General features: G+C 46.7%; 1 protein-coding gene across 2 annotated transcripts; it reads right to left on the bottom strand.

Annotated features, from left to right (window-relative positions):
• Nucleotides 1-25645: 25645 nt before the first annotated feature.
• On the bottom strand, nucleotides 25646-54699 carry ATP1A1 (ATPase Na+/K+ transporting subunit alpha 1). Of its 2 annotated transcripts, none has more exons than XM_035727346.1 (23): nucleotides 54422-54699; nucleotides 44479-44583; nucleotides 43719-43778; nucleotides 41733-41936; nucleotides 40608-40721; nucleotides 40188-40322; nucleotides 39967-40084; nucleotides 39254-39522; nucleotides 38501-38699; nucleotides 38119-38228; nucleotides 36115-36249; nucleotides 35391-35583; nucleotides 33889-34064; nucleotides 32767-32903; nucleotides 31798-31948; nucleotides 31037-31205; nucleotides 30770-30924; nucleotides 30319-30442; nucleotides 28998-29143; nucleotides 28752-28882; nucleotides 28357-28458; nucleotides 26406-26497; nucleotides 25646-26006 (listed from the first exon to the last, which is right to left on the bottom strand). In XM_035727346.1, exons 1-23 carry the CDS (start codon nucleotides 54431-54433, stop codon nucleotides 25978-25980), a joined length of 3066 nt encoding a protein of 1021 aa, XP_035583239.1. In that variant the 5' UTR covers nucleotides 54434-54699; the 3' UTR covers nucleotides 25646-25977. The 2 variants fall into 2 exon arrangements, with proteins under 2 accessions (XP_035583239.1, XP_035583240.1); XM_035727347.1 differs by lacking the exon at nucleotides 54422-54699 and adding an exon at nucleotides 53663-53841.
• Between the last annotated feature and the right edge of the window lie 16817 nt (nucleotides 54700-71516).

Raw genomic sequence — 71516 nt, 5'->3', positions numbered from 1 at the left:
GCGTTCCCGTGCGCGGCGCGAGCTGCGCGGTGGTATCAACGCGAGGCGCTCGCGAGCATCCTTGGAGCCTCACCTGTAAGACGGGCTCCTGCCCCACGGGGCGTGTGAGGACTGAATGAGGTATGCATATGCAGTGATAAAGTGCTTATTCACGGGGCGCAGTCCCCGTGTGGGCAGCCAGCCCGAGGAGGAGTTCTTAGCCGTATGGTGAGGATTAAGTGAGAAAGTAACCACAAAGAACCTGCACTTGATTAGGACTTGGGAAGCGGTAGCCATGCCCTAACTATGATCGACCAGCTGCACCTTTGGAAACACACACCCTTAGCGCCTGCTGCTTATGAGGGCAGGTGGGCAGGGAGAAGGCATTTGCATGTTCCCACACCCGGGCTCTGAGGCCACGAGCACAAGTACAGCTCGTCCCGACCGAGCAAAGGGGGTGCAGCACACACTCCTAGCAGTAACCCTAACAGCCAGCAGGTGAAGGCCCTGCAACCTCCAGGTGAGTGAGGCGCTCCGAGGTAGCTTCTTGCAAAATGGCCAGTTCAGGGGCCTTGCCTAGGTCAGTCCGCCCTCCGCTCTTCGGTAAACCAGACCTTCTACAGTACTCCAGAAAAGCAAGTTGACATGGCTTTATTCCCTCCTTCAAGTGAAGGTGTGTTTCACTTGCACTGAAAGTGAAATTGTACCAGCTACGTTTAGCCCTTTCTCTTTACACCCATTGTACTAAATGCTCTGTAATCTCACTTAATCCAGGCAGCCAACCTCACAGCGTTCTGTCCGCTTTACATTTTGGAAAGCCAAGACTCAAAAGTTTGAGAGGCATGTTGAAGGTCACAGCTAGAAAGTAGCAGAGCCAGAATGTGAATCTGGGCTGATCTTGACTCTAAACCGTGTGCTCTTAACAGCTCCACTGCTCTAGATATCCACCTGTATTTTCTGCTTTAAATAAAATGCTTTCTAAATCTTAATTTTCAGGGCCTGTAATGAAGCGTTTTTCAGAGCACGTTTTCTAGGTTCTCCTCCCCTCCCCACTTCCAACCAGGCTTCCTTCACTAACCTTTTATTCATTGCAAGCACATAATAAATGTGGGCTGAATTTGTGAGTTCAGCACTGGGCTTAGCAGACTTAGGGAATTCAGCTGCAAGCCAGTTGCTCCCCAGCCAGACCCTTACAGCAAAATCCAGGGGTGCAAGGACCTTGGCTGTGCAGTAGCCGTGGCATGATGTTAGGGCCTCCTTGGGTCCTGCCTCAGAGGACTTTCCATCCACCTGTTCTAAGGAATGCACTTGCCCTTCCCCACAAGTTCTTGGGACAAAACGTCCTATGCTTTCACCTTTATGTGGCTTCAGATGTTGGATTTAATTAACAAAAATTTTGCAGCAGAAATGTGGTTATGAGTCAGGGATGTGTACGTGTGTGCTTGCCTGTGTGTGAAGGCAGTCTCTCAGCACCAGCTAAAAATGTGAAGCTGCCTGTCGGTGCCGGGAATTGAGGACACCATATGCTTGCATTTCTAGGTCTTCCTAAGAGTTATATAACTGCCCCCAAAGCCAGGGGGCAGGAGCAGGGCCAGCCGTGGGAGATGTTTCCAAAGAGGAATGCTGAGGAAGGACTGACCTTGAGAAGACAGGGAGTTCGCCAGGCCATGGAATGTTCCCAGCCTCAGGGCTCAAACAAAAACTGTATTCAGAGAGTGAGTGCTCTGTTGAGAACAAGCCCTGTCTGTCTCCCTGCTTTGTCTTGGGGGTTTATCAAGGTGAGCCCTTACTCTGTGGGCCACTGACTATTGAATTTAGAGCCGGGCACAGCTGCCAGACCAGGGCCCTGGTAATCCTCCCAGCCATCTCTTAATTAGCAGGCTTCAGGGCCCGAGCATCTTGAGGGCCAGGCAGAGGTGAGATAAGAGCTCTAGCCTCATCTGTTCACAGAATATGGCTCCAGAAAGGCATGGTTGGGAGAGGAGAGCTGTGGGAAGGGACAGCCAGTCAGCAAGAGCTTATCAGAGGCTCACTCTGTGGTCATCTTTGGGGGAGGGAGGTATCTGATGGGCCCCTTCCCTTGTAGAGAACTCTCCTCACTGCCCTCCCTTCCCCCTGTCTTGCTTGACTAGAGCTTATTTTTCTTTCAGGCTTCAGTTCCGAGGTCTGAGACCTAGAGCAGCATTTTTCAGACTGTGGGTCATGACCATTAGTAGCTTGTGTCATCAATGTAGTGGCTCACACCCTGCATTAAAAAAAAAACAAACGAACAATAAAGTAGGCTATCCAAGCACATCAGACATAATAACGGTCTGTGTTATTTCAGTTATATATATGAAATTAATTCTTACTGGTAATGGTAGTAAAAAAAAAAAAAAAGGAAAGCCTCTGGTTTAGAAGCTATCTCCATATCCTTCTTACTACAGCATCAGAAACTCTTGCTCAATCTAGTTGAGACAAGAAGGGCGTTTATTATATCACTTAAAAGGAAGTTTAGAGATGGAGCAGGCCCCAGGGTCATTGATACAGGGTCCACCATGTGACCAAGGATGCCAAGCCTTCATGGTGGGTTTTAGCCTCAGGCTGGTAGCAAGAGTGTTGCAGAAGCTCCATGTCTGGCTGTCCTTGTGTCTCTGAAGAGTGAGGACATCCTTCCTGGAAGCCCTTTGGCTGCCTTCTGTCAGTGGAGAATCAGTCACAACTCTGGGCTTAGACCCATCACTGGCAAGGAGGGTATGACTCCCATGAATAGATAAGCCTGAGCAGGATGCCCCCTACATCTGGAACCGGGAGGGAAGGGGGCATATCTGATCAGAAAGAGGGTTCTGACCACGCACTAGAAGACAGAATGGGAGAAGATGCTTTCAGTGTCTAAAACTGACACATGACTGATGGCTAGAATACACAAGAAATTCCTACAAGTCAGAAAAAAGAGAGCAATCTCAAGAGAAAAATAGGCAAAAGACAGGCAATTTTCATAGAAGAGTTAACCCTAAAAGCTAATAAACATGACAAGATACCCAGTCATTATTAATCACCAAAGAAAGATGTATTTAAATGAGGTTGTATACCCATTAGATTAACATTTAGAAAGCTGGGTAATTCCAGTTGTTGGCAACCCACAATTCCAGTTGTTGGATTGTGGGCAGATGCAGCCATTCTGGAGGGCAGTCTGGTCTTCTTGTCAAGGGATGTAAATGTGTATACTATATGACCAGCGATTCTGCTCCCAGGGAAATTCTGACAGAGGACACTGGGGACATGTGTGACGATGTTCCCTGATGCTTTATCTGTGGTGGAGGGGACTTGTCCACAATTCTGCTGTCCATCACAGAGAGAAAAGGTCAGATGTGGTGGGTACACGAACAAGTCACTATGCATCACTTGGGATGATAGATTAGCAGTACCCATGGCAACATGGATGGATCTTAAAAACAAAGTGTTTTTTTTTTTTTCAAAAAGAATCTACTTGGTTATGAATTTTTTAAAGGTCATTTTTTGTTGTTGGAGACATATACTGGAGTATTTCTGGGTGAAATGACATGATGTCTGGAATTTGTGTTAAAATACTCCTGAAAGAAAAAAGTGAGCATGGGGAAGGGAGATTAGAGGAAACAAAACTGATGAATGTTGGTAGTTGTTCAGGCCTGGTGATTGATGACTACATAGAGCTTTGCTGTATTGTCTCTACTTTTGTCTACCTCAGAGATTTTTCATGACAAAAGCTTAAGACAACACTTTAAGGGCAATGCCTGTGTTGCAAGAACACATTCAAATAAAAAGGTGCACCTTAAAATGGTACCCGTAGTGTAGAAGAATGCAATGGAAGGTGGTTATGGCAAATAAAAGGGAAAAGAAAATAGAGAAAATCTTTGGTGTTCCCTCTGAAAGGCTGAGAAGACTCAGGATGGCTGCCTGCCTCCCTTGGAGCATGGGCTGGGGAAGGGCACGGTGTGGGACAGGGAAGGACACAACATTTGTAGGCCAATGAGATCTGCTCAGTGCCCGCCTTTATTTTCTCCAGGAGCCTCCTCCTAACCCCCAAAACTTGGTTAGGCTCTTCTTGTGGGTGTCTGCAGCACTGGGGGGTTCTCCTATTCTGGCATTGACTCTGCAGCAAAACTATACCATCTTCCCCAGCAGATGTGTGTAACAGGGCCTGGGACTTGTGTTTTACTCAATGGTCCATCCCCAGGATGTGGCACAGGCTCTACCACATAGGCTGCACTCTGTAAAATCAGTTTAATGGAAAACAATAGCCAAGGCTTGTTGGGCATGATCTCATTTTATTCTCACAACTCTGCGAGGTTGGAAATCGTACTTTCCCTATGTGATCAACAAGGAAATGGAGGCTCAGAGAGGTTAAGAAACATGCTCAGAGTCACGCAGCTAAAGCAGGGCAGAGCCAGGATCCAGTCAGACCTTCTGCCATGAGAACTGATATTCTCCATCACTGTACTATACTGTCCTGAGGGAGGGATCGCAGCCCCTGATGTTGGGAGGAGGAGCTAACTTAACCTGAAGCACTTTGAGAGCCCCGGCAGGTACTCCCAAACCAAGAGCCGAAGGTGGTGGTACAGGCTCTGGTGTTAAAGGCGTGGTTGAGAAGAAAATGGTGTGATCAGGGAGACCTGAAGCATAGGAAGAGAGCTTGCTATAGACAGCTGCAGGAGGCAGCGTGTGATTGAATCCAAGAATTCTGTTTTCTTTTCTTTTTTTTTTTTTTTTTAAGATTTTATTTATTTACTTGACAGAGAGAAACACAGCGAGAGAGGGAACACAAGCAAGGGGAATGGGAGAGGGAGAAGCAGACTTCCCGCCGAGCAAGGAGCCCGATGCGGGGCTCGATTCCAGGACCCTGGGATCATGACCTGAGCCGAAGGCAGACGCTTAATGACTGAGCCACCCAGGTGCCTGAATTGTGCAGGGCTGAAACTGGAGGCTGAGATCCAGCCCTCCCTGATGGTGTGTCTTCCTTTCTAATAGTTCTTAGTCAGTGGTTCTCACCAGGGGGTGGGTTTGGCACCAGGGGTCATTTGGCAGTGTCCGGAGAGAGAAGGGGTAATTAACGGCATCTAACGGGTAGAGGCAAAGGGTGCTGCTAAACATCCTACAATGGACAGGACAGCCCTCCCCCCGCAAAGAATTATCCAGCCCCAAATGTCACCAGTGCCAAGAATGAGAAACCCTGCTTTAAACCTGTAAATTGCTCTTTACCTGTAAGATAGTTCTGACCATTCACGCCTTTTGCTTCCTCCAGTCCTCTCTCAGCTTCCAGAATTGCTGAATACAAGGACTTGGCAAAGACAGGGCATTGTCAGGAGAAGCCTGAATGCTGGCAGGGCCTAGGGAGTTTCATGTGTTAGAGGCATCATCTCTGATGGTTCATCACAGTCCAGGACCATTGTACCCTGCTGCCTTCCCACTCTCTGATACTTGGTCCTGGTTAGTGTTTAACAACCAGCTCTGGGAAAACAAGCCTGGTTTCAGTGTTTGATAATTTCTGTGTTGTACATATTCCAACCTTGGCCAATTTCAAGCTGTGTGAAGTTGGCTGGCTTGCAAAGGACCTGAAAATTGAACAGTAGGAACTAGCTCTCACACACCACTGCTTAGACCCACCTTCTGATCTTCCATATTCTCTCTTCAGCCACACAAACACCTACTGAGCCAACGGCTTAACAAAAGTTTATTCCTCACTCTCCCAACATGGGTATTTCTGATACAGTTCTCCTACGTGGCCCTCTTCCAGGCAACTCGGGACCCAAGCTCCTTCTGTCTTGCAGCTTACCTTCCTTCAGAGCAGCAGCTCTCAGCTAGAGAGCTGGAGAGACAATTCCCCAGGGCCCTGATTCAGCAGCTGGGGGCCTGGGAATGGGCATTTTCTTACAAGTCCCCAAGTGATGCTGCTGGACGGGGCACACCTGTTGAGAACCACGTTGGAATCATCTGGAGAGCTTTGGCAGGGTTCCACGTCCTGACATCCCAATCTAATTGGTCTGGGAGGCAGCCCAGGCGTGGAGATAGATAGGAAGGTTTCTGGGTGATTTCAGTATGCAGCCAAGGATGAGAACCCCTGCTTTAAGGGCCTTACTATGTCTTTTTTCGTTCAGCATATGGATATAGAAAGAGAATGAGAACTTTTGGGGAAGGGCTTATGGGCCAGGCCCGGAGGTGATCCTGACAGCAGTCAGCTCACATCTCTTTGCATGGCTGCATCTCACAGGGGAGGCCAGGAAATGTGGTCTTACTGGGCACTCGGTGGAAAGGGGCACAGTCTGTGTTGAACAACTAGCGAGTTGCTGCCATACCTACCTCTTAACTACTACTTTGGAACACTTGTACCCAGATGGATGCCCATGTGTGTGGACCCACAAGTATCGGTGAGTCTATGTGAATGTGTGGGAGCTCCTGGCTTTAGGGTATGTTGAGATGAAAAACTACCAGTGGCAACATAGGGTGTGTTTGAGTCCCTAGAGGGAGGCAGCTTGATGTGGCGGAAAAACCAAGGCTTATGGATCTGTGCTCAAACCCTTCCTCCACCACCTTTTACAAGTTACCTCTCTGAGTCTCAGTTTCCCCTCTGTAAAGTGGGAATAATTTCTACCTCTATCTACTTCGTAGGACTAAATGAAATAAGCATTAAGCTGCAAAGACAGTGCTGTAGGCACATAGTACAGGTTCCACAAATGTCTGTTCCCTTTCCCTTAGAAGGTACTGTCCCGTTGGCACCAGAGCTCAGGGCACTGGGGCAGATGACCTGCAAAGACTCTGGGCTTCTCTCCCAGTGCACGCGTGAAGAGCTGAGTGTGCTGGCGAAGGGCTAGCTGGCTTTCAGGGTTCTGCTCCCTGTTCTTTGGGGAGAGGAGGAACCCAGACACAGCAGACTCTCACTGTAGCGAAGGATGAAACTATGTTTCTGGGACGATGTTTAGTTGGCATGAACATCCTCCGATGTCTGTCATTTTAGGAAAACTTTAAGACCTTGCAACTGGTTTTAAATGGAGCAATGATCTATACTACAGGAAGATTCTTTACATTACTGAACTACTTCTTTAAACAGCTCTGCTTTCCAACGCACAAATTACACCAAGGCAGTCCTGACTGCGGTAAGGGAGGGGATCCTTGCTCCCTATAGAAGGCAGGGCCAGGAAGGACAGCTTTGGAACCACTGGCCACTGAGGAGCCAGCATTAACGCCGAGGCTGCTGGAGGTAAGGGACTTGCCACCCTCCAGCTCACAGCCCTGCCACCGCCTAGGAAGCAGATCTGCCACCGCAGAGCTGGCCTGGGATGAGAACCGCCTGCCTTCACGCTTCCTAGTTACACAAGCTGCAGCTCGGTCACCCAGCAGTGCCTGGGGGCAAATCCATTTGAGTAACTGTTCAGTGGTGTGTGCTTAATTTCCAAGAAACTTCCATGATCTTATGTTTTAACACCAACTCTACCCTTCCCTATTCTTTTTCATAAAACCACTGCCCTTCTCTGGTCCTCGACCCCAGCACCAGCCTTCCACTAATGCCAACGCTTGCCTAGCACTTCCTTATAAGTACCAGCTGCAAAGTCTTAGGAGCCTGGACTCTGAGCTCAACTGTCTGGGTCCGAGGCAGACTCACCCACTTCTGGCACTTAACTAGCTGTGTGACTTCAGGCAAGTCACCCCACTTGTCTGAGGCTCACTTTTCTCGTTTGTAAATGGTTGTGGTTTAGGACATTGCGTGGCATAAGTCTCTGTTTCTGTGACTGGGGAACACCGAGTAGCCTCTCCTAGGTTTATCTTCGGGGGACACTTGGAGCACAGCTGCGATGGAGATGTGCATAGAGACGGGGGTAGGAAGTAGGTCACCCGTTAACGAACCCTTATGAAGAGCTGGTGTTGTGCCAAGTCCTTTCCACATTTTGCTTCACCTTATTCTTCACAGCACCCTGTAAGGGAGGTATGGCAGTCTCCTTCGTTTTGTAGACAGAGAGGCTTGGAGAACGTAAATGCCTTGCCCAGATTGCCTTCCTATTAAACTGAGAAAGCAGGCTTCCCCAACCACTGCTGAGACCACTGCTCTCTAGGCACACAGGGCGAGGGGCACGAGGAGTGGAAATGGAACCCCGTACATGAAACAAGCAAGCCTGAGCCCAGCCAGGAGGCTCTCCACCCTACAAGCCTCTGAAGCTCTGCACACAGCCAGTCGGCCTCCAGGAGGGCAGGAAACCAGAGCCCACCAGCAGAGGCTTGCCTTCGGAAGCCATGTGAGGTTGTGGACAAGCCCCTGTGCCTCGTTTCCCTTCTCTTTATGTTTTTATACGTCAAATGATTTTATTGTCATTTTCTATTGAGGTATAGTTGAAATCCATATTAGTTTAAGGTGTACAGCATTTGTCTATATTTCAAAATGATCACAAGAAGTCTGGTTGACCTCTGTCACCATACATAGTTACGCATCTTTTTCTGATGAGAACTTTTAAGATTTATTCTCTGATCCTCTTTCAAATATGCAATACAGTATTATTAACTATAGTCACCATGCTGCACGTTATAGCCCCAGGGCTTGCATTGTATGATCTACTGTTGCTTCCTTCTAAAGTATTTTTCACTTCGGTTGTTGTATTCTTCCACTCTGATTGGTTCTTTTTTATATTCTTTATCTCTTTCTTGATGTTCTGAGTTCATCCACTCTTTTCTCCAGTCTGGTGAGCATCTTTATGACTATTACTTTGAACTTTATGAGATAGATTGGTTATCTCCATTTCATTTAGTTCTTTTTCTGAGGTTTTGTGTTGTTCTTTCATTTGGAGCATAGTCCTCTGTCTCCTCATTTTGCTTGACTTTCTGTGTTTGTTTCTATGAATTAGGTGGAACAGCTACTTCTTCTAAATTTGAGGGAATGCTCCTGTGTGTGGTCATCCCCTGTATAAACTGTGTGTGCCTGGTGACTTTGGCTGCGCGGCTGGTTGGAGATGTGGCTGGCATGGGCTGAGTCCTGGGGTCCTGGGGTACTCCATGCTGGAGTTGCCCTGGTGGGATGGCTAGAGCTGAAGTAGGCATGGGCCAGGGAAGTTTCAGGGCTCTCTGTACAGAAGGCACCCTGGTAGAATAGCTGAAGCTGAAGTGAGTGCAAGCTAGGGGGCCCTAGGGCACTCCACACAGGGGCACACTGGTAGGACAGTTGGATCTGAGGCAGGTGTGAGCCAAGATTTCTTGAGGCACTGTGTGCTGGGGGTGCTCTGGCAAGTCATCTGGAGCTGAAGTGGTGCAGGCTTAAAGTGTTCCAGGGTGCTTTGTGCCTGTGTCACCTTGAGGAGACAGCTGGAGCTGTAGTGAGCACTGACCAGGGATATCCTGGTGTGTGCTGCACTGGGACCACCTTGGTGGGACACCTGGGGCTTGTGTGGGCTGGGGGCTGGGGCTCACTAAAGTGGCAAGCCTGGGGTGCCTGGGTGGCTCAGTCGTTAGGCATCTGCCTTCGGCTCAGGTCATGGACTCAGGGTCCTGGGATCGAGCCCCACATCAGGCTCCCTGCTCAGTGGGAAGCCTGCTTCTCCCTCTCGCTCTGCTGCTCCCCCTGCTTGTGCTCTCTTGCTCTCTTTCTCTCTGTCAAATAAATAAAATCTTAAAAAAAAAAAAAATAAGTGGCAGGCCAGCTAAGATAGGGCCTGGATCCTGCTCCTGTCCATGTTATCAAGGTGGAAGGGGAATATACCCCATGGTGTTTGCTAGCCCCTCTGACCCAGAGGGAGTTCCAGCAGCAGCCCTGCCATTTTGTGGGGTGCTCGGCTAGTTTTTTTATATTCTAGTTGCACTTTTAAACAATGGCTTTTTTTCTGTGCTCCAAAGAAGACAAATCTGCTCATGGTCCCTCAGTGTTATCCCTCCTACTACAGTTCACGGTGCTGGGGCTAGAAGTTCCTATTGTTACCATGTCTCCATCTCTCTTGCCATTCTCTATATGGTCTCTCTATTGTGCAGAAGCTGCTTGGTCATCCCTCTGTTCTTCTTCAGGGGGATTTGCTCTGTAAGTAGGTGTAGATATGGTGTGTCTGTGGAGGAGGTGACTTCTGGGTCTTCTATGTCACCATCTTGGACCGGAACTAGTCTTGTTTCTTTTTCTTACCTAATTGCTCTGGCCAAGACTTCCAATACTATATTGAATAAAAGTGTTGAGAGTGGGAATCCTTATCTTTTTCCTGATCTTAGAGCAGAAACTTTCAGCTTTTCACCACTGAGTGTGATGTTCGCTACGGGTTTGTCATATATGGCCTTTATTATGCTGAGGTATGTTATCTCTGTATCCACGTTGTCGAGAGTTGTTTTTTTTTAAATCATAAATGGATGTTGAATTTTGTCAAATGCCTTTCTGCATCTATTGAGATGGTCATATGATTTTTATCTTTTATTTTGTTAATGTGGTGTGTGTGTTGACTGATTAGTAGGTGTTAAACCAGCTTTGTATCCCTGGAATAAATCCCATTTGATCATGGTGTTTGATTCTTTAATGTATTTAATGTAATATATCATATTTAATGTATGTAATATATATTAATTTATTTGCTAATATTTTGTTGAGGATTTTTACATCTATATTAATCAGGAATATTGACTTGTAAATCTTTCTTGTGGCATCCCTGTCTGGTTTAGGTATCAGGGTATTGCTGGCTTCATAAAATACATTTGGAAGTGTTCCCTCCCTTTCTATTTTTTGGAAAAGTTTAAGAAGGATTAATGTTAATTCTTCTTTCAATGTTTGGTAGAGTTCATCAGTGAAGCCATCAGGTCCTGGACTTTGTTATTTGGGAGATTTTTGATAACTGATTCAATCTTCTTACTAGTAATTGGTCTGTTCCACTTTTCTATTTCTTCACGATTCAATCTTGGTAGTTTGTATGTTTCTAGGAATTTATCCATTTCTTCTACATTGTCAAATTTATTGGCATATAATTGTTCATAGTAGTCTCTTAGGATCTCATCTATTTCTGTGGTATCAGTTGTAATGCCCCTTCTTTCAGTTCAGATTTTATTGAGACCTCTCTTTCTCTCTTCTTGGTGAGTATAGGTAAAGTTTTGTCAATTTTGTTTATCGTTTCAAAGAACCAGCTGTTGGTTTCATTGATCTTTTATATTGTCTTTTCTATTTCTGCTCTGATCTTTGTCATTTCCTTCCTTCTACTAACTTTGAATTTTGTCCCTGGCGGTGTAAAGTTAGGTTGTTTGAAATTTTTTGTTTGTTTCTTTGAGGTAGGTATCTATCGCTATGAACTTCCTTCTTAGAAATGCTTATGCAACATCATAAGTTTTGGTATGCTATATTTCCATTCTTATTTGTCTCAAGGTAACTTCTTTCATTTATTAAGTTTTTAATCTTAATTCCACTATAGTTGACATATAGTGCTTTATTAGTTTCAGCTGTACAATATAGTGATTCAACCATTCTATACATTACTCAGTGCTCATTGTGATAAGTGCAAGGTACTTTTTGATTTCTCCTGATATCTTTTTTTGATGTTTTAAGTAGCATGTTGTTTAATCTCCACATATTTGTGATATTTCCTGCTTTCTTCTTGTACTTAATTTCTAGTTTCATACCATTTTGGTCAGAAAAGATGCTTGATGTGACTTCAATCTTTAATTTATTAAGACTTGTTTTGTGGCCTAACGTATGATCTGTCCTGGAGAATGTTCCATATGCACTTGAGAAGAATATGTATTCTGCTGCTTTTGGATGGTATATTGTCTAGATCATATGAATTTTAACAGGTACATAATGTGCCATATAGGGCTGATGTTTCCTTATTGAATTTCCCTACTGTTACTAAATTACTGTCTGTGTCTCCCTTTAGGTCTGTTAGTATTTGCTTTATATATTTAGGTGCTCCAACACTGGGTGCATAAATATTTACAACTGTTAAATCATATTGTTGGATTGAACCCTTACCATTATATAATGCCCTTCTTTGTCTCTTACTACAGTCTTTGTTTCAAAGTCAGCTATGAATATAGCTACACCAGCTTTCTTTTGGTTTCCATTTGCATGGAATATCATATCTTCCCATCCTTTCACTTTTGGTCTGTGTCATTTTTTTTGAAATGAGTCTCTTGTAGGCAGCAATAGATGGGTCTTTTTTTTTTTTTTTTAATTGTTTCAGCCACTGTGTCTTCCAATTGGAGAAGCTAGTCCATTTACATTTAAAAAGTAATTATTGGTAGGTATATACTTACTGCCATTTTGTTAATTGTTTTCTGGCTGTTTTTTGCTGTTTTCTTTTGTGATCTGATGAGTCTCTTTATTGGTATGCTTAGATTTCTTGCTTTGGTGTATCTTCTTTTTTTTTTAATTAATTTTATTTTATTATGTTATGGTAGTCACCATACATTACATCATTAGTTTTTGATGTAGTGATCCATGATTCATTGTTTGCATATAACACCCAGTGCTCCATGCAATACGTGCCCTCCTTAATACCCATCACGGGGCTGGCCCCTCCCCCCCACTCTCCTCCCCTCTAAAACCCTCCGTTTATTTCTCAGAGTGCATAGTCTCTCATGGTTCATCTCCCCACTTTGGTGTATCTTCTATAAGTTTTTGCTTTGTGGCAACCATGAGGCTTACGTATAACAATTGGTATTTATAACAGTATATTTTAAGTTGATAACAGCTTAAGTTTGAATGCATTCTAAGGCTCTACATTTTTTACTCCCCTCCCCATCCCCACGTTTTAGGGTTTTGTTTTGTTTTTTTTTTTTTGTTTTTTTAGGTTTTTAGGTTTTTAATGTCACATTCTACATCTGTTTATCTTGTGTGTCTGTTAACCATCAGTCTTTTAACTTCCATGCTATCTTTAAATTGATTGATTCACCATCTTTACATTAGATTATTCTAAATTGTACTATATATTTACCCTTACTAGTGAGATTTATGTTTTTATATTTGGTACTTTCTTATATTCTCTGTCTCCTTTGTGAAGTTCTCACTGTGTTCATTCTTTTCCTGAGTTCGGTGAGCATCTTTTGACCATTATTTTGAACTTTTTATCAAATAAATCATTTATTTCTGTTTCATGAAGTACTTTTTCAAGGTTTTATCTTGTTCTTTCATTTGGAACATATTCCGTTTTCTTCATTTTCCTTGGCTTCCTGTGTTGGTTTCTATGCATTAGATAAAACAACCCCTCTTCCCATCTTTAAGGAGCCGCCTCATGGAGGAACTACACCTTAGAGTTCAACCCTGCCCGAGCTTTTGGTTATCTCAAACCTTTGTGATTGTCCCAGCATTATTTTTGGTGGCTCGCAGTAATTGAGGGTGCGCCAAGATCTGCCAGTGTCCGAAAGGGGAGGAGCTCAATCAGTACCTAGGTTCAGGCTGATTGGAAGCTAGACCCTTAGGCAGCAACTTTTAAAGAATGCAAATACATACAGTTCTGTGGGACTGCAAGCTTGAGTCCTCCTGGACACCAGAGCCAGGTAATCTTGAGGTGTCCTCCGGGTAGTAGCCCCAGACATTAGGGTGCCAGACAAATGTATGAGTTCCTTTCTGGGAGATACTGGCAGTCTGGAGCAAGGCAGAGGTATGGTACAAAGATGGTTGGTGTCTGCCAGCCTCCATTCCCACAGTGCATCTTAGTAGGTCCCTAGATATGTACTAAGCCAGAAGTCTGCCCCTCAGGCTGAAACTCCTGAACAAGGAAATAGGTCTGTCAGAGAAAGACTTGGTGTGTCTTTCAGTCCACTGTCTCTGCAGTGCCCTGGTGGTGACAGCCTGCCAAGAACCATCCCCTGAATTGTTATTATCCCATGGGATCCAGGAATACACGCCCTGCTGGTCACCAAGTGTTCGGCGATCGAGGGGCATCCCCTGGGTGACAGACGTAAAAGCTGGGGCACCAGCCACATGGACAAACTCCTCTCCAGGAGATACTGGCACTCTGGAGTGTGACAGAGGGAAAGCGAGAAGGTAGCATCCACCGGCTAAGGTCTCTGGAAAGGATGATAGTAGGGCCTTAACTGTGTGCTGAATTAGAAGTTGGCCCCTCAGGCTGATGCTTTAAGATCAGCAGATAAGCCTCTTTTCACCGAAAGCCCGGGTGCTTCTCGATCGGCTGCTTCTGTGCTGGTCCCTGGGGCGAGTAAGTCTGTGCACAGGCTTTTTCAGAGCAGTTTTTCAGTTTGCTGTATAGCCCTAAGGGTCTCATGGACAGAAACCCTATTGGTTTTCAATGCTGAATGTTTTGGGGGCTTGTGTCTCAGGTGAAGGTCTTAAAAGCTGGAGTGCGCAATGTAGACTACAAAACCTTTGCTTCTCAGGGAAAAGCTCCGGGTTTTGAGTTCCCTTCAGTTGCGGGCACTCATGCCAGGGGTGGAGTTAATGGCAAGATTGTGTTTCAGCCTCTCATACCTGCTTCAGTGTCGGTTTTTTCTTGTTTGCCTGATGTGTAGGCATCACTCTAGTTTTTAGGGTTTTTTTTTTTTTTTTTTTTCCAGAGGAAACTGTTCCATACACAGCTGTAGATTTCTTATGTCTGTGGAAGGTGAGTTCAGGATCTTCCTGTGACACCATCTTGAACTGAAACCTGCCCTTCTCCTTAAATAGGGAGTACTGGCCACTGTGCTGAATGCCAGCTTCTCTTTTTAAGGCGCTGAGCATGAGGTTATGATAAAACAGAAAAGACAGGCTCCTGGACCTCACAGAACTTACAGGTTAGCAGGGGGAAGTGGATATGAAATTAATAATTACATAGTTGAATAACAGCATTGTGAGTTCTGTGAAAGAGTAGAGTACTAATCAATTATCTAATAGGAGATAACAACCTAGTTGGGGTGAGGGCTGGGGAGAGTTTATGAGATCATTTGAGGCCCAAGACAGGGATTCAAAAGCTGAGACGCAGGAATGTCCAAGGACCTGTGTTCCTCTTGGTGTCTCTTGTAGATCTCTTTGCCTTCTACCATCACTGGTCATGCTCCCCCACTGAACTTCTTGACATCCTAATTCCATGTATGGCTCCTTCTGAATCCTCTCTAATTTCCAGTTTTAAAGTTAGGAGAGAGGCAGAGGCCCTAACTCACAGATTGCTGGTAGACCTGGGCATGGATTCATCTTGGGTGAAGTGTCAGCCCTGATTTAAGAAACTGAGATTCAAGGTCAGGGCAAGATGTTAAAAACATAGGAAAAAGAAAAAGTCTGGTAATGAGCATTCATTCATTCAACAAGTACTGAATGTGCCAGATGTTGGGGAGGGTATGGCCTGGACTATATGCTCATGAACTTGTAGTTCACCAGGGAACACACTAAAAAACAGGCCTAAGTGCTAGGTGTGCAAAAAAACAAGGGCCCACTGAGCCTTTCCCAAGAAGGAATTCGGCCTGAATGGTATCCAGAAAATTGAGTCGATTTGCCAGAATGCAGGTTGGGCCAACCTGAAGGGTGGGGTTGGGGGGGGGAGGCTGGGGGAGGGGATGCCAAGGGGATTTGCAGGATGACGGGGCAGCAGTGTGTAGCACAGGAAGGACTTCCCAGGAGCCTGAATGGACAAGCAAAGATGTGCGTATGTGCTAGAGTCAAGGGTGAAGACATGGATGGTGGGAGAGGCAACCAAGTGGAGCTTGGAAGGTGGGACAGAGCCATGGTTCTCAGATTTTGGCATGTATCAGAATCACCTGGAGGGCTTATTAAAACAGATTGTTGTGGGGGGCGGAGCAAGATGGCGGAGGAGTAGGAGACCTGGATTTCGTCTGGTCTCAAGAATTCAGCTGAATAGGGATCAAACCATTCTGAACACCTACGAACTCAACAGGAGATCGAAGATAAGAATAGCAGCAACACTCTGAACAGAGAAGCGACCACTTTCTGGAAGGTAGGACGTGCGGAGAAGTGAATCCGAGGCGATATTCGGGAGGATAGACGGCGGGGGAGGGGGCCTCCGTCGGCCGCTTCTGGCAAGTGCTAGAGCCGCGGAGCACAAAATCGGAACTTTTAGAAGTCGGCTCCGCTGAGGGACATCGTTCCAGTGGCTAAGCGGGGGGTGGAACCCTCGTGGGACAGTGTGGTCTCAGGACCCTCAGGGTCACAGAAAGACCGGGGAAGCCTGAGTGCGGCAGAGCTCCCAGGTGTCGGAGCGGGGAAGCCGGCTGCAGAGACGGAGCCGAGGCGCGGGCTCTCAGCTCGGGGTGGCCATAAACTGTGATCCGTGGCCCAGTTGGGCCACTGCTCCTCCAGCAGGGACCCAACAAGCGGCAGAGCCAGGGAGACTCCCCTTCCTCCCCCGGGAGGAGTGGCGCGGGAGCGCACCGCAGGGATTTGCTGGGTTTGGAGACTCCACACGGGGTCGGGTGCCAGAGATAGAAACGCTCGGTCACAGGCTGGGTGAGCACGGAGTGCGGCCGGAGACCAGGGAGACGGGAGTGACTGCTTTTCTCTGGGGGCGCATTGAGGAGCGGGGCCCCAAGTTCTTGGCTCCTCCGGACAGAGATTGGGAGGCCGCCATTTTCACTCTCGTCCTCCAAAGCTGTACCGAGAGCTTGCAGGGAATAAAAGCTCCCGAGAGCAAACCCGAGCAGCTTGCTTAGCCTGGACCAGGCAAGGGCAGGGCAATTCTGCCTCCAGCAAAGACATTTGGGAACCACGGCAACAGGCCCCTCCCCCAGAAGATCAGCAAGAACAGCCAGCCAAGACCAAGTTTACAGATCAATGAGAACGGCCGAACTCCCTCGCTAGGGTAATACTGCACATAGAATTCATGGCTTTTTTACCATGATTCTTTAGTTTTTCAAGGTTATTTTTTTTTAACTGTTTTTTTTTTTTGAATTTTTCTTTTTCCCTTTTTCAACCAACATCTTATCAATCCCTTTAAAAAAAAACTTTGGGGGCACCTGGGTGGCTCAGATGGTTAAGTGTCTGCCTTCAGCTCAGGTCATGATCCCAGGGTCCTAGGATCGAGTCCCGCATCCGGCTCCCTGCTAGGCGGGGAGCCTGCTTCTCCCTCTGCCTCTGCCTCTCTCCCTCTCTCTCTCTCTCTCTCTCTCTCTCTCTCTCTCTCTCTCTCTCTCTCTCTCTGACTCTCATGAATAAACAAATAAAACATTAAAAAATAAACTTTTTCATTTTTAGAGTCATAATCTATCCCTTCATAGTAGTCACCCTTATTTTATATAAGTTGTTCTCTCTTTAAAATTTTGAGATACAGTTTCTTCTAACAGATCAAAATATACCCTAAATCACTGGTGTATGGCTTTGTTCTAGTCTCCTGCCTAATCACATTCTCTCCCCTTTTTTTCTTTTTTTAAATCTTCCTTTTTCAAACAATTTCTTATCAATGCCTTTTAGAAAATCTTTTATAATTTTCACCTTTACAGTCATTTTCCATCCCTTCATTGTATCAACACTTATTTTGTACATATATAAGTCTTTCTTTCCTTAAAATTTTAGGAGGCACTTTCTTCTAACAGACCAAAATACACCCAAAATCTAGTGTGTGCCACTGGTCTATGCACTAACCTGATCATATTTGATCATATTCTGGCTTTTTTTGTTTTGTTCTGCTTTTGTTTGTTTTTATCTATTTCTTTTTTTTTTTTCTTTCTTTTGTCTTTCTTTCTCTTTCTTTTCCCCTGGTTTCAGGTCTTTTCTGATTTGTTTAGAGTATATTTTCTGGGGACGTGGTTAACCTGTTAGCATTTTGTTCTCTCATTCATCTATTCTCCTCTGGACAAAATGACAAGATGAAAAAAATCACCTCAGCAAAAAGAACAAGAGGTAGTACCGTCTGCCAGGGACCTACTCAATACGGACATTAGTACGATGTCGGACCTAGAGTTCAGAATCATGATTTTAAAGATACTAGCTGGGCTTGAAAAAAGCATGGAAGTTATTAGAGAAACCCTTCCTGGGGAAATAAAAGAACTAAAATCTAACCAAATCGAAATCAAAAAGGCTATTAATGAGGTGCAATCAAAAATGGGGGCACTAAATGCTACGATAAGTGAGGCAGAAGAGAGAATTAGCGAGATAGAAGACCAAATGATGGAAAATAAGCTGAAAAAGAGAGATAAACAACTACTGGATCACGAGGGCAGGATTCGAGAGATAAGCGATACCATAAGATGAAACAACATTAGAATAATTGGGATCCCAGAAGAAGAAGAAAGAGAGAGAGGGGCAGAAGGTATATTGGAGCAAATAATAGCAGAGAACTTCCCTAATGTGGGGGAAGGAAATAGGCATCAAAATCCAGGAGGCACAGAGAACCCCTCTCAAAATCAATAAAAATAGGTCAACACCCCGACATCTAATAGTAAAACTTACGAGTCTCAGAATATCTTGAAAGCAGCTCGGGAGAAGAGATATGTAACCTATAAAGGTAGAAACATTAGACTGGCAACAGACCTATCCACAGAGACCTGGCAGGCCAGAAAGGACTGGCATGATATATTCAGAGCACTAAACGAGAAAAATATGCAGCCAAAAATACTATATCCAGCTAGGTTGTCATTGAAAATAGAAGGAGAGTTAAAAAGCTTCCAGGACAAACAAAAACTAAAGGAATTTGCAAACACGAAACCAGCCCTCCAAGAAATATTGAAAGGGGCCCTCTAAGCAAAGAGAGAGCCTAAAAGCAGCATAGACCAGAAAGGAACACAGACAATATACAGTAACAGTCACCTTACAGGCAATACAATGGCACTAAATTCATATCTTTCAATAGTTACCCTGAATGTAAATGGGCTAAATGCCCCAATAAAAAGACACAGGCTCTCAGATTGGATTAAAAAACAAGACCCATCAATATGCTGTCTGCAAGAGACTCGTTTTAGACCCAAAGACACCCCCAGATTGAAAGTGAGGGGGTGGAAAACCATTTACCATGCTAATGGACACCAAAAGAAAGCTGGGGTGGCAATCCTCATATCAGACAAATTAGATTTTAAACCAAAGACTGTAATAAGAGATGAGGAAGGACACTATATCCTACTTAAAGGGTCTATCCACCAAGAAGATCTAACAATTGTAAATATCTATGCCCCTAACATGGGAGCAGCCAATTATATACGGCAATTAATAACAAAAGCAAAGAAACACGTTGACAACAATACAATAATAGTGGGGGACTTTAACACCCCCCTGGCTGAAATGGACAGATCATCTAAGCAAAAGATCAACAAGGAAATAAAGACTTTCAATGACACACTGGACCAAATGGACTTCACAGACATATTCAGAACATTCCATCCCAAAGCAACGGAATACACATTCTTCTCTAGTGCCCATGGAACATTCTCCAGAATAGATCACATCCTAGGTCACAAATCAGGTCTCAACCGTTACCAAAAGATTGAGATCATTCCCTGCCTATTTTCAGACCACAATGCTTTGAAACTAGAACTCAATCACAAGAGGAAAGTCGGAAAGAACTCAAATCCATGGAGGCTAAAGAGCATCCTACTAAAGAATGAATGGGTCAACCAGGAAATTAAAGAAGAATTAAAAAAATTCATGGAAACCGATGAAAATGAAAACACAACTGTTCAAAATCTTTGGGATACAGCAAAGGCAGTCCTAAGAGGAAAGTATATAGCAATACAAGCCTTTCTCAAGAAACAAGAAAGGTCTCAAATACACAACCTAACCCTACACCTAAAGGAGCTAGAGAAAAAACAGCAAATAAAGCCTGAAACCAGCAGGAGAAGAGAAATAATAAAGATCAGAGCAGAAATCAATGAACTAGAAACCAAAAGAACAGTAGAACAGACCAACGAAACTAGGAGCTGGTTCTTTGAAAGAACTAACAAGATTGATAAACCCCTGGCCATACTTATCAAAAAGAAAAGAGAAATGACCCAAATCAACAAAATCATGAATGAAAGAGGAGCGATCACAACCAACACCAAAGAAATACAAACAATTCTAAGAACATATTATGAGCAACTCTATGCCAGCACATTAGATAGCCTGGAAGAAATGGATGCATTCCTAGAGATGTATCAACTACCAAAATTGAACCAGGAAGAAATAGAAAACCTGAACAGACCTATAACCACTAAGGAAATCGAAGCAGTCATCAAAAATCTCCCAACAAACAAAAGCCCAGGGCCAGATGGCTTCCCAGGGGAATTCTACCAAACATTTAAAGAAGAATTAATACCTATTCTCCTGAAACTGTTCCGAAAAATAGAAATGGAAGGAAAACTTCCAAACTCGTTTTATGAGGCCACCATTACCTTGATCCCAAAACCAAAGACCCCATCAAAAAGGAGAGTTACCAATATCCGTGATGAACACGGATGCAAAAATTCTCACCAAAATACGAGCCAATAGGATCCAACAGTACATTAAAAGGATTATTCACCATGACCAAGTGGGATTTATCCCTGGGCTGCAAGGTTGGTTCAACATCCGCAAATCAATCAACGTGATATAAAACATTAACAAAAGAAAGAACAAGAATCATGGGATCCTCTGAATAGATGCAGAAAAAGCATTTGACAAAGTACAGCATCCTTTCTTGATCAAAACTCTTCAGAGTATAGGGATAGAGGGTACATACCTCAATATCATAAAAGCCATCTATGAAAAACCTACAGTGAATATCATTCTCAATGGGGAAAACCTGAGAGCTTTCCCCCTAAAGTCAGGAATGCGGCAGGGATGTCTACTATCACCAGTGCTATTCAACATAGTATTAGAAGTCCTAGCCACAGCAATCAGACAACAAAAAGAAATTAAAGGCATCCAAATCGGCAAGGAGGAAGTCACACTCTCACTCTTTGCAGATGATATGATACTTTATGTGGAAAACCCAAGAGACTCCACCCCAAAACTGCTAGAACTCATACAGGAATTCAGTAAAGTGGCAGGATATAAAATCAATGCACAGAAATCAGTGGCATTCCTATACACCAACAACAAGACAGAAGAAAGACAAATTAAGGAGACGATCCCATTTACAATTGCACCCAAAACCATAAGATACCTAGGAATAAATTTAACCAAGGAGGCAAAGGATCTGTACGCAGAAAGGTATAAAATACTCATGAAAGAAATTGAAGAAGACACAAAGAAATGGAAAAATGTTCCATGCTCATGGATTGGAAGAACAAACATTGTGAAGATGTCAATGCTACCTAGAGCGATCTACACATTCAATGCAATCCCCATCAAAATACCATCCACTTTTTTCAAAGAAATGGAACAAATAATCCTAAAATTTGTATGGAACCAGAAGAGATCCTGAATAGCCAGAGGAATGTTGAAAAAGAAAAGCAAAGCTGGCAGCATCACAATTCCGGACTTCCAGCTCTATTACAAAGCTGTCATCATCAAAACAGTATGGTACTGACACAAAAACAGACACATAGATCAATGGAACAGAATAGAGAGCCTGGAAATGGACCCTCAACTCTATGGTTAACTCATCTTTGGCAAAGCAGGAAAGAATGTCCAATGGCAAAAAGACAGTCTCTTCAACAAATGGGGTTGGGAAAATTAGACAGCCACATGCAGAAGAATGAAACCGGACCATTTCCTTACACCACACACAAAAATAGACTCCAAATGGTTGAAAGACCTAAACGTGAGACAGGAGTCCATCAAAATCCTAAAGGAGAACACAGGCAGCAACCTCTTCGACCTCAGCCGCAGCAACTTCTTCCTAGAAACATCGCCAAAGGCAAGGGAAGCGAGGGCAAAAATGAACTATTGGGATTTCATCAAGATAAAAAGCTTTTGCACAGCAAAAGAAACAGTCCACAAAACCAAAAGACAACCGACAGAATGGGAGAAAATATTTGCAAATGACATTTCAGATAAATGACTAGTATCCAAAATCTATAAAGAACTTACCAAACTCAACACCCAAAGAACAACTAATCCAATCAAGAAATGGGCAGAAGACATGAACAGACATTTTTCCAAAGAAGACATCCGAATGGCCAACAGACACATGAAACTTGCTCAACATCGCTCGGTATCAGGGAAATCCAGATCAAAACCTCAATGAGATACCACCTCACACCCGTCAGAATGGCTAAAATTAACAATTCAGGAAACGACAGATGTTGGCGGGGATGCGGAGAAAGGGGAACCCTCCTACACTGTTGGTGGGAATGCAAGCTGGTGCAACCACTCTGGAAAACAGTATGGAGGTTCCTCAAACAGTTGAAAATAGAGCTACCCTATGATCCAGCAATTGCACTACTGGGTATTTACCCCAAAGATACAAATGTAGGGACCCGAAGGGGTACGTGCACCCCAATGTTTATAGCAGCAATGTCCACAGTAGCCAAACTGTGGAAAGAGCCAAGATGTCCATCGAGAGATGAATGGATAAAGAAGAGGTGGTATATATACACAATGGAATATTATGCAGCCATCAAAAGGAATGAGATCTTGCCATTTGCAACAACGTGGATGGAACTGGAGGGTGTTATGCTGAGTGAAAGAAGTCAGTCAGAGAAAGACATGTATCATATGACCTCACTGATATGAGGAATTCGTAATCTCAGGAAAGAAACTGAGGGTTGCTGGAGTGGTGGGGGTGTGGGAGGGATGGGGTGGCTGGGTGATAGACATTGGGGAGGGTATGTGCTATGGTGAGCGCTGCTGAATTGTGTAAGAGTGATGAATCACAGACCTGTACCTCTGAAACAAATAATGCAATATATGTTAAAAAAAAAAAAAAAGATAGCAGGAGGGGAAGAATGAAGGGGAGTAAATCAGAGGGGGAGACGAACCATGAGAGACGATGGACTCTGAAAAACAAACTGAGGGTTCTAGAGGGGAGGGGATGGGGGGATGGGTTAGCCTGGTGATGGGTATTAAAGAGGGCATGTTCTTCATGGAGCACTGGGTGTTATGCACAAACAATGAATCATGGAACACTACATAAAAAACTAATGATGTAATGTATGGTGATTAACATAACAATACAAAAATTAAAAAAAAAAGATTGTTGCATCCCACCTCCAGTTTCAGAGTCAGTCTGTCTGTATGAGAAGGTGCATTTCCATCAGGTTCCTGGGTGATTCTGGTCCAGACACAACACTTAGAGCAGCACTGGGTTAGAGGAAGGCTGAGAGTAAGGGAACTGGCCAGGAGTGAAGGGCAGTGCTGGAAGAAAGGGATTTATCGTTCTCGTCTCTTTACATACAATCGCAGTCATTTCAACAATGCTGAAATGTCATCCTTATTCTAAAGGAAGCACAGAGAAGCAAAAATCTATCCCCATGGCCAGTTAGTAAGTGACTACATCTAGCCCAAGACACAAACACTGTTCTCAGCCACACTGGAATGGACAGTGAGTGGTGATTGATGGCATGGTGGTGGGGGCCAGCGCAAGTAAGGGAGACAGAAACTTCATGGGACTTGCAGCTTTCTGATTTGGGCAACAGGGTGGTAGATGTCATTGCCTAGAGTGGGTTCATTTTGAGAGACCTCAAACTTGGGTTTGTCTTTGGGGTTAAGACTAGCGTGTTATGCTTTCTGAACAGATACAGATGTCCAATAGACAAGTGGATTCAAGAGTCTGGGGGCTCAGGAGAGAGGACCAGACTGAGGGGTTGGAAAGTATCATGTGGGTGATGTCGTGTTATGAAACCCCAGGAATATGAGGCAGGCAGAAGGGAATGGGGACCTCCCTGAGGAAATGAACAGCCAAGGAGCAGGTGAAGAGGAGGCTGAAAGCTTAAGGATTGGGCAGGGATGATGATGATGGTGGAAAGACAGGGGGTCTGGTTTCAGGAAGTGTGTGATGGGGGCATCGGTGCTGTAGAGGCCAAGTAAGGACTGGGATGGGCTGCTGGATCTAACAGGCGGGTCAGTGGTGCCCTCAAGCAGGACAATTTCAATGGACTGGTTTTAATGGGAGCCAGGAGGTGGCGGAGGGATGATTAGGAGGTGAGCAAGTCGAGGGAAAAGGCCGGTCGGGATGGTTCCATTGCAGCTTTGTAGGGGTGGACAGTATCTGGGGTCAGTATTCAGGAGCTGTTTCTGTCATTTTTCTGGAGCCTATCTTAGCTACTACGGACAGGGCTAAAGGGAGAATGCGAATGTGAAGTAGGAATGAGCCCATTTAGTCTTGCCTTTAGAAAGCTTAGATCTGGCCTGGTTTGGGTACCAGTTTTACCCACCACTTAGCTGCTTCCTCTAGAGCAAACTTTTGGCTCTAAAACTTTATTCAGAGGATTGTCAGAAGGTAGAAGTGTTCTGGTGGGAAGGGGACGGGAGATTCAGAGCCTCCCTTGGTCCTGCTCCACACTCCCTCTGGGGGTCTCGAAGCCTAGGGCTGCTTAGAGCAGTGAGAAGCCCTGGCCTGGAGGCCACCTGGGGTCACCCCAGTGTCGACCGCCGTCAGGCCGATGACCGTCGTCATGGTAGTGTGTGTGTTCACTGGTCAGTTCTCCGGGGATGCCAGAAAGCAGACACGCGGGGAGTAGGGGCAGGGCCAACGAATCTGCCAGGGCTTTGCGTGCGGGTTTAAGCACATGGCAGGGGCCTCACACCACCATGACAACAGTGAAGCCCAGCATGTCCTCCAGCAGCCAGTTACCACCTGTCTTGTGGTCCAGGAATCCCGACAACTTTCTCTTCAGCTTCCTCCTGGTTTATGTCGGGCTGAGCAGATGGCTCTCTTTAAAAATGACTGGCTTACAAGTGCAGAGCTCATCCCGGGGGAAAGTGCCCCAAGAAAGGCAGAACAGCGGGGTTAGACTAAGGGCAGACCACCCAGCCCTCCAGCTGGAGGAGGTAGGGACAGTGACAGCCAGTATGTGGGAATTACCGGTCTCCCTTCCCGTCCCGCCTGCACAGCTTGGAAGTGAGTGGCAGGCGAGAGGCATGAGCAATGAATTAAACTTCCAGAGGAGAGAAAGTACTTGAACTTGTTCTCTGATCACCCGCACACCACGCTCTCTGGTGCCAGCAGTAAGGAGCCTGGATCGTTAGCTGCTTGAAGCAAGGACAGCCTCCGAGCATGCTCCTTATCAGCCCTCAGGCTGCAGTACTGAGCCAGGAGGCGAGGAGGGCGTTTCACACTCACTTTGAAAGCAGGCATTCTCAGACTTGACCCTGAAGTGAGATCTCCTTACCTTTTTTTAAGTGCCTTCTGGCACATAAGCACTTTCTGAAATGGAGCCATTTGCCGCTACATTAGGACCAGGCTCTGTGAGAGGGAAGCGCTTTGTGAGACACACACCGGCTGAGATGGTGTACACGCGGGTTTCCGCCGCTCACGTGCACAGAGGCCTCACGACGCTCAAGGCTGTTGTGGTGGGCACGCGAGAGATGGCAGGTGGGCTGCAGGCTGGGACCAGGCTGGCGAGAGTGTTATTACACCAAGCGACTTAATCTTTCACAGGGCGTGTTTTTCTGCCAAGAAGCAGAGGATCGGTGGCAGGTGGGGTTACAGTCACCTGCCCCCCCCAACCCTGAGGTGGCCCACAGGAGAATGCATCAGGTAAGTCCATCGACTCAGAATCAGAGAGCCTGGGCACAGTTTCCTCTGAACACTGTGACTCCGAATTGCCTAGCGAGCCGATGAAGCCAGACGGCCGGTTAGCTCTGGTTCCGGGGCTCTGGGGTTTGCCCTGCTCACAAGTCCCCGGTCGGCGCCCGTGCAGCTGCCGGTACCGGGCTGCGCACTGAGACCCGCACTCACACATCTGGGCCTCAAAAGGGATGAGGGCACGAGACAGATTCCGTTATAATAGCCATCTTTATTTGTAAAAATCCAGATATAAAATGTATTCTTTCAGTCTTTCCAAGTTTTCCTTTTTACAAAAACAAAAAGGCACATAAAAACCATCCCCGCGGTCATTCCCATAGACGATGTTTGTCAGGCAGCCCTCCCCCCCTCCCCCCCATATAGCTACATGCTTCATTCCGGGACGTCTTGCTTCCCCCACATGCTTCGGTGCTTTCCTACCAGGGTAGAGTTCCGAATTCCAAGACTGAAGTACACAAAGAGGGGGTGGGGGGTGGGTGCAAAGTGTGTGGCGTGATGCTCCACGGCGTGCAGGACACGGGGTCTAGTAGTAGGTTTCTTTCTCTACCCAGCCTGGAGGCAGCAAAGAGAGACAGACACACGGCAGTGAGGCCTCCTGGCTCTAGTACACAGGGGGAGCAACAGTGATGAGGCGCAACCCGGGGGGTGACAAAGCCCGGGGTGGGAGGAGGTCACCCAAATTCAATACCGGACCTCAACTGTTTTTATTCAAATGTTTTTAGAAAGGACATGTTAATTGGGAAGATGGCTCCGATTTCTGACCAACTTTCTACCGTATCATATTGGGTTTTAGTGGAGTCTAAAATAGGATTGGTTCTGAAACTCTCTGGGGATGGGACGGTGGCTGTAGGCAGTCCAGGGGCCTTAGCCAACCAGACTGCCCACAGGAAACAAGCCACAGAACCATGGCCTCCCCCACACCCCTGCTGAAGCTAAAAGGTCTGTACTTACCGCCAGGGCGTCGCCTGATGATGAGTTTTCGGACTTCGTCATACACGAAGATGAGGAGAGAGTAGGGGAAGGCACAGAACCACCAGGTAGGTCTGGAAAAGAGAAGCAGGTACCAATTTACACGTGAACACAATTCAAAGGAAAGAGAAACTGTATCATCAGCGACAGTGGAAGAACCTGGAAGGAGGAGCCAAATACGGTCATGACTAACCACTGAGCCTTTAGCATGGACCACACAGCAGGGTCCCGAGAACAGAATGCTGCTCCCTGTGCCCAGGGCCTAGAGGGACAGAGGAAAGCAGACTGCAGACTTTGAACGAATCCCCTTCCCACCTTCAGTTTGCTTTTTTTAATTTGGTTTGGCGGGGGGGGGGAGTTGAGATTTTTTTTGTTGACCATCCCACAGCAAAGGGTTATTTTCTTTCTTCCCTTTCTCAAGTTTAAGCAGCTTGAGTGTGACCTGTGTCTACATCCTGGCATTTGCTGATCAAGATCTGCCAGTGTGGGTCAAAACCAGTTTCTCTATCCCTTGCATTCAGTCAGCTGTGTGTTGAATCCCAGTGCTGGGGAATGAAAACAGCCAAGCCCTAAGAGCGCATAGGGCTTTGGGAGCCCGGCGGGCTGCTGCCACAGTCCCCAGCCTGGGTGCTTCCCTGACGACCAACTTCTGCAGTCAATGTATGAGGGAGGCTGTCCCAGGACAGAGGCCTGGCACTCTCCTCTCCTTCCTGGTGCTAGGCGTCCTCCTCCATAGCTAAAAGAGGACCTCCTCTGACTCGGCCATGCGGAGTAACTAAGCCACCTTCCACATTGGGTAGAACCTGTTCAGGAACAAGCTCTCCAGTCAGAATAAAACATGGCCTGAGACACTACTCCATTTCAGGGTGACTCTCCATCTCAGCCTTTTAGAGAGCTGGGTTCTCCTACCCTCCTCTTGACAAACTGGCTCAAGCTGATAGAACTCAACTTGGACAAGGCTTGCCCCTGGTGTACGCTAGCTCTGTATAAGGTACTGGGGATACAAAGTCAAAAAAGATCCTATAGCCTATGTCTTAAAGATTACAACCTAGTGGGGAGCAGAAATGACAATAGCAAGGAAGGGGTGTAACTGCACGTGTCCAGGAGGGTGAGATCACACAGTTGTGGCAAGCTCCAGGGAAATCGGCCCTGAAGGACTCTCTGGCCTGATGGGGTGAGAGGGAGCAGCCTTACCAAGGACATAGGCAGGGAGAAAGAGTACTGAATTCATCTAACAAGCTTGGATGGCTACAAGAGAAAGCTGAAAAGACAGCTCGGGCAATAGCGGACAGACCCTAGATGCCAGGCTACCCTTCCACAGAGGGAATGTCTCTATAGACCCAACAAGATGTCAGTGAGGCCCACAGGGATTGGCTACTGCAGGGACAGAGTCAGGCTACTGGAATTTGCACTTCTGATAAACCTGCATTTTTCACATATAGGGTTTACCACAAAGTCCTTCACTGTGTTTAAAAAAGGCCCGTCTGGTTCTGAGCAAAGTTAGTGGTGGGCTTCCTTTGGTCTACTCCACCCATGACCCACCCCAAGCCTGCTTCTCCCCCCTCCTTCGGGAGCAGAGGATTCAGGGGCCCACAGAGGTGGGGGCCTGTGATGGGACACACAAGGGCTAGGTAAGTAAATCAAGATTTGAACCCGGTCCCCAAGCCCCAGGATACCAATGACGACCAACTGTTACCACGGTGGGCCCGAACATGGCACCCAAACACTCAACGCAGTTAGCTGGTGAGCCACCCCAAGGTACCAGAGCCTGTCTGGCCTGATCTTAGCCAAATCCTAAGCACCCTGGTCAGTCCTTCCTAATTTCCAGACCAGAGAAATTCTTGTACATGCCACCCCTAATCCCTAAAAATATAGCTATAGCACACGTCACTTCTATTTCATGCTTTATGGAGCTGGATGAGGAGTGACTTACTTGAGGGGGTACATCCTCAGGGCAACACCCATTCCAGGGCAGTAGGAAAGGAAAGCAGCAAGGGCCGTCTCTTCAAAGAGGCCAAATATTAAGATCTTGTTCCTAAAATCAAGGGGAGAAAAAGCTTAAGAACGCAAACAAGAGTTTATCTTTTAATGCTATGTATTCAACGGCAGATCAATGTCTTTATGTGTTAGTGTTAGTCGTGCTTAGGAACTTGAGGGCAGACTGAAAAAAAAAAAAACACAAACAAACACTGGAGAATTACATTTTGCTTCCTAAATCTGTGCCAAAGGGGAGAGTCCAGAAACTGCCATGTGCCAGGGGCCAGGATTTTGCAAAGAGCTGAGAGACCGGGAGCCCTGGTCTGAGGGCCCCAACTGTCCTCTACTCACTTCATCCCCTGCTGGAAGACAGAGTTCCTCCTGGTCTTACAGATGACCAAATCAGCCCACTGCACCACCACGATGCTGACAAAGAAGGCTGTGTGGCAAGTGAACTCCACGATCTTCCTCTGTTCGTAGGTCTGAAACACAGAGGGCAGACAGATGAGCCCGGCACTTGGCCCGCACGGCCGGTAGCTGAGTGGCCACCGTCCTCAGGGCTCTGAGGAGCGCCCCACTGGTCAGGCCCGCGCTCACCCACTGCTGCCCGTAGCTGTCCTCCACATCGTTGATCCAGCGGTCATCCCAGTCCACGCGGATGCCCAGCAGGTGGGTTGGGAGGAAGCCGTTCTCAGCCAGAATCACAAAGTATGTGAAGAAGCCCCCCAGGGCCTGGATCATACCTGCAAGTGTGCACAAACAGGTCTAACCTGGTTCCAGGGCATCTCCGCACACACTTCATCTGACTGCCACAGCAGGCCCCGGAGGGTACTTTGGGGCGGTCTTCGGCTCTGGCTGAGGGACGACTGAGAGGATGGGAGGACCCCAGGGGCGCAGCCCTCACACGGCACCCTCTTCTCTTTTTTGAGTCACTTTTTAGAGCTTTCTTTAAAAGGGGAAGACACGTAGGCCTTGCTCTGAAACACCCACTGCTATCATATGATCACGTGTCTCTACCAGGGCAGAGCCTTTTTAGGGGAAAAATGCTTCCCTATTTTTTTAATCTCTGCTACAACGTGACTTCTTTCCCATCTCAGTTTTCACACATTCCAAACAGTGAATGTGGCGCCTTCCAACCCCCTCCCCCCACCGCATCTGATCCCACCACACCACCCTGAGTTCCTCAGGGCAGGATTTCATCCTATGCTCTGGCCCTAAGCCTCCTTCTTAGAGTCAGGTCTTCCTGGCCATTAGCCAACTCCTTGTCAACAACTGTTAACCAGTCTGCCATATTTCCACAATGGACTCATCTGTTCCATTTTACCCAAGTGTTCACAGTGATGCAACCCATTAATCCCAAGGCCTGGGCTGCTCCTGGTGGCCTCACCAGGTTCTCCTGAAGGCCACTAGGCAGAGCATTTAGGATCCCAGGGCATTTTCACTGCCCACTACCTAGAGACCATCTGTTAGCTGGTCATGCTCCACTGGTAGAGCGGGAATCAAGCCCTGGGGGTGGGGAGAGTGGGGGTGCAGGGCTACCACTGGGTGGTGATCCGCCAGCCAAACCTTCAAGCTCATGTGGTTTCTTCAAAGCCTAACTCTCTATCCAAATTAGTGCCTGACACTCTATATCCCCAGGAAACACTGCCTCTGAATGAACTGTGCCTGGCGTTCTGAGGGGCAGCCCCCATTCTTAGGCAGCCAAGCCCCGTCTCAAGAACTCCAGTCTCCACAAGGAAGTAACTAGACAGACAGCAAAAGATTTCTTCTTGCTCAGGAGAATCTTGTATAAAACTCCCCTGCGTCTCACCCTATGCTGCCTCCTGCTAGATCTGAAGCCTGAGAAACCAAGCCTGGCAGAGCCCCCCTCCCCGCCACAGACGCTTCCCACTAAGCGCCGGGGGCCTCGGCAGCTCACCGATCTGCCCGTAGGCCATGCTGATCAGCCGCTCGTTCACAAGCTTGTCCGTTTTGGGGTTTCTGGGCTGTCTCTTCATGATGTCGCTCTCAGCTTGCTCATAAGCCAGGGAGATGGCAGGAACCTGGGGAAGAGAGGCGAGAGAGAAGAGTATAAAAGTTGTCGGATACCAAGAAGCTGACAGCATGAACGCTTTGTTATAAAGTCCTTGCCCCCTCTCCTTTAAAACTGGTTTTCATACCATGAGATGCTGTTACCAGGCCTATTAAAAAATAATAATAATGTTGCTATCTGATAGGTGGTGTCAGCTGCCTGGAGGATCGGGAACACAGCTTCCTGGGGCCTGAGGCCGTGACGCATGGTGAGTACCACTTACGCCCAGCCTGACTGGGCGATGCAGCGGCGGGTGAGCGAGGGGGGCCTGAAGCTGCCGTGCCAGTCACTTACTTACCATGTCCGTGCCCAGGTCAATGCAGAGGATGGTGACGGTCCCCAGGGGTAGTGGAATGTTTGCAATAATAAATATCAGGAAGGGGGTGATCTCTGGAATGTTACTGGTCAGGGTGTAGGCAATGGATTTCTTCAAGTTATCAAAGATCAGACGACCTGGGAAAAGCAAGAGGTTGGTTTTGTTTTGGCTTTTTACTATAGAGCTTAAAGAGATGGGCAGTACCGGGATGAGTTTCTGGTGAACACTTTAAACACAGTGCTCGCTCACCTTCTTCTACTCCAGTTACAATTGATGCAAAGTTGTCATCCAGAAGAATCATGTCTGCAGCCTGCTTAGACACGTCGGAGCCAGCAATCCCCATAGCAACCCCAATGTCTGCCTTCTTTAAGGCTGGAGAGTCATTCACGCCATCGCCAGTTACAGCTACAATAGCCCCCTGCCAGAGGAAGGGAGTGGGTCTGTTAAGAGCCACACGGTCCAGGGGAGGAGGCACACGGGGCACACGCCTCAACTTGCCTCTCCTCGCTACAGACCCTGCCCCTTTCCTAGGAGACTCTCAGCGGGCACAGAACTGGCTCAGCCAAGAAGCCACCCAGCCACAAGCTGACCACAGAATCGAGGAGTGATGACAAATGTATCCCCTCCCCTTACTAACAAGGGCTCCTCAAAGCCAGGACTTCGATGAGTGTACCTCTGGAAAACCCGATTCCTTTAAGGTCTTTTCAAGGTATGGGACAAGGGTCTCCTGGCTATTCACGTCCCCCGTGTAGACATGAGGAACCTGGACTGCTATTCCAGGCCAAGTGTGGAGCCTCAGACTCTGGGCCACGGTGAAGACGTGTGTGGTCAAGTGTGTGGCTCGGCTGAGCCGTTATCAGGTTTCCCTTCTCTCTGGAGCCATGCCTGGAGCTTTCTACCGGCACATAGGCAGTGAGTCTAAGAAGACGTTGGGCTGTGGTTCCGGCCCTGGTGCTGCGACCACAGAGGTCAGCAGTGCCCGAAAGAGCCAGCCCTGGCTGCCCGCTAACCTGTCTCTGGCAGCCTTCCACAATGATAAGCTTCTGCTGAGGAGAGGTCCTGGCAAACACGATCTCCGTGTGGTACTTCAGAATGTCATCCAGCTGCTCAGCGGTCATGTCCTTCAGGTCGCTTCCATGTACCACGCAGGCCTTGGCATCTCTAGAATCAGGATGGGAAGAAAGATCCCCCGTTGCTTCCCCTGCGTGATGCTCCTCACCAAGCAGGGAGGGGATGTTCAACTATGCAGAACGCTTTGTACAGCAGCCCACGGCCAGAGGGGATCTTCCCCATCACGTAAGAGCTATTATCTGGGCAGAGGTCCACAGGTTACAAAGCATGTTCATATGTATTAGATCTGGTTCAAGACGCACAGCCACCTGCGGGGCAGCCTGCCTTCACCTTCCTTTCCCGATCTTTACAGAGGACACACTGAAATGGTATGACCAAGTTCTAGACAGTAGATCAAACCCTCTCATAGCCCCAAGCTGGGTGAGGGGGCCCCATACTTTAACAACACACCAGCACAATACTGCTTTGTCTCTGTTACCTTCTGTACTTTACTGCCCAAATTCCTTTCTCGCCTGAACTACCTGGACAAGTTAGTGTGGCCCTGGAAACAGACTTGGTGCTAGGTGTTAGGTCATATGCTCTGTGATTAATAGCATGAAATCAGAGGCTCGACTGCAGAGTATACTGTATGACGAAGCTTCAGCTTCCCTGCTTTGCAAAGCGGGACTAACACCTATCTTCATAGGTTACCGCTTAAGTGCTGAGGATATGTAAACCTAAGTGTTAGCTATGATGACCTGCTCTCACTGAAAGCCTCCCCTGGAAGGACCAGACTGCCTTCTGGAACTATAGGGGCCTTCCCTATTCAGAGCAAGCCTAGAAGCAAACCATCATGCAACCAAGCTGATGATTCCCAACAACCACCATTTGTGCACTTAAGGTAGACCAGGCTGAGCTTCCTGCCTTACCTGGGGTTCACCTGGCTCACTGGGATGTTGAGGCGGGCAGCGATGTCTTCCACGGTCTCGTTGCCTTCTGAGATGATGCCCACACCTTTGGCAATGGCTTTGGCTGTAATTGGATGGTCTCCAGTGACCATAATGACCTGCAACAAGAAACAGGGCAATATTGCATGCAGCTGCCTAAGTAGGCAAGAATAAATATTAAGGATGCTTCATCTTGGACTATCAAAAGGACAGGAATGCAGACCTAAAACTCATAAACATTAACCAAAAATACAAACATACACCTGTTTATGGAAAACACGAAGCAACATCCAGATCTTGTCTTGGTATATGATCATATAAGATATGTAACGTCTGTTTTTCCTTTTACACAGTCATGTAAGAAAACTCCAATTTACTAAAACCGGCAAAAAAAAAAAAAAATGGTAAAAATGTGATGCTGATCGGACCACAGGGCAAAGGTGCCACACACTGCTGGTCAGCATCCCCAAAGTGGCCCAATTTGGGAGAGAGCATAAATACGTAAAAAGAATTCAAAACCTTGTTACTGCTTTTCTGACCCGATGATTGTATTCAGAAGACTACACTGAAGAATATAGTCAAAGTGTTTGGGGAATCATTTTTACAAAGTTTTTCAGGGCGGTATTACCAACGAGCATGAGAGAGTGGAAACAAATCAGACAGCCAGCACCAAGGCAGGCTAAACAAACTGCCCCGTTATCAGTGCACTTGAACAATGTTCCGTGAGTTAAAAAGACAGATACAGAGGACACCAAACATTCATTAAAAAACCAGTTAACTGAAAATAGAGAAGACCAGCTATTCCCAGCATGAAGTAGATCAATTGAGAACATATTTCAAATGTAAAACCTTACACCAAGTCTTTTTGCTCTTTCCAGTGATTTTTAAGCTTCCATTTCTTTCCCCCCAAATGCGTTTTTTCTTTTGAATCTCTCATCTGCTGTCTACACCAACATCTTAATACCATTTGGCCTTTTCTGGTGGTAACCAAAGCTTTGGAGATAAGAAACTCATCCTCCTGGTGAGAAAACTGAGCTGGCCCCACGTGACTCCCGTGGGGCCACATGACGAAGCAGGGCGCCCCGAGGCACACTGCACACCTACCTTAATACCAGCGCTGCGACACTTGCCCACGGCATCAGGGACGGCGGCCCGCGGAGGGTCAATCATGGAGATGAGCCCAACAAAGCAGAGGTTTTCAACGGGGAAATTCACGTCATCCGTGTCAAACTGGAACCCTTCAGGAAACTGTTCATCGGGCAGAAAGAGGTGGCAGAAACCTGCGGTGGCGGGGGGGTGGTCTGTGAGGACCTCACCGACGGAGGTGGCCCAGGAAAGAAGCCGCTGGTCATTCAGACGGCCTCCTTCTGGCTCCAGGTTGAGTTTGGAATATTGTTTCAAGGTCTAGTTTTAAAACCATGAGGTTTTATTTAACATGTACGTTTGCTATGGGGTCAGAAAAACCATGCAGATGACAGGAGTCCATCACCAAGCCTCAAAGGAAGCTCCCCGTCCAGCATGGAGAAGACAGAATGAGGACAGGACTTCTGAGCACTGGGGCTTCAGGGTTCATGACCTGCCCACTCAGGTGCTTAGATTTGGCAAATCACGTAATTATTTGTCTCTGCGTCTTTCCTTAGAAAAGATTGAGCCCCTGTCTCTACTCACTCTTCATCTAACCGAAAGACATGACTGCCCACCAGTGAGGGCCAGCCTGCAAGCTATTTTGAGGATAAATACAAAGCAGACACATTCTGCCCAAGGCGCTTTATCACACAGTATCATTACTACAGGATCATGACATTCCAGAGGTTGTTGCAAGGTGGTATGAAGGTGCAAGTGGTAGGAGGTGGCATGTGGGTTCATGGGAGAGAGAATGCTTCTACTTTGGGCCCGGAGACGTGGGGAAATGACACTTGACCACTGATTTTTCAGTGGAGAGAGACATAAGAGAGACACCTCAAATCAGATGAGGGAGCAGGTATGAACCAGAGCATGGGCCCGGGCAGTCACTTCTGAGTTACTCAGCTAAGCGGAACAGGAAGAATTACATCAATGATGGCTTTTTACCTGTCCGCCTCCAAAATAGCACAAACGCTGCTTTCTCAATTACATTATACAGTGAGTATCACGTACTCCTCGCCTGCCCTGGCTGACATACTCCAAGGACAGGTAGCTCCCTAGATGGAAAGTTTACTGCCAGTGTCATTTGTGAGCTGATGCATAAGCTCTGGTGTAAATTCACAACCGTTGTGCCAGTCAGGAAATGGTTTTACTCTGGGAATTAATTTTAATTTCATTAAGTTTGTAAGTCATAGTTCTAGCAACAAAGGTTTGATAATAAAGCTCTTCCCTATTTTTTTTTTTCAGGCAAACAGAACTGACCAGGATGAGACCAAAGGTCTAAGTACAAATCAGAAGCAAACCAATAGGATTTTGTTGCTCAGATGCCCCAACACACCAAACATCTCTCCAGCCCTTCCTATTTTCAGAATAGGGGAACAGATCAAGGAGGAGGAGGAATCCTCCGGAAGGGCTTCAGGGAGGTCAGGACACCGTGCAGATGTGTACCAGACTGACAGCCATGCTGCTGGCTGTCCACGTACCCAGCACTCGCTCTCCGAGGCCACCCAGCTCCAGGTAGGCATTCTGAAAGGCATCCTTCAGCTCCTCATCTAGGGGCTGCTCCTTGCCGTGCAGGAGGATGGAGCTACAGCGGTCCAAGATCCTTTCTGGGGCACCCTTCATCACCAACAGGTGTCGGGGCTCAGACGTGTTGGGGTTCTTATGGATGGACAGCTGTAAAGGACGGTGGACATGTGAATGCCGGTGGCTGCATGTGGCGGTTGGAGCAGGGAGCGCAGCTCACTTACTACTTAGTATGTGTCATGACAACCACCAAGGTCTCCTATTTCTGAACTCTGGTGTCCCACGCCTTGTAGCATACTTTGAATGCTACCCAAAAAACCAGCACAGCGATGTCGTCCTAAATCCCTGGCACGCGTTCATACGTAAACCTTTCCTGAAGGCAAACTGGGAACAAAGGGGTGGGCACATGCGTGGACACCTCGCCCCCTCGCGGCACCCCCACTCCAAACCGTAAGTATTCCAGAGGGCCCCAACACATTAGAGGAGGCTTCATTTATCCCACCGATACTCAAATGACTTAGGATTTTCTATACCTACTCCAGGGCAAAATCTAAGAGCTTGCATAAAGTTGGGAGAATTCGTTTTTTGAAAGCACTTAAGCTTGTAACATTTCAAACGGGAAAACAGCTCTCCTTCTGGCTTCCATTCCTCCCCGCCTGCCCCCCGCCACCACTAGGCCACCTGGTACTTGTTGGTGGAGTTGAAGGGGATCTCCACGATCTTGGCGTATCGCTCTCTCATCTCCTTCACTGAGCCACAGCACAGCTCGATGCATTTCAAGAGCGCAGACTCCGAGGCGTCGCCTGCAACTGCCCGCTGCAGAGCAGAGACAACATCTGTGGGTCAGCCTGAAACGCTTCACCCGGGCACCCTGAACACCTGGAAAGTCACCTGGATAGTCACCTGGATGTACTCTGATCTGGTCAGAAGCAGAGGACAGGGCAGGCAAGGGGAAGCAGCACTGTTGGCAGTGACTGGCCTCCCTCTGCTCAGACACACACCCCAGCCGCCGCCTCCTGTCTGCCCTCTTTCCCCACCCCAATTCCAGCTTCTGGTAGGAGAGGGGCACCTGAAGGGGTCACCCACCCTTGGGAGGAGCACAACACACTCTTCTAACCTACTTTAGCCTTTTTTTTTAAATCTTCCCCTGTTGCAAAGTCTCAAAGCCAACACTATTCCCAAGGACATATTTCTGGTTACGAATATGAAAATACCAAGTGAGAATCCAAATATTTACAGCACCTACAATTTAAAAGAAAATCCCTTCGGTTCCCAGGACTGGGGGCAAACTATGTCAAGGGCAAAATAGAGGGCTTTAAACATAATTGTGCAAAATTATCTGGGCCTGAGTGGTGTGAACTGAAAGCTATTATTAGCTCCAACAGTCATATAATCAGCTAACATTTTAAGTTAAAGCCTACACTTGAGGTAACACATACTTCTCTTTGGTGTGATATACTGGGACACACTAAGAACATTTTCAGCTGTAGCCAACTTTTATATAAACACCTGAGAACTCTGACTGCTTTAGGACTGCACAAGCAGATAGAAAATTAATGCTCGCAAATACAGTAGCCCTGTTTAGTAAGAAAGGTGGCCAGGTTTGGGAAGAAACGTGAAATTAGTGGGATCGTTTTAAACAAAGACCAGTTATTAAAGCAGAATAGAGCTGTATGCCTTTGGGGGAGGGGAGGGCAGGAATAATGCCACTGACACGGCCCCACCCCCTGAAATACTCAGAAATACAGCCCATGCTCCCTTTCTGGTACTTTTCAATGGGGAAAGATTTGACACTTGTTGAGTCCTATGCTGAAAGCCTAGAAGATTTCCACTTTGAGGTAAGGAAATATATGAAAGCAGGCATCTCAAGTTTTATCCCAGGATAAATACCCTCCTCTAACCAACATTAATTCAATGCCAAGAACACCTCCTTCAAAGGATACAGAGGTCCCATCTTCATAGGAGAAGCCCCCTCAGTTCCATCTAAGTGAGCCTTCTTTGCCTTTGACAGCCCGGTTTCTACCCAGAACCACCTGCAGCAGCCTTGCTGAGAACAAGCAAGCCCAGAGGGCCTCCTCACACACTGTCTTCTGCATCCTAAACAATCCTGTGCGGCTATGACCTTTCCAAGACCGTCTCCACTGGCAGCACAGTGAAACCTCAGTCATTTCACATTTCACATGAATTCCATGAGGCTGAGCTTATGTTCGCATCATTAGTAAGCAAGCAGAGAACAAATAAGATAAGAGAAATAGCTGAGCTATTTTAAGAAAATAAATGGCTTAAGGGATTTACTGGAATCTACTGTATCCTAATATGCAAATACGATTATCGAGTCACAAAAGCAGCCCTCACTGTCTGCTAGGTTAGTGGGTTATCATACACTCAGAGTGGCAACACCAGGTTTTATTCATTTGGTTTCTCACGGTTAAGATTGCTTCCCACCTCTGGTCAGTTTTTACTGTAGAGCCCCTCTTCTCGAACCTATGCAGACCACAGGGTAACCCTAAGTGCTTTGGGATCCCTAGGCAACACGTCACACGGAGGGTGTCCTATGGGGAGTGGTTCCCTTACAGGACGCAGAGGGCACATGCTCTTTAAAGAGAACACTGAGGTGGTGGTTCTTGTGGGGTACCTAGAACCCCGCACGGCAGCCTAACAGCTAGCAGGAACCCCTGAGCATACCTTAAGGATAGGTAGGTTTTCCTGGTTCGCCTGAAACACCGCCCTGTTACAGAGACCCGCAATTCTGGACAGAGAGAGCCAGGTGGCTGAACTCTTGTCAAATGAGACACCTGATGGAGGCAAGAAAGAAAAGATAGGAAAATAATGCATTACCTTTATATAAATGTCCCATAAAAAGTGAAACAATACATCTCATTTCCCGACTAATGAAACTAATCAGGTTTCAGGGCAAAATTGAGAGAAATCTAAAACCCATTCCCTTAACTCCTTACCAGATGATAAAAAACAAAAACCAAAACTAACTTAAAGAAAAAAAAAAAAAAAAAAAAGGAAGCCACGTGAGCAGGTAAGGCTACAGTGTGGGGTGGGCCCGGCGCCTTACCACTCTGATTCTCCGTTGTGTCGGCTTCGTGGATTTGATTGTCGAACCACATGTGGGCGACTGTCATCCGGTTCTGAGTCAGAGTTCCAGTTTTATCCGAGCAGATGGTGGACGTGGACCCCAAGGTCTCCACGGCTTCTAAGTTCTTCACTAAGCAGTTTTTCCTTGCCATGCGTTTGGCAGTAAGGGTCAGACATACCTAAAAACCATTAGGAACCAGATTATTTCAATCTCAAGCAGGACGGAATTCTATACAGACTGCGGCTCCATCCTAATGTGGAAGATGCTGGTCTAAAATTAAACCTCTCTGGCCATCCTCTGAAGTCTGAACCCTAATGGGAACATGTACAGAGGGCCTTCCCTCCTCCCATAAAGCAACAGATTAAGAAAAGTGGAAACAGCCAGGATTTACCATATTGTAGTTCCCCCGCTCACCACCCCCCCAATTCTTCTCCTTTGTTACACTATTGTGGAGCATGTGATAAGATCAGATCAAGATTTAGACCTCTTTAGGCTTTGGGGTTTCTATCTTCCACGTTTAAAAAAAAAAAACAAAAAAAAACCCGCCAAGCCTCCTCGCTCTCTGACCCTACCGACGGCTCTGAAGAGAAACTGCACACAAGTGCATGCGATCAACCCTGAGTCGGTGGCGGCTGCTGGGGGGCTGGGGGCGGGGGGGGGGTGGGGTGGGAGGGTGGAGTCGCACATGCAGGCTGATCTAAGAGCGAGCGCTGTCGTCCCCCAGTCACTAACCGTGACAGTAGCCAGCAGGCCTTCCGGCACGTTGGCGACAATGATGCCGATAAGAAAGATGACGGCCTCGAGCCAGGTGTACTCCAGGATCAGAGACAGGACGAAGAAGGACACACCCAGGAACACGGCCACACCCGTGATGATATGGATAAAATGCTCAATTTCTGCAGCGATGGGAGTCTGGCCTCCTTCCAGCCCAGAAGCAAGTGTGGCGATTCTTCCCATCACTGTTCGGTCCCCAGTGTACACGACAATGCCACGAGCGGTGCCTTAAGAAGGGGAGGGGGGTGGTACCGTGTTTCATCAAAGAAGTCACAGATTTTGCACAGTTACCTGGCATGGCTCATGGCATGGCTCAAAAAGAGACCAAACTACATGTTTTCAAGGGCCAGCTCTTTGGTGGGGTAAACACGGCTTTACACCACGGAGACTCTGGTGAAGGGCTTTCTATCCAGGAGCAGGACAGCAGCTCCAGAGGCCATGGCCAGGTGGGCACGGCCAACAGAAGAGGTGTGCTGGAGGTGGGGGACAGAACAGACCAACAGCCCGCCCCCAGGCTCCCAGAGCCTTCCTGCCAGCGAGTGAACCACAGCTGCTGTGCTTGACCACAGTAGTCAGACAAGGAGCCAATAAAACCAGGACAGAAATGGTAAGTCTCTGGTTTTGTTGTTGTTGTTAATGCCCAAGATAAACAGCATGTTAAAATGGTCTACCTTCCACACAGTTGGTTGAAAAGAAGGCAATGTTCCTCGTTTCCAGGGGGTTTTCATTTGTGAAGTCTGGAGACCTAGTCTGGGGCTCTGATTCACCAGTGAGTGAGGAGTTGTCCACCTGTCCGTGAGACAAGCATAAGGGCTGTGTGAGCGCAAGCCGGGCCGCCCTGCACTCTCCACCTGAGCCCTGCGGGTGAAGATGGGGGACCTGCTGAACCCACCTTGCAGCCGTTGGCAGAGATGATCCTGAGGTCAGCAGGGATTCGGTCTCCTCCTTTCACTTCCACCAGATCCCCGACTACAACTTCCTCCGCATTGATGCTCATTTTTTCACCATTTCGAATCACAAGGGCTTGCTTGAGGAGCAGAAAACAGTTTATACACCATTTAGTCAGAGAAAAGGGGCTGCCAACAAGGACCGGGTAGTGTTCAAATGAGAAGACCAAATTCCAAAGGGATCTCTAATGTGAATTACCCGAGGGCATGACAAGGAGAGTATTAATCTATTTACACAAGTTAACAAAAGCTTGTCGGGAGTTACTGCGAGGTGGCCCTCTTGTTCCCATCCACTTGGAAACCTCAGTTTCACACTAGCTCACATCCCCGGGGCTCTCCATGGAGAAAGGCAAAGCAAGAGGTACCTGGGGAACCATGTTTTTGAAGGATTCCATGATCTTGGAACTTTTAGCTTCTTGATAGTAGGAGAAACAACCAGTTATGATGACGACAGCTGACAGTACCACCCCAAGATACAGCTGGAAGGAACAAACAAGTCAGAGCCGCAGGCTTGCAGGAAGGAGTTGGGAACATTTAGTTAATTTTTGACTGAACAAAGACCAAAGTTTTAACAGGTCAAGGCTTCAGAAATAAATACAGAACTTGAGTCTTCGTATTTATCTTCCTAGAGACTGTGTACAGGAGGGTCAGAAATGGGGTCCCAGAGACACTTGGTCACTACACCTTGATAGACTTTTGGAAGTGTTCCAGATGAATCAGTTTCTCCCACTTTATTAAAACAAAGATATTTTCAAAAAAACTTGTCACTTCTGAAGAGTGGCTACCAAACATTTCTGGATGTGCCTTATGGGCCAACATGAGAAGCTGTGCTCTGCTGTATGGGTGGCGGCCGGCCCCAGGCCAGGACCTGCGCAGAGCTGCCTGTTCACCGCGACATGCTGGGTGGACATCCAGCTTGGAAGAGCATCTAGAAGGTGGGAGATGGAGAGAGAAACCGGAAACGAAGAAGAATGGATGGGGCCTCGAAGGCAACAGTTGCTAACGCTGCTTTCCCTCATGTTTGTCTACTTTTAAAGACTTACTTACTTGAGAGAGGGAGAAAGAATCCCAAGCAGACTCCTGGTTGAGCATGGAGCCCAAGGCAGGGCTCGATCTCAAGACCCTGAGATCATGACCCCAGCAGAAATCAAGAGTCGGACGCTCAACCAACTGAGCCACCCGGGTGCCCCTTTCCCTCCTGTTTAAAACCATCAGCTAGGGCTCCTGGGTGGCTCATTTGGTCAAGCGTCTGGCTTTGGCTCAGGTCATGATCCTGGGGTCCTGGGATCGAGCCCCACATTGGGCTCCCTGCTCCTTAGGGAGACTGCTTCTCCCTCTGCCTCTGCCTCTCTCTCATGAATAAATAAATCTTAAAATAAATAAACCATCAGCTAACTAGTGGTAACCAGCGGAAAACAAGTGGGTGGCAAAGACCAGCAGGGATACCTTACGCATACTTAGTAATCTAAATTAGGAGCTACAGAACTCACGTTATCATTTTGAGGTTCCTCTTCTGTGGCAGCTTGGATGCCGTAAGCTAAGAAACAAAGAATCGCTCCAATCCACAGTAACATGGAGAAACCCCCAAACAGCTGCCGACAGAACTTGACCCATTCGGGAGTGGTGGGAGGCGGGGTGAGAGCATTGGGGCCATCTCGAGCCAGGATCTCAGCAGCTCGAGCAGTTGTTAAGCCCTGAGATGCAGAGGAATGTAAATAAGACATACTGCCCCCAGAACATACAAGCAAATATACCCACCTGATAGCTGGAAGGCCCCAGTAATGGGTTTAGGAGGAAACAAAATGCCCCAAGCTAGCGAGCCGACAAAACCTGGCAAGTTCTGATGAGGACCCTCTCCTGGTCCGGGCACATAGCTGCCCAGACTTTCTAAGGAGCCCACAACACCAGACTGAAATTCGTTTTAAATCGATCCATGGACAGATCTGAATCCAGTCTGATCTAAGTTTAGGTAAGGGACTCAGGCCAAATTGCATTTTTACCAAAAAGGTAGCAATGTTAACTCATCGGTTCAGTTTTGCAAATTAAGAGCTTTGAGTTCTTTTGCATATTGAATCTGTCAGGGAGGAGGAGAAGAAAGAAACCCTCTATAAACATCAAAAAAGGAAGAAAAACTTCTCGGTAGGAATCCAACCTGTGAATGGTTTAACAGCCAAGTTTTCAGTAGAGAAGACCATCCTGTGGATGGTAACTGCAAGGACAGCCTGGCTGGGAGGGTTCCCACAAGGGCACATTCCGGCCCAGCCCCAGGAACCTACCAACATCAAAGAATTCACGGAAAAAATCCACCGTACTAAAGCCTGGCGCTTCTCTAAATGGGCCTTAAAACCAAGACACGTGGACGGCACACAGTAGATACAAGGCTCCATGACAAGGGGAAAATGTGATTACTTTCGTATTATCAAAATACCGGGGGGGGGGGGGGGGGCAGGGGTAGAGACAAAACCAATTTTTGCCCAAAGTATCCGTTAATATGTAGTTTGTATTCACACGTTATTTTAAATATTTGAGTTACCTAGGGAGTATGAGTAACAGGAAGAAGAAAGCCAGGCAGTGAAGGGGAAATGAGGACTCGGCTGGGACCCCCCTCAAGTTCCTGATGTAACCCCAGGGCAGAGTAACTGACACCCACCATCTGAGCACTCTCTGCACGCCAGGACATTCTCAAGACAACCCTTTTCTACGTATTACTACAAGGGAGAGCGTGTGCTCAGGCTGCCCAACAGGGAGTGTCAGCTCCATCTGAGTCAGGCCTCCCCTCGGAGCCCAGGGCATCCGTATCAGCCACGTTGCTTACAACCTCTTGAGCATTTACTGAAATGATGGCTACATGTTGGCTAGCACTCACGTCAGTCCCCAAGAGTTTTTACTTTTTGCACAGAAATAACAAACTGTACCCTCCCCCGACTGTTTACTTTTATACTGTTCGTGTGGCAAATTTAATACCCAAATCCTCCAGGTAACAAGAATACACAACACATGCTTTATGGAAAGATTTCTTTAAGTGGTGTAAAAAACAAGTTTCAAATAAATGCTAGAATAATCAAGGTTCTGGAGCAATGGAGCTAGATGGCAAAACTGCAAAAACTGAAGTGTTAAAGATTCAACTCACTGAAATATTCGACTCCATTTCATGAACATAGAAGAATAAAGACAAAGATTTATAATCGAAAGGTCAGGGAATGAGCATGGCCATGGAGCCATTCCATTTTAAATCCTGGTGCTTCCCTTATTGGATCTCACTTATTATAAAATGGGGAAAATAACATCTACTTTCAAAGTGTCAGGGGCCAACAAAATACTAAAAAAGCGCCCCAAAGCCCAAGCTTCACATGCGGCACAGGAGATACTCAGATGGTGCCTGTCATCATTCTCTTCCTCTTAGGTCTGTGCCACGGGGGGAGATGCCCTAGGGAAACAGGATTTGGATTCTGTACAAGTGTGAAATGACAACATACTCGACTCAGGTCTGTTCCATATTTGCGATGAAGTTCGTCAAGGCTAAGTTTATGGTCATCCTACGGGGAAACAAACAGAAGAATTAAATACTGTACCATGAAAAAAGATGAGGAGAAAAGAAAGCATTAATGTCCCTCGTTGCTAGTACTAACTAGGCTCAGCAAACAGGCTTTCCTTCCCGTGCAGAAGGCAGGAGATGTCTCACTGATGCCCAATGGCTCGGCAACCACCCAGCCCTGTGCTGAGAGTCCCTCCCTGGAGGTCAGTGAAAGCTGTGGGATGAGGCCCCTTGCCACCTGCCAGGACTTCAGGAAAGCCCAGCAGGCTCAGAGCTCAAGGGAAACCTTGTTTGCCTTCTCTGATGACCAGCAGGTTCTAGGTAGGCCGTGTCTGTGGAAGCCTCCACAGCCGGGGGGCTCGAGGCTCCCCTTATGTTTGGCATAATCCAGAAGCAGAGAAAAGCGATGGCCCCTGATATCAACCACAGTTCCTTCTATGGACCTTTGGTTATGCCAGGCGGTGGGGTGGGGGATAACTTTCCCAACATGCCAACAGCCTGGAAAATGAAAATTTTCCAGACTGATCACTAGGGTTTGGTAAGGTCTGTAAAAACAACCACAATGACTGTTTTGCTTTTAAAATAAAGCAAGTCTCTGACTGAAGGATTGGGGGGTGGGGAGGGGAGAATCAAACACCCAACAGATAGGATACAATTAATTTATAAGGAGAAGAGAAAGTAACCTGCCTCCTAATACCTACCATAGAAACTTCTTTCTTCAGTTCATCCATATCCCGCTCTTTCTTGGCCTTTTTTTTGTCGCCATGCTCTGAAACGGCTGCAGGTTCATATTTATCACGTCCAACCTACAGGAGAATGTGGGAGAGGCGAGGTTGTGTATTATGAACACACAGGGAATTCTGGAGCAGGGGATGTTAGCAGTTTTTAGGATAGAGAACATTTCGAATAGTCAACAGGACAGTAACCATGGACACCACAAACTAAAGCAACGACTACTGCAACTGTCATGCCCCAAGACACGCCACGTGCACCCGAAGGCATTAAGACCAGGGGAGGAGTCACGGCAACCACAGAAGGGTCCCGCTAGTCACTTCCATTTGGGGTGAACAGGGAAAGGGTTGTGCTGTCAAAGTCTCTATACCGCCACCTTCCATCTTCCCCACAGAGAGAATGAAATCATCTTTACATCAGTAACTGAGAGCACAGTGCTGATGCCTTTGCATTTTGAACCAGAAAGTCTGAGTTAGACTCCTGCACTCTACCACTTGTCAGCTATATATCCTTGGGTAAGTCAGTGACTCTTAAAGCTTCAATTTTTTCTTTGCTGGTGTGGAGAGAATAGTTGTGCCCACCTCCATGTAGTGTTTCCTGGGAGAACCAATTACACAAAACACTTAAATGCAAGTTACTTCTATTATGTTTAAATTCTTAGCTTTGCAAAGAAGCCATTAAGGATCAAATTTAAATATTTTTAGGGCTTACATAAGAACAGTGACCTGTTCATCTTTTCTTATATAAAAGAAGTTAGCCTAAAAATACTTAAAATCATTTAAATAAAAGACAAAAAAAAAAAAAAAAGTCCTCTCCCCAGTCCACAGCCTGAAAATAAACCCCCCAAATGAAAAGTCACTGGAAATGTTTTGACATAAGCAGGGTGTAGGAAAAGCATGTGCATTATCACACAATTCACAGGATCCACCTACACCTCTTGAAAACTGGAACCATTTTTAGAGAAAACGTTGATTCTATAGTTTAAATTTAGATTGTTCTGCATACCCCTCCCCCCACTGTTGAAAATCCTTGTGCTTATCTACACAAAGCCTGAACTTGGTGCTCCCGAGCTTGGTCGGCGGCGGCAAAGAGGCCTCACCCCCACCCCACAAACTGTCTCCCACAACCACTACCACCTGAGAGGGGCAGGGGAAGGAGAGAGTAGCATTTTTCTTAAAATGGATGATCTGTAGTGCTATTACTACATTATCTTGTACTGTAGCTCTCCCTGACTCCCTTCTAACTTTCAGAAGCGCACTGCCAGCTATTAAAACAGTTGAGAACCTGTGTCCAGATCAAAATTTTACTGTGCTAAAAATCAAATTTAAAAAAAAAAAAAAATCAAAGGAGATGGGTGTATTTCAGTCACAGCTAAGATGGTTGCAAATAAACACAATATTCACTTGAATCTGAAAACACCCTCTCTTAAGACTCTAAAGAGAAATCCTGCCCCAAATGAGCTGGTGTTGCCCACAAGCAGAGACATTTACATTATTCATGTTGTTCAACTCCTGTGGTTACTTCTGCAGTGTTCCTTGACTAACTTCTCCCGACAGAGTGGAGTTCTTTTGTTTCTATCTTATCTGTTAAGAATGAAGCAGGTCTAAAGATAGTCGACATTCTTGAAATTCTCTCCACTGTGGAGCAACCACATTTATAAGTGCCTCTTTGCATAGAGCCCTTGGTGCTACTGTTTAAAATGGAAAATAATCACACACTGAAAGCAAACACACAAGTAAAACAAAAAGAAAGGACAGGGCTTCCACCAGACAAGCACCACAGTCTGAAGTGGGATTTCTTTCACGTCTTGAATGGGAAAGCACATCACTTAAAACTCATTTCAAAGGCATTGACTAGGGAATCTCTAGAAGACTATGTGGTCAGTTTGTATTGATTTTTAAAATACAGTTCACAATTTCTCTTTTAAGCACGGTATCATTAACACAAGTTTAATTTAAATATAAGAAAATCAGATTTAAAAATCTCTCTGCCTCACCACCTATATGCTTTATTCTCAGACTTTCAGTATTTTCCACTCCAAAAAAGGGGGAGAGAGAATGGTGAGAGAGCTAGGCCCTGGACAGGTTCCAAAGTTGTATCCCATTACAGAAAAGTATCTTGCCTCCAGCCTCACAGTTATCAGTGGTTAAGTTGGCGGGGAGTTTTGATTTCCTAATAACCCCCACCCTCCTTTCCTTATCAATTCATGCTACGTAAGGCATAGTTTTAAATGAGAACATTCGTGAAAGAGACATGGGAAGTATTAACGTGGAATTTCTTCTCCTTCAAGATTTTAATTTTTTCAATAGGCAATGTTTGTCCAGAAGACCAGATGGCTTTTACAATTCAGTTCTTCCCTACAAGTAAAACACTGATTTAATATTCGCTTACTGTGACAGGAACCAAATATTCCTTAAGTCCCTATAGGTCTCGATTATCATAGATTCGAAGCAGAAAAAAAGTGTGTGTGTGTGTGTGTAGGTCTCGATTATCATAGATTCGAAGCAGAAAAAAATTGTGTGTGTGTGTGTGTGTGTGTGTGTGTGTGTGGGGGTGGGTGTGGTTGAGGGAGCGTAGGGTGAGAGAGGCACCGGGCACACATTTTGGGAAAAGAAAACAAGAGAAACATGGTTTCCCCCAACTGACTACAGGAACCTTCCCACTCCTCTGAGCACTGGGCACACATTCCTACTTCTTGAATTAGAAAACTCGGATCACTTCTCCCACACCCACCATGCTCCCTGCAGTGGCGCCCCTCGGACACCCCGAGGTCTCTGAGCTAAAGGTTCCCATGAGGCCCTTCACAAATGGGACACTGACTGGTGAAAATGATGAAGTTAGTTCGGTTCTGGTGTGTGGTTTTTTTTTTTTTTTCCATTCCTAATTTAGGAAGTGGAAGGTCACAAGGAGGGCAGGGGCTTGCCCAGGGTGACACAGCTGAAAATGGGTCATTACTTCATCCTGTGCTTCCCAGGGATTCCATCCTCTCAAAGACGCCCTAAGGAGTTTGCCACCGTTGGATCTGGGCAGAGGGAAAGGTGCCCAGAGAGATGGGGAGAGAAAACTCTTGACAGGAGAAACCAAGGTTAACACAAGTAATGAGGTTCACTCATTTAAAAACATGGACCACCCCCCAGATGTGCCCCTTCCTCTCCGTCAGTAACTAACCACCTAAAGGGGGTACCCGTTCCCACCACAGTAACAGATGGCCCTGGGGGCAGCAGGGAGCTCAGCGCGCTTCAGACTTCTGGAACTGCTGAAGAAGCCTCTGGGATACTGGGAACGTCCGATGTCCATGCCCTTCGGACGGGAATGCTGATGTGCTTCAGGTAGGCCCCCAGCCATCCTGGCTGGCTGCAGGACCCTGCACAGTCAGCCTCAGCTGCCTGTCCCTACGATGGCAAAAGCATTTGATGCGACGACTGAAAAGAGTCTAGAAGGCATCCTGATTTGTCTGATTCATCAAGGGGCTGCCGTCAAGTCTGAAAACAAAACACCTAAAGCCCCGCGCTGTTCTTAAAACCCACACACAAACAAAAGGTTTGGGACTGGCAAGAGGGGCCAGAAGGAGGCTATACCTTCCTTCAAATGGGGGGAGAAAGGGGGAGGGGGCTTATCCCATCTTCCTGGGATCGTGTATTATTAAATCATTCTCAAACACGACTCTGTATGTAAAGGTGCTCTGCAAAGCACTGCGCCACGGTTATTATAATAACTGGGTTTTAATTAACATACAAATTACTGCCATTCCTCACTTACTATGAAAACCCCTTTCAACCTTAAAAAAACAACCCATTTGGGGTATTCATCTCATCAGTTAAAACTTAACAGAAAATATCAGAAATGATCAAGCCCAGTTCATTACAGCCTCCAGTTGCGCCTAAATGACTAAGTGGTTTAGTTTACGTGCAAGGAATTTTCTAGCCAGGGATCTGAGGGCCCCGAGACGGCTGGGGTTGAGGGAGGACACGCGCTGTCTTAATACTGCAGCGCTCTGCGGCCTGGAGCAGCATTCAGGGCAGTTAAGGAACGAATCAATTTGCTTTCTTCTGCAGAGGAGGTAACCCACGGGACCACCATGTCTTCATATTCCTTGTCACTCACCTGAACGTGCAGCAGGCTGGAGAAGGTCATGTAGCAAAGCCAGAGCAACGGGTCCCTTTTGTGAGGCCAGCTCACCACCTCCATACTTGGGCTATAGCCCACCAAGCCAGCGGGGGGGGGGGGGGGGCGCGCAGAAACACCAGCTCCAGCTCTAGCCAGCAGGCTCCCTCAGCCCCAAACAAATTAGGCTTAACCTTCCTCCCCAACCTGCTGGTAAGGAAATTCTTAAGGAGCCTGCAAGCCCGCCCTCCCTGCAAAAAACACCCACGATCAAAAAAAAAATTCTAAAATGTCTAAACAATCAATATACTTTAGATTTACTACCTCTTTTGAAAACATTTCTTTGTTTTTCCAGTGATTCAAAACAAAACCCAAGCCTGTTTTTTCACTGGGGTTAACTTTACCTCTATCATTAGGCACCCGGGTTATGAAGAGTTAAAACTTTCTGCCTGTTCATTCCGTTGCTCCCCTCATCCCTTTTCTCATTTTACCAGACCACTCTTTGGCTAGTGCTACTCAAAAGATGTTGTCCGTCTGAGAGACGAAGGATTCCTAACTGGCACCAGTGTTGCAAGGGGACTGAATAAATTCCCAGTTCTCATGGCTCCTCAGTTGGTACCCCGAGGCGTAGGGTACGGTACGAAGTAAACCAGCTGGCAGGCTGAAGAGGACAAAGGCAGCCCAAGGCCCCAGACACAGGTCACTTGAACTGAAACAATAAAAACAAATATGGCCCCATGGAAACATCATGTAGAAGATAAAAGAAAAACACAAAAGGATAGCGCCCAAAATGCCCGAGGGCCCTGGCCATGATGACAGCCTGGAAAGATAAATCTGACAGCAAGACCCACTGGTCTCCACACCTGACACTCTTCACTACCGGGCCCCCAAACAGTCCAAGCCCCAAAGACAAAGCAAGAGCCACCAAGAATCACCTCTTTGGATCACTACTAGGAAGTACCTAACAGTTGCTACTAAGTAGAGTTTGGATAAAACCAGATACAGAGATAATTAATGTTCAGATACGATTCATTGTAGTCACAAGGAACTAAGGAATGGGGTGTACTGGTCCCAATTCCCGTGGCTCAGGATGCAAACGAAACCCGAGAGAAAAACTGCAGGGTGGGTGGGTGGGAGGATGGGGGCTCTATTCTCACTAATAGAATTTTGCTACCAAACATCAGTCAAATAAATGTGAAGAACTTCTTGTGGATTCCTGACAACAGATTTCAGCACAACTAATGAGGTGAGTCATATGCAAAGAACAGTCTCTCTCAGATTCCAGCCAAAGAATACACTTCCTCTCATACACTCAATTCATAGCAACGTGAGAAAGTTCAAACCTGACTTGGTTACATCTCCTTTTCCAAAAATACAGATACGAAGGAGAGTGTAAAAAAAAAAAAAAAAAAAAAAAAATAGGCCAGTGGGGCTTTCAAATTCTCTTTACTTCACATTATCGCTCACTGGCCATGTATTTTCACAGTAACCCAGAACTGGACAGCTCTGGCAGGGATGGGGAGACATTCTGCCCAGCGTCATGCTGTCCAAACGCAGCCACTCTGATTACTGTGAGCCCATCTGATCTGACACTCGTCTTTCTTCTTCTGGCCTGCTGGCTGGCAGAGAGCCCTGGGCAGCTAGAAGGCACCAAGGCACAAATGTTCACACTCCCTCCCATCACAGAGCGCTGAAAAGCAACCCCCCCACCTTTTTTTTTTTTTTTTTGGTAAGACTTTTACAAAGACTTAAAAAGAAGTCAAGTCCCTTGCTTGAAAAGTGAAAGTAGATGAAAACTCTAAGATGCCATTAAGTTAGGAGGTCAGCAATGTCAAGGGGGATACTTCCACTTGGCTTTCCTTTGGAGGGTAATTAATAGTAGTTCCTATTATAGTCAATCCTTAATATGTTTCTCAGATGAAAGAAAAATTCTTCTCTGGTTTTGAAGGGTTTAAGACTAACTGATGAACAGGAAACCTATAGTTTATAAAGATCGGATCTTCCCTCAGTGCCAAATCCTTGGTCAGCCTGACCACAGCTGTGGTGTTTGCTTGCACTGCACTCACTTTGGACAGAACAGAGATGACTTCACTTGGTCCTCAGGGCCAGTAGTCTACCTAAGGGCCAGTTGAGAACCTGAAGCTTCAGGGCTTGAAACAATTTTTTTTTTTTTTTACCTTTCTGTTTTTAAATGAACAAACTAATTTTACTTACTTTTGCATACAAAATCCTTCAAATAGTTAAAGCCTTTTTCTTATTCTTAAATTTGGCTATCTTTAAGACAACACAGCCTGATTTGAACAGAAAGTCACTTAACTGTTAATTTGTTGCTAAAATAATCAGGAAACAAGGATGGGATGGAGCATGTTTGGGTACCAAGTCTATTGTGCTTTATAATTCTGAGTTCATCTTTTATTTTTAAATGCAGCTTAGGGGTAACACTTCCAGAGGGCTGTATGTTTTCAGTTTTAGCTCTCACCTGGATGAACATTTACCAAATTTTTAAAAAATCCCCCTGGGAGTGTGGGGGAGGGAGGGTTGCAAGGGTTAGCCTCCTCTCAGCCTTCTCAGATTTATGATGCAGACCTCCCCCCCTTCCCTACCCTCCCACCCAAAGGTGAGTCACTAGAGTGTTACAAACTTACTGGCAGAGAACACTACTACAAATTAACAAACAGTAAGTTACCAAAAGAGGATACACCCTCAGAACAGGGTACAGAAAGAATCCTGAGCCGGGGAACTGTCACACTCACACACTGAACACTTCAGAGACAAAAAGGGTGTGATGCAATCCCGGCCCTCTGGTCTGGCCCCAGTGCTGGTCAACAGTTCCTCCTATAACGGCTTCACTCGCTCCTGGCCAGGCCCGGGCAACTTTCCACTCTGAGGACTCTGCCTTCCAATGTTTTCAGTCTAAAGTACTAGCTTTATAGCAGCCAGAGGAGATTTAGTCACACTTTCAAGTTGAGCTCCAAAAGGGCAGCTGATAATGTTACCGAACGACCAGGATTTCTGCTGACTTGCGTATCCCTTGTGCAACCTTCACCTGAGCCTTCTTCCCCTGCTCCTCTTGAAACCACCCCCGTAAGCCAGGATTTATTTTCTAGGTAACTTAAGTTAATATTCAAACAATGCGGAACCGCATGGAAGGACCTGGTGACATTCCCCCTTCCCCCCAGCTCTGGTAAACTTGAGAAAAAAAGTTTTTTGTGTACCTTTGGTGAGCTAGTTGTGGGTGGCAGGCCTGGCTGTGGCTGTAAGCCAAGTCACTGGCAACAACACCCAATATGAGAAAAAGGGACAAAATCCTATTTCATCCAGGAATGATTCAGCAGGAGCTGTTCTTTCGTTTCCTTACCAAAAGCTTAGGAACTACATTTTTAAGGAGAAAGAAAATCACCTGAAATATCATCAAAACCTAGGCCCCCAAGCAGTGGGAAGAAAGAAGCAGGGAAGAAATTAACAATGACCTTAAAAATTAGCTGCCAGCACAGGCTTCCTGGTTAACCAATTATCAGCAGGGCTTTAGTCACCACTCCACCCACATTTTAATCCCCATGTGGAAAAATCCCAACATTTCAGCATAAAATATCCTTCTGAACATTGGACTATCACAGTAAGTCACTGGGGACAAAAGACGTAACTTTACCCCAAGAGAATCACCACATCTCCCGCCTTAATGTTCAATTTACCAGTGTCTCCCCCTCCAAAACGCTAACTACCACCCAGCAGATAAGCAGCCTACCATCCTGTGAACCAGCTGCAATTCAGTTTTGTGTTTGCCAGCCACTGGCTTTTTATTAAGAACCCTAAGACATCCTGGTTGAACCTTCACAACCCAGGTGTGTGATCTTCACCACTGTTGTGCATGGGTTCAGTTATGAAAAACACATACAGAAACGTGGCTAGAACTCAGTTACTCAAACATCTCTCGGGTCCATTAATTTTTAATGTGATTTTTAAATCACAAATACCCCACTTTCATCTGAAGAATAATGCTGGAGTTCTGCATATAAGGCAACGTTAAGTGGGTTGTTCAGGCTGGGGAGACCACAGGCTGTTCAGGAATCAGGCATGGCTGGTGTACCAACCATTTGACCTTGAACAAATCACTTCACCTTCCTAGGCCTCGGGTACATATTCCCGATCACTACAGCCCCCCCCCCCCCCAAAGCAGGAATGTCCAGCTTTGGATATCAACTTTTTTTCTTTTTTGAGGGAGGAGAACCAAAGGGGTGCGCTTAAAGGGCTTGTTTAAGGGAATGACCTAGGGTTTGATGGTGTGGTACAAGCCCAGGTCACTAACCCACTTTTATATCGTGGGGAGTACACTCAGCTCTTTGCCTTCGGCTCTGGAACCTGGGTCAGCCCTCCACATTCTGTGCTTTTAAAAGATACCAGTCGTGCATGCCACTTCTCCCTGCTCTCCCTACCAGGTCCAAGGCTTTCTAATTACCTAATCCTTCAAAATCCAAAATTAAGAATCCCCAAAGAACGCACCCTGCCTCTTCCCCCAGCACTCACGCCACATTGCGGAGCCCTGAAAACCTCCAAAGACCTACTAGATGCCCGCAACGTGCAAGCCCTGGAGATAACTGAGCGGCTGCTCTCCTACCCCGTGTTCTCACGACCTGGTCATTTTCTCCCATGAATTGATACTTTGGGGGGTTATCCTGTATAAACTTTTCTCGACTTGGCTTTGGCTCCGTTAGGGTCTGAGACTCGGTCTTCTGCTGTGGCTACGGGCATTCCCAGCGCTCCGTGCACTCTCCTCCCCTACCCCGGAGACCCGCGATTCCTTCGGGAACTGCTCTCTCCGCGGCTCGGCGGTCCTGCCACCGAGTCCTGCCCGCCTCCTGCAGTCATTTTTCGGGTTTATTGTACCCAGAGGCCCTGGTGAGCCAGCCCATCCTCCTTCCAGGCTCATCCCTCAAAAAAAAAAAAGCACCTCTACACACCCCTCCCCACCAGGGAAATGACCACTCCAGCCGCCCCAGGGCGCATCCAGTGTTTAGGGAAAGCGTCCCATTAAAGCTCTCAAAAGTATACCTTAAAGGCCGTCTTAGGGCGGTGAAGACACACCCTTTCTGGCACCAGCCAGCACGACCGGCTCCGCAGTGAAGGGAAGCCCGTTGTTGTTGTTGTTTCTCTCTCTCTCTCTCTCTCTCTCTTTAGGGGAGGGCGGCTGCCTCTGCGGGGAACTGGCTAAGCCCCAGCGCCTGCGAGAGTGGGAGCCTCACCCCCTCAGGGCCACCCCCGCGTCGGAAGTCCCCGCCGGCGCCCGGACCCCGGCCGCGGTGGGAAGGCAGCCCGGGAGGGGCCCCGGCGGCGCGCCCCAGGGGAAGGGGAGGAGCACGCCTTTCCTCTGGGCACGGAGGGCGGAAGGAAAAGGGAAGGCAAGAGATGGGAGGTGAGGGCGGGCGGAGGGAGGGGAGGGGAGGGGAGCCGGCTTCGGGGATGCCGCGGCGGCCAGCTCCTTCCCGGGGCCGCCCCGCGGCGTCCGCCCTCCTCCTCCCGGCCCCGCGGCTCCCGAGCGCCGCCTCCAGGAGCCCCCGGCCCGCAGCGCGCTGGGACTCGGGGGTCCGCGGCCCGCCCCGCGCTGCCGCCCGCCCTCCCGGCCCCCACTGCTGCGCTCCCTCCATTTCCAGAGTGCGTTGTCTTTTAAGCCTGGCCGCCCAGCCTGCCCGTTCCACTCCGCGCCGCTTCCTCCTCCGCCGCCTCCCGCTGGTCGCGGTAGCCCTCCTGACTTCCTCCTCCTCCTCCCGCCCGGCGCCCCGCGCCCCCTCGCCCGGCTCGCCGCACACTCACCCCTTTCCCCATGGTCGCGGAGGTCTGTGCGCGGCGCCGGGTCCTGTCGCTCGAGAATCAGAGAGGAAAAAGAAGAGAGCAGCTCCCGGCCGAGCTGGCGCGGCCGGGGGAGCGGAGAGGAGGGAGCTAGGGCTGCCGCGGGGCGGGAGGGAGGGAGACCGGCCGGCGGCTCGGGCCGATGCCGCCGCTGGGGCTGCTACCGCTGCTGCTGCCACGTGTCCGCCTCCTCCCGCCGCTGCTCCGCGCCCCAGACCCCGCCGCAGCTCAAGCCCGCGCCTCCTCCTCACTTCCTAAAATATGCAACCTGCGTGTTTGCCCCGCCCACGCCGCGGCACGTCACCGTTACCGGAGCAACCTGACACCGGCCGCGGGCCTGGCTCCGCCCCCGCCGCAAGCCCCGCCCCCGGGCCCGGGCCGGCCGGCTGCGGCCAGTCGGGGCTCCAGGCGGGAGGGCGCCGGGCACCGGGGCGCGCGTGCCCAAGTCCCGGGAGGCCGCGGCCGCACCACTGCGGGGCGCGCCGGCTGGCTGGGCCGCGGGGACTCTGCGGCCGTGCGGCTCCCGCGCCCCTCCTCCCGCCGCCCTGCGTGACCGGCCTGCTTTGTAGGACACGCGAGGTCCGCAGTGGGTGCTGGCACGCATTCGGAAACTGGGCTCTCCGAATCTCCGCGGACCGGGGGCAGAAACCGCGAAGGGGCCTTTCCAGTGTATCTATCAGGGAGCTCCTCTGGAACTAAGGGACGCGCCGGGGTGGAGGTGGGGGGTAGGGTGTGATTGCAGCCCGCGCCAGCCTGAGGGACAACGCCTCCTTGCGCAGTCCCAGCCCCGCGCCCACCTGCAGATGGCCTCCCCAGTCTCTCGGTGCCCTCCCAGATGCCTCCTCTGCTGTGGGACCCGCGTGATCCACTTCCCGCTCGGCCCCAGGAAGAATGGGTCTGGGCTGGCCTTGCAAAAGGTCCCAAGCGCCCTCCTCCTACTTCTCTTCATGACCCCAATGACCACCCAGAGGGCTTCCAGTGAATTTATTCACGCTACTGTGTGAAAGAAACCCGCTTGCCGGGTTTGGGGAGTCGCTTTTTAGGGAAGAAACAAGAAGAAGCCTAAAGGAATGCCTGTCTTTAGCGAAAGGGGTTGACTTGATGGGGAGATGTCCGAGGACCTGTCTGGAGGCTCTTCGTGCCTCCCACATCGCAGGGGCAGCGCCCCTGCTTGCGCGGCCTTGGGTGCCCTGAGGAACTCTGGGCCTGGTGTGTGATGATAAGCCCAGGAACCTCCAGAGAGCCCGGCTGGCTGTGGTGGGACTTCCCATTAGAGCTTCTTAGCAGCAGCTGCTGTGGTTGAAGGCCTCCAGCATTTAGAAAGTAAAGTATTATTATTAACAATACTTTCAGGAAGTCAGATGTACTCTGGGAAAACACAAGATTCGCAGGAGAAAGTCTCTATGCATCTCTGGGAATTCCTACAAGAAACAAGGAAAATATTAACTTCCTAAGCAAGTTAAAGCTGACCCTGGGAACCCTAAGTATTAATTTAACATGAACAAATAAAGATACGAAGCTTGAAAGAAATAGGAAAGGAAGGAAGGGAAAAAGGAAAAACTATACACTGTATTATCAGTTCCAACAATAGGGTAATTTTTTATTACTTCTTAAAAGATACTGTTTCTTACAGGAGTCTCTTCCTCTTGCCCAAGAATGCATTGTTAATGGCTGGCGCCTCCCCTAGCGATCTTCAGGCTTGGTGACATCACTCCAGACCGTGAAAAGCAGAGGAATTTGTAACCTGGATTCAAATTCAAGACTGCTGGGGAAAGAGCCCTCAAATCCAGAACAGAGTTCCCTGTACTGCTAATCCAAAGACAGTTACAGAGTGTTATCAGGGCTCTGCTCCAGGGGTCTAGACAATGGTTCATTCACGAGCCCTTATAGCCTCCATGACTGCTAACCCCTAGAAAGCCTTTGCTTGCTAAACATCTCAAATTGTTTAAGATTAATCATCCCTTGGGCCCTGGTCTGAATGGAAAAAGTGCAGCAAGAACAGCAACAAAATGTAGAAAGGAAAAGTCTGAGCAATGTAGATTTTTCCTGCCAGCTGATCTCCTTTTTCTCCCTTCCTAAGTAAAATTATCTTTTTTCATTCAAGAATATAACCTCGATAGATCAACGCATTTCCCTTTGTCTCTAGAGCTGTTTATTTGGCCGCTGGGAGATTGCTGAAGGTCCTTCCGGGAGGGCCTCAAAGTTCTAGCTGTATTCCAGCATGGGGGAAAAGGCATAAAAACATGAGAAATGTTAACTAAAATTTGTATGTTGCCTTGCCTTCGCAAAGCACTTTTCCCAATAAAAGCCCCTTGGATCCTCACAAGTCTGGAGGGTAAAGAGTTTTAGGTGCGTTTTACAGAGTGGGAAACTGGAGCCTCAGGGACTTCCTTCTCACAAAGCCATTCAGTTAGTGTCTGGGGGAGCCTGGCTCAAAATTGCAGAATGGGAGCCATCCTCCTACTTCTAAAGTTTGGTCTCCGAGCATAGCACCAAGGAGGTTCTGGTGGGGGAAGATCAATTGCTTCCAACCCTGCTGTGCTCACACTTTCTACCCGCCTCTCCTTTTATAACCAAGAAGACCTCCACTAGAGCCTTGTTCTCCCCTGGCCTCACTCTTCAATGGTCTGCTGTGCGGCATCTAAGGCAGAGAGCCATTATTTTGTAGAAACACCCCTACGTAGATCAACACACACTCCCTCCACCACCCCCTCACCCCATTTTGGCCCACCCCATCCCACTGCCAGAGACAAATCCCAATCCATTTTCAAGGTATTTGATAGTGTGTCATTTTCCATTGCAGTCTTGTTGAAAGAAACACAATTCAACGAAAAAATTTCAGAATATCAGGAAGGGCTTCACTATTACCCCTTTAAAGTTGATGCTTTCTCTCAACAGCACCCCCCAAGTGCTATGGTATAGGTACTTCTGGGCAGTCTTCAGGGGTGTTTTTAGGAGTAAAGGTTATTGCCAGGAGTCGATGGCTAATTTTAAGAGGTAAAAGGAAAAACTATGGTCAGGAAGCAAGAGTAGCAAATGCCTAATGAGAAAGAGTGATGGAAAGAATACCTGCCTGCTTGTAATACGGAGCTCTGGATGGGCCTATGGAATCAAGACAAAGGGATGGCATGGCGGGACAGATGTCTCAGATTTGAGAGAGGTACCTTAAAACATGGGTGACTAAAGGGGAGAGGCCCTTTTCTTGGGAAAGCCTTCTTTCTTCCTCTTGGGAGAGGGTTCTGAATAGAACCTTAGAGATCGAACACTCTCCTCATTTTTTAATGAAGAACCCGAGGCCCATGGAGCAATTGACACTGGATAGTCTCAGGAGATCAGCTGAGTTTTGTGTACCTTTTCAAACTCCCAGAGCCATGCAGGGGGTAAAGAATACTTCCAGAAGAGAGGGCGGGGCAAGTTCTGCCTCTCTATTCTATCTGCCTCTCGTCCTATCAGGTCTTTTTAAGCTCCTAGCTCAGGACACATTAAACTGATTGGCCCAGACTCGGCATTCACAGACCCAAGGCTGCCAAGTGTGCATGGCCTCTCCGAGGAGGATTTGACACAACCATGGAGGCTTGGCCCAGTCATTGTGAGCTGTCAGCAGATGTATGAAAAATATGATGCAAGTCAGTATTTTGAGCCAAGAATGCTAGCGCTTTGAACAAGCACTTGCTGAATTGGATAAACACACCATTGCAATTAAGGGCTTTAGAACATGAGTTGGAGCCTACACCGAGCTAGCATTTTCCATAGGGAGCAAAAATTGGGGGAGATCAATGAGCCAGGGATCTGGAAGGACAAGGTTCTTTGGCCCAGCTTGCGCCAGAGCCGTTGTGGAAACAATCGTAAGCCTGTGTCTTTATCGTTCACTATTTTCTAGGTCCCCCAGAAAACCACCTAGCTACCACTGTCACTGTCACTGCATTAAAGCCAACCTTTCTCACTGTCCCGAAGTTCCTCCGAGACCATGTCTATCCCACCATTGCAAATCCACTTTCTCCTGTCCAGCAGCAGACAGATTACCTCCTGCTTTTATAAAAGCACGGTTCTGGACACACCACCAACATCCGCAATCTGTCGGTTAAATAAATCTGACCCCCACCCCCCACCCCCGCAACTTTTCCTCCCAGCCTCCGTTTTCTGCTCATCTCTTCATTTCCTTTTAAGGCTCTTTAGTACTCTCTCGAACAGATTTTCTTCTGTTAATGATTTTTGAAGCCCTCAAGTTTTGCTTCTCAAAATTCAGAAAAGTCAGCATTTCCTTGGTGCCTGTCCTGGGAGTTATGATCAACCACACAGCGTCAAATCCTCAGTCTCCCCCTCAGCCTCCCTTTCCTACGACTGCCCCTTAAATCAGTCGTTCTTCTGAAGCAATCTTTGTAAGTCAGATGCTGTTTGTCATGGCTTTGACACAGAATCCCGAAATTCAGAGCCAGGATGTGCTCTTCTCCTCCATCCACTCCCCCCACACATCTATCCCCTCATTCCAATTCAAACCCTATTGAATGTCACAATATCCTGACAAAATCAAAGGCCACTGGGGCATTGCAAACAAAAATGGCAACAGCGAAAGGATCTAGAGTGGAAAATATTCTATTGCCTGAGACTCATCTGCACTCCAACAGCAGAGACGTGGCGTCCGGCAGGCTCACGACCCAGTGTGGGCAAGCCCACTCCAGAAGAGGCAGCAGGAGAGAACTGCTGTGTGACCCGTCTTGTTCTCAGGGGAATACAGTCATGAGCACTAAGGAAATGAGCGCTACCATTGGGGTGGATCGATTTGCTATTCCTGGCCTTTAAATCTTCCATGGAAAAACATTTGTGGAAGATGGTTCTACGGAGAACAACACTCTTCCGTAGATGCTTTGGCACAAGAGCTGGGTTTCAGGGACTGTGCAGATTTTCCTCCCAGTAGAGTGAAAAGGAAAGAAGACAAAACCATCGAAAAGTGGTTTGGTTCATTTACAAAGACTCCCAGAGTTTTTCTACAGCAGTAGAAAGTAACCAAAAAGTAGGTCAGGTACAAAAATAGTAACCAGCTCAATTCATTTTTAACAGCTTAGGTTTTACTCTAGAGGCTGCCATTTTGGTTGATGGGTGACCTCCACATGTGGACCCTTACAGATAAGCCCCTAAGGAAGGTTTCCTCTCTTTCCTCCCATCTCACCAAGACTCCTCTCCAGCCCCTGCCTCTGGCATGCCACACTGTTTACACTGTTTAATGAAAGAAAGAGCTAGTTCATGCCAAAAAAACAAAACAAAACAAAAAACAACCCGAATAGCTCTTATTGGGCATCTACTTTGAGCCTAGCACTGTGCCCGGTGCTCGCATCTAAAGATGACCAAGACACGTTCTCTGCCCTCAAATAGTTCACCACCTGGCATAAAAGAAACACCCGCAGAGATATTAGTACCACGGTGAGAAGTACAGTAACTGTGTAGGGGGGGCATGTACCTCTCACGGGGGCATGAAGGGAGAAGTGGTCAGGTGTGTCTGCAGAGGTGGAAAGCTTCTCTGGCTGGCTCTTGAAGATGGGTAGGAGTTGATGAAGCGGAGCAGTATGTGTTGGAGTGCAGGGGTTGGATGTGGGAGGGTGATTGTAAGCAAATGCAGCAGCATAGGCAAACCCTTCGGGACATCAACTTTGTGTGTTGGAGGCCAATCGTTTAAAATGGCTAGAGCGTGGGTAGTGAGGGGGAGAGCAGCCTGGAGAGGTAAGCAGGGTCCAGATTGGGGAGCACTTGGATGCCAGTCTAAGGGCCCGGACTTTATCCTGTGGGCCATGGGGAGACAGTGCCGGGTTTGGAGCAGGGAAGTGGCATGATCAGTTTTGTGCTTTGGAAAGATTTCTCTGGCGGTCTCAAAGCGCTGGGATAAGCCTTTACAATCAGGCCATTTATCAAAGCTCTTCTGATCAGATTATTGAATTCAGATTCCCAAGGCATCACTATCCCCCATATATCTTTGAGATGGCACACTTTTATTTTCTTCCTTTTTGTGCACACACATGCATGCTTCATTCCCATTATCATTCCCATTATCCACTGCTTCCCCAAATAGAGGCTTTAAAATTGCTGGATATGATTAAAAACTGGGATTTGTACATAATTTTAACCATCTGTTAGCACACGATGCCCTGATCCTGGAAGATAGTTCAGTTTGCTGGGACGGTGCGGGCATCTCACTCCATTTTCCTAACAGTTTTTGTAAACCTAAATTCGACATAGGCCGAGGACTTGGTTGGCTTCCATTTCCAACATAGATCGGTCCTTGAGGTAATTCCCCAGACTAAAGAAAAGTTAAGTCACCTGGCGCCCAATTCCACATGTAAAGCCTGGGGCAAGAGAGGATAAAGAGAACAGTGTAAAAGGCCAAATTAGTGAAAACTTTAGCTTCAGTTGTCCAGATAGTTCAAGTAAAAGACGCTCCTGTAAAACGAATCTCAGCTCTTAATATTTTGGGGGACAACCCCGTCCATTTGACATTTTAGCGTCCAGTAGCGGACATAGCAGAAGGTGGGGGAGGAGGGAGGAGGTGGGGGGGGATTTGGCAATGATGAGAGAGGGTGAACTCAAGACAGTTGATCAAACAACAGGACCCCAATCAGATACCTCTTTCAAGCAACAGCATTTTCCTTATTCACATGAAACTTGGGAATCTTTGTATCAGTAACTAAATAGGCTGCCACGACCAGGCTGCCACGATCATCAAGTGACATGATACACTTGAATAATTAAAACATCGTCTGCCACATAGTAACTGTTCAAAACCCTCAGGAATTGCCCTGATTTCAAATTCCTCCTCAGTCTGGGAGAAACAAGACCTAAAGAAGGAGGAAGGCATCCTCAAAAATGCGTCTAGAGGAGGAGGGCCCCAGATTCTGAGCCTAGCATCTACTTGATGCTGGCTTTGCTCTTTGCCCACCAACCTCCTTTACCCAACAGCAGGCCTGTCTGCTGACGCACAGCCAGCCCGTGGCCGTAAGCAGAGTGCAGAGTGCAGGGGTGGGTGGGTCAGTCAGGGGGGTCAGTCAGCTCTCCACCTGTCTGATCTGGTTATCCCCCGACCGCAGGTGGGGACCAGGCAAATGAGCCCACTAATGCATGGTGGCACCAGCCCAGCAAGGCATTTTCACGGTCAGAATACGAAGCCCGAATAACCGCATTCTGAACTGCAGGGACCGATAGAGCCCAGCCTCCTTAGAAAAAAGAAGGCATTGTCTCCAAATGCAATTTCCTTGTCTGAGTTTTCCTTTTTACTTAAAACAAAACAAAACAGAACAAAACCCAAAAAGAAAGATACCATCTGCTAATGCAATCATGAATGAGGGAGGGAGCGTTCTTACAGCCTCCTAAGAGCAGACCCAGGAGGAGACAGGGCTTAGGGACCATCACTCCTGTTCCTGGAATAAAGCAGCTGGGTCCGCCAGGCACTGTGCTGCAGGCCAGAGCTGCAGGGAGGTGGCAGAGGCCTAGGATCCACTGCCCTATCATGCCTCTAATCTCATCAGCCAGAAGTGCTCAGACTCAATGTATTTTCTCCCCTCTCATTTGTCATAATAGAAAAAAAAAAAAGGCCATGTTAAAGCTTTGAATTAAGAAACAGTTGCCATCTGGGTAATTGAATTGCTTGCAGCAGGCCACCTGGTTCACATCAGCAACTCCTGGCAGGTATGGAAGTGTCAGCTAAGGTCCTGTGTCGACTTCTAAACCCAGGCCCACAGTCCATGCGCAGTGCGGACACATCACTTTCTAAATAGTGCACATCGTTTTCTATCAGGTTCCCTTAGCGCCTGGTGGATTTCTTAGGCTGCAGACCTTTGGAACAACAGCAGTAATGTTGGTCTTGTCCATCCCCAGCCACCTGCTTGCTGCCTTAAAAAAATAAGAACTGAAAAGCCAGTTCCCTTTGGTTTCCTGTTTGGACATCCGTGTCATAGAAATCTGTGTGACTGAAATCACCTTGTTCTGCTAGGGGATTCAGGAGGCTGTTTCCAGCTCTTCCAACAGCGGAGAGAGGAGCATGCAGCCAGCTCAGGGTCTATCTATGGGCCGGATGCCACACCCTGTACCCTTCTCTGCAGCTTTCTCATTTGCTAGCCACTCCCGCTCCCCAAAGGGGGGGCACTCCAGCAAGTTGCAGTCCTGTTCCCCAATCTCAGACACCCACATACCAAGAGAAAAGGAACCCGGAGCATTGCACGCACCTCCCAGCCAGCGTCCAGTGCAACTTCCATTTAGATGCATCTTCCATTTATATGCATAGACAGAGCTGGTGGCAAGGGGCAGCACTGGCAAAGACAAGATACAGAAGAAACAAAACCCCAGCCCCTTGACTTGCCACTGCACTGTGCTGCTTCCTTAGCCTAAGCACCACTAGAAAAAAATGTCAACTCTGAAACAGAAATGGGTTTCTTCCAAACAAAAAGAAAAAAAAGAGGTTTATCCAAAACGTGTAATTTAAAGGAACAGCTCTTTTAAAATAGAGTTTTCCATGATGCCCTGGCTACTTATATAGGTTCATCTTAAAAATCTGACTCAAGCTCTTCTCATCCTTTTCTCAAGGGATCTGTATCTGAACACACACATACACACAAACACTCACGGAGATATACACGCATGCATACACATAGACAAAACACACACACTCACACTACTGTTTGCAATTTCAGAGAATTCAAGGAAGCTTCTTCCTCTTTGCAAACTGGTGTCCGGGGAACATTAAATTAAGATCTCTTGCAGGGTTCTTAGCTCAGGAAGAGCCCCCTCTATTTCTTTATGGGAAGCCTCTTCTTTCTCCAGGGACAGTCCCCTGGGCCCTGCGTCACACTTGTTTGGGGTCTCCTCAAGCTACCAGGCGGTGTTGCCCAGGAACGCTTCCTGGCCATCTTGGCTCCAACATCCTCAGACTTTGCCCTCAGCCAGCCGCTGGCGGAGGACAGTTCTGAAGAGAATATGGAGGCCAGTAGCTAGGGGCCAGGGCCTGAGTGTGGAGTTGGGGTAAGGTTCAGCAGATACTGGAGGCGGAGCGGGGGGTTGGAGGTGCCAAGGCAGCCTCAAGTAGCCCATCCCAACTCCCTGCAGGCTCACTTATGTGCCCTTGGCCTCAGATCTCTTTTCTTAATCCAATACGGCGGCATTTGCCTCCATTTGAAAAGGTGCCACGAGATTATTTTATCCACAATATCCTGTCCTGAAGCAGTTAAGTTCACCAATTTCCTCTTCAAAACTAGTTTCTGAGAGGGCTCTTTTGATATCGATCTAGAACCATAAATAGTTTACAGCCCCTGAGGCATTATTGTCTTTTTACTCTCCCCTTTCTTGCCAAATGGACAGTGTCTCAAATCTCCTCGCTCCTTCACCCACTCTCGTTTCTCTCTCTGCTGCTACATCTCTGCCTTGGCACAGAACAGCCTCTGCCCCTGGCCCCTCTGAAAATGAGTCAGAAAAGACTCCGTCTTGCCGCATCTGGATCCACGCTTGATGTGCAGAAGATCGGATCCCCACCCTGTGGAAGAGAAGGGGGTGGTGGAGAAGCACCGATTCTAGACCCAGTTGTGGGGATCTGGGAGCGCCAGCGCCTTGGGGGTGAGGGCTGCTGGCCGGAGCAGCAAAATTCTTCCCTTTCAACACAGGATCAGAGATTCTTCTGGTATCTGCATTTTCCTCTTACCATAAATCATAGCCCACTGATAACAAAGGGTTGGGTTTTTGTCAGAGAACTGCATCACAATTTTCCCTACATGTGGCCCACAGCCTCTGAAAACAGATCTGGTGAAATATTGAAAATGCTCTCTCTGAGCTTGGGAATGAGTGACTGATGGATCACCGAAGTCCCATCCTGCTGGGTCAGCAGCTCGGCCCTTGCCCTCGGGTAACTTCCTCCTCCAACACACAGCTTGGCCACTCCTGCAGGTTCCCATGGCAGCCACACTCCCTCACCTCCTCCAGGGAGGGCTGAACCTCAGCCTTGGTGGTGGGGAAGGGGACCCTTTGACATTTCCAAGTATCTTCACTTATTCACTATCCCACTATCTCCTGCGATCCAGAGGGAGTCGCTACTTTTGCTCTTTCTGTACCCCTTAGAGTCATCCTTGACGCTTTTAAATAGATATCCACCTTTTTCCTGATTGTACTGGGTCACACATTTTTCTATTACAATTTCCCTGTTCAAATGCCTGGTCTGGTTTCTGACTCCTCACTGGACCCTAACTGATAAAAGATCTAAATAAATTCAGGAATAAAGAACGGTCATGGTTTGGAAGATGCAATATCGCAAATAAGTCCTTCTCCCTAGTTTGAGCTATAGACGTAAGGAAACAGGTTTCTCCTAGGTGCTTCTTTTGAGGGTACCAGACAAATATAAAGTATCCAACAATACTTGATTGTTGCTGCAGTCCAGTTCCTGGAACCACATGGAAAGTCCTAAATCTGATCTTACCCATGGGATCTGTGTTATAACGGGATGTTGCATTCTTGACCAAAGACTTGCCATCCAGTAAATCAGAGATACTAACTATGTTGTAGAGTCAAAAATTCAGAGTTCAAATTAGTAGTTCTCAACCCTGGCTGAGCATTACAATTATCAAAGGAGATTTAAAAAATAAATAAATAAATACCAGTGCCTGAGCTCCACTGGAGATCAGCTGAAGCAAAATCTCTCTCGGTGAGCCCAGGCAATCCAGTTTTTTGTTTGTTTGTTTGTTTATCAAGAGCCATGACCGAAAGAAAGAAATAGTTGTCATCTGGCACTTCAAAAAATTAAAAGATCCACTTGAAAGTAAATCACAAGATTTACTGACTCTCCAAATGGAAATTTAGAGCTCCCACGTTGATGAATGAGTCATTCCCACATGGTAATAAGATGTTGCACATTGCATACACTGTCCACCAGGCCTGAATTTGAATTAGTGCCCTCAAGGTACAATGTTCCAAGGCCAATGGTTAATGAGTTAATGAGTATTTAGAAAGATTACACGACAAGTGTCATGTCTCTGTATTGGGAATTTGGCTAGGAGCCTTTGGAAAAGAATAGACACAGTCTCTGTTCTTAAGTGTTCAAGGAGAGAAGAGCACAATGTATCTGAAGTTAGGCTTCCGGTAATTTAGGAACATGGAAATGTTGTTCTTTGCTGACAATAGCATTTGTATCTGAAGTGATCTCAATCAGATAGAGCCAGTTATTTGGAAATTGTGATAATCCAGAGATATGTTCCAGGATTCTTTCCTTCCCTTGGCAGAAGGCTGGAGAGAGCTGACCCGGGAGGGGAGCCTTGGCTCACTCTCTGGGTCTCCTCCAGGTTCAGTCAATACGAGGAGGAAGGATGTCCCTGAGAGCTAGCCACCAAGAGGCTCGGAGAAGAGACCAGCCCTCTGCATTTCTCACCGGGTTTATGCGAGTGGGGCCAGGACCAAACCCAAGAGGTCGTTTTCTCTTTCAGATTCTAGTTCTTAGTCATGAATTATGTGATTTATGGCAGGGCACTTCATGGTGTCTTGGTAATCCACTATTAAAATAGAAAAATTGTGTCTATTTCCTATCAAAAGATACCCTCAAGACAAATTAAGTTCTATCAAAAAGACATCTGAGTACTTTTACCATTTTTTGTCCTGGTTCTAAGAGTGGCATTTATTAAAGAGAATTTGGAAATTACAGAGAACAGTTACATAAGGAAGAAAATAAAACCAACCTATAATCCCATAATCATTATTTTAAACATTAAAAAACAGATGTGGTTTTGTACCTTGTTTTTTTTTTACATAAGATGACATAATAAACATTTCCAGATATCTTAAGGTTCTTTAAAATATTATTTAATGGCTGCATAATATTCCATTTTATCGCAATATTATGATCTGCTTATTCATGGTCAGATACGCAATAGGAGTATTTTTTAAATATAAGGGAAAGTTAATAATCCAAGAAAATTTTGATCACTATTATTTATAACCGTACATTTAGGGATTTTAAAAATAGACAGATAACAGTTGGAAACCATCTCAGGAGCACAGAAAATGAAATTTAAAAAACAATCAAGGGCAATTTTATTTTTAAAGGTCAATTCGCTTACAAGGGACACAGAGAACATGGCAATAATTGCCTGTAACTGCATTTCCATTGACTTCTGAGTGGTAATTTTATCTTTAACCCCCTACTGGTTTGCCTTATGGTTTTAGTGTTACCATTTTCCTTAAAAAAAGAAAGAAAGAAAGAAAGAAAGAATTGTGATTTCATTAGAAATCTGCCACCTTTCCAGCCCTAACCTCTTAGTTCTCACCCTCAAATAAATAAATAAATAAATAAATAAATAAATAAATAAATGAAGTGAGAGGAGTAGGAGCAAAAGAAAAACAGAACAATGGATTATTACTTTATATAAATTTACGCCCAAGTCCACCCACTAGACACAACGAATAGAGGCTGGAAAAGCTCAAGAGAATAAGGAGGAGCTATCTTCAGACCTTCTTGTAAGAACTTCGTAACTTGTTCATTCAAGACCATTGCCATAGGCTCTCTATCTCAGGTTACTCAGTTTATCAGAAAGATAAACTCAGGAATGTGTGGATTCGCTGGAACTGAGGGGTTAAGTCAGGTCAGGGGCAGTGTGGGTTCATCCTTCTCACTGTTAGAACTTCAGGCAGACCAATTGAAAGCGCTCCTTGGGATGGCCCCTAACCGGTCAGTTATTTGCACCATCAAAGCACTTGAGAGCAAGTTCCAGCCAGTGACTTGACTTCCTGCCACAGAGGCTGGTGGATGTGCATGTGTGTCGTGAGGAAACCAGAGGAGCTATTACTTCATTTCTGATTGCTGTGGCTTCCCTTCATTCATTCAAAAAGCATTTATTGAGTGTTCCCTCTGTGCCTGGCACCAACCCAAGCACACGAACAAGACAGATATGTCCCCTGCTCCCGTGGAGTTTCTAGCCCAGGGGCAAGGTGAACAATCGCAAAGCGAAAAGGGGGAGTCCCATTTGTTTCAACTATACTTTTACATGTGTGCAACATTCGCATTTGAATACAGATAAGTCTAGGTACTATTTGAGATTCTGCTCCCCAGATTGCTATATAGTTCATTACAAATCCAATCAAAATCACAACATGGATTTCTGGGCTTCTGATGAACTGATTTTAAATTTTATATGGGAGGGGCGCCTGGGTGGCTCAGTTGGTTGAGCGACTGCCTTCGGCTCAGGTCATGATCCTGGAGTCCCGGGATCGAGTCCCACATCGGGCTCCCAGCTCGGCGGGGAGTCTGCCTCTCCCTCTGGCCCTCTTCCCTCTCGTGCTCTCTATCCCTCATTCTCTCTCTCTCAAATAAATAAATAAAATCTCTAAAAAAAATGTTATATGGGAGAGCAAAGACTCTTGAGTAACCAAGCAACTTTGAAAAAGAAGAACCAAGACACAGAACGATTCTACTTGAAATTGAGTCATTTGAGAAAGACATAGAAATGACAAGTATAAGGCTGATGTGCAGAATTTATATACATTTACCCCCCAAGTCCACCCACTAGACACAACGAATAGAGGCTGGAAAAGCTCAAGAGAATAAGGAGGAGCTATCTTCAAACCTTCTTGTAAGAACTTTGCAACTTGTTGCATTACCCGTTCATTCAAGACCATTGCCAATGGCTAATGGAAAGAATGAAGAGTCCCCAAATAAAACTATGCAGCTATGATAAGGACAGATTAATGAGCATATATAGTAAAAGGATAGATTACTTAGAAAATTTGGGAGAGGATGGTCTTACTTAAATGGAGAAAAATAAACTTACATCCCTATCTTGATGCATTAAAAATACCTCAAAATGCAGTAATTTCAAAATGAGCAAGTAAAACTATAAAGCTAATCGAAGAAAACATTGGGGAAGACTTATTTGCCATTGGGCGATAGAGAAATTGTTAAGTAAAAACCTCATCAGCTCAAAATGCCGAGATAAACTGATGATTGACAATAATAAACATTGGGAGGCTTAGGGCCGATGAAGGACATCATGCAGTTAATAGTGACAGGTGTCTGGTGACAGTCTAGAAGGTATTTGCAATACCTAACGCTTCAGGGTGTTAAGAGCCAGAACGTATAGGCAAATTGTGCAAGTCAGCAATAAAACGATGGAAACAACAACAGAGAGAAAAAGACAATGGATATGTGCAGGCATTTCAACAGAAGGGGAACCTCGAGTGGCTGATAATCATGTGAGGAGACAGAAGTTCAGCCCAACCAGCAGTCAGAGAAGAGCCCAACAGAACCCCACTGAGATTGTATTTCACACCAGGTTGGCAAGAACCGAGAAGTCTGACAATACCAAGTGCTGGTGAGGATGAGTTGAAACAAAATGTTGCATAACTGGTGTGGGAAGGTAAGTGCCTACAGCTCTCCTCAGGGGCAATCTCGCGATTTCTACTGAAATTATGTACTCATGATCCTATGACTCAGCGATCTCCCTCCTGGGTACATACCTCAGAGAAACTGTCTGTAAGGAGAAACTGCACATGTCCTTCTAGGGACAGTTTCTCTGGCCAGCATAGAAAACAGTGTAAGTACAGAAAATTTACATGGAAGTTCACGGAAGTGCTTTGGAGGCAACTTGAGGGCTTGTCCTGAAGTATACAGATAAGTACAGTTGCTATGTGCATTTGATAGAATGGTATGCAGCAGGCAGAAGTATGAAAACTAGATTTACACGTAGCATATGGATATCTCTCAGAAACAAAGGTGGAGGATTAAAGAAATAAAATTTATAGCACAATATTATTTATGTAATTTTAAAACATAGACCCATAAACATTTTTTAATGGATGCACATTTCTCTGAACGTACGTGATGGACTGGTAGACTGGAAGGATGTACATTAGATACACCAGAGTGGATACTGGAAAAGGGATGGAAGCGGGGAGGGGAGAGGGGTGGTGAGCGTAAGGGTGACAGGGAGAAAAGAGAGCAAAGAGGGGCCCCGCGCAAACCAAGAAGGACATGCCGTGGACTGAGAAGAATGAGTAATTCCGTTCTGCAGAGAAACTTCAGAGGAAGGAAAAAATCCTCGTGGTTTGAAAAGACCCGAAAGATTTTTCAAGGGAGAGGTGGGATGTGAAGGGGTTCTGGGTACAACAATTACCACATAAAGTGATAGTACATCGCTTTCAGCATTTCCAGAGAATATTCCCACTGCGAGTATAATAAAGACGCAAAATGTAATAGAATACCCTACATATGAAATATTTGTGTTTCCATGACATTGTATATACTTCCCCTTCTCATCCATCTTATTTTCTTAAAGATTTTATTTATTTATTTGCGAGAAAGGCAGAGACACAGAGAGCACACAAGCAAGGGGGAGTGGGAGAGGGAGAAGCAGACTCCCCACTGAGCAGGGAACCCGATGCAGGGCTCCATCCCCGGACCCTGGGAACATGACCTGAACTGAAGGCAGACACTTAACAGACTGAGCCACCCAGGCGCCCTCATCCATCTCATTTTTAAAACATATATTCATTAAAAGGAGCTGTTACTATGAGGCAGAGTTGAACAGCAGTACTTGCTTTTAACAACTTTTCACATACTAGAGCTATGTCCCTGTGTTGATTATGAAAAATAAAAATACGGAGTTTTGTAGGTCTCCTCCATTCATTTTATTTTCGAGGTGCTTAGTTTGTTTTTTTTTTTTAAACAAATCTCACGCATTGTAATTAAGGCTCCATGTTGCTTAAGTAAATGTTTGAATTCATTTTGATTCCAAGAAAACAAAAACCATAATGGTTAAAAAAAAATCTACCTTCTTGGATATTTTGACATTAAGATAGGGTTGCCAGGGAGGCGGAGTGAGGTGACAGACTTAAGATAAAGTATTATTTTTATAGGTGGCAATATTGGGTCTCAACTGACAAGTTAAAATTCAACATGGATAAAACGTTAGCTCCAGCATTTAGGCCCAATAAAATCAATTGCCCAAATAGAGAATGGGGAAAACCGAGCTCTATAATAATCAATGAGAACAGGATCTGGGATAGTTGCATGGACTGCAGGCTTAATTTGAGGCTACCATGTAATGTGTCTGAGAAATAAGTTAGTCCAGCATTTGGCCTGCATTAGTAAAAGTACAAAGTACAAATTGCAGGCCACCATGCTCACTGTACTCTATGCTGGTCAAATGTCAAATGGTTGATTATGTCCAGTACTAGATATTGAAATCTTCTAAAAAATACCTTCATTTATTGTAAAAATAACACATGTTGCCAAAAATATATATAAATGACGAATATGAGCACCCATTGAGAAGGTGCTCGATATCATTAGTTATTAGAAAATGCAAATCAAAACCATAATGAAATACCACTTCACACCCACTAGAAGAGCTATAAAAAAGACGATGACAGTAACAAGTGTTGGCAAGAATGTGGACAAATGGAAACATTCATAAATTGCTGGTGGAAATGTAAAATGGTACAATTATTCTGGAAAAACAATTTGGCAGCTTCTTAAAATGTTAAACATAAACATCATAGGACCCAGCAATTCCAGTCCTAGATATCTATCCAAGAGAAATGAAAATATATGTCCACACAAAAATTGGCTTACAGACACATATAATGATATTATTTACAATAGTCAAAAGATAGAAACAACCCAATGTCCATCAGGTGGTGAGTGGACTAAAGAAAGGGTAAGTATGTGAGTTGACAGATGTGCTAATTAACTTGATTGTGGTAATCATTTTATTGAGTATATGTGTGTCAAATCATTATGTTGTACACTTTAATTACATACTATTTTATGTGTTGATTATACCTCGATAAAGCTGAAAAAATTAATTTAAAAAACCTGATGCATGGGTAAAGAGTGTGCCATATACCCATACACTGGAATATGACTTGTCAATAAAAAGGACCAAAGTACCAGTACATGGTACAACATGGATGAACCTCAAGAACATCGTGTTCAGTGAAAGAAGCTAGATGCCATATACCACATATTGTATGATTTAATTTATACAAATTGTTTATAATATGAAAATATGAAGAGACAGAAAGTAGATTAGTGTTTGCATAGGGCTGAAGG

The sequence above is a fragment of the Zalophus californianus genome, chromosome 4 (assembly GCF_009762305.2).
Source record: "Zalophus californianus isolate mZalCal1 chromosome 4, mZalCal1.pri.v2, whole genome shotgun sequence".
NCBI lineage: Eukaryota > Metazoa > Chordata > Mammalia > Carnivora > Otariidae > Zalophus > Zalophus californianus.
Note: the sequence above shows the minus strand (reverse complement) of the source record. Positions and strands in the feature narration are given on the sequence as shown.

Coding starts and splice junctions, on each gene's coding strand:
- ATP1A1 (XM_035727346.1), bottom strand. Junction 35,584..36,114: donor ACTCCACCAACAAGTACCAG/GTGGCCTAGTGG, acceptor CGTCCTTTACAG/CTGTCCATCCATAAGAACCC. Junction 28,459..28,751: donor GTCTTCCAGCAGGGGATGAA/GTGAGTAGAGGA, acceptor CCTTGATTTTAG/GAACAAGATCTTAATATTTG.